General features: G+C 49.7%; 1 protein-coding gene and 1 long non-coding RNA gene across 10 annotated transcripts; one reads left to right on the top strand and one right to left on the bottom strand.

Moving 5' to 3' along the window:
- Positions 1-21,367: 21,367 nt before the first annotated feature.
- On the bottom strand, positions 21,368-28,670 carry LOC112544410 (uncharacterized). Of its 2 annotated transcripts, none has more exons than XR_012897395.2 (3): positions 28,595-28,670; positions 22,510-22,684; positions 21,368-21,891 (listed from the first exon to the last, which is right to left on the bottom strand). It is a non-coding gene; the product is annotated as an uncharacterized LOC112544410 (long non-coding RNA). The 2 variants fall into 2 exon arrangements; XR_003087750.3 differs by having other exon boundaries at positions 22,510-22,702; positions 28,595-28,661.
- Positions 28,671-33,358: 4,688 nt separating this feature from the next.
- Positions 33,359-54,280, top strand: LOC102444110 (sulfotransferase 2B1-like). Of its 8 annotated transcripts, XM_075907018.2 has the most exons (7): positions 33,365-33,760; positions 34,221-34,429; positions 34,692-34,818; positions 35,281-35,375; positions 36,909-37,089; positions 46,385-46,446; positions 54,044-54,280. In XM_075907018.2, exons 1-7 carry the CDS (start codon positions 33,625-33,627, stop codon positions 54,080-54,082), a joined length of 849 nt encoding a protein of 282 aa, XP_075763133.2. In that variant the 5' UTR covers positions 33,365-33,624; the 3' UTR covers positions 54,083-54,280. The 8 variants fall into 8 exon arrangements, with proteins under 8 accessions (XP_089628482.1, XP_089628481.1, XP_089628480.1 ...); XM_089772355.1 differs by lacking the exon at positions 54,044-54,280 and having other exon boundaries at positions 33,362-33,717; positions 46,385-48,553; XM_089772354.1 differs by lacking the exon at positions 54,044-54,280 and having other exon boundaries at positions 33,362-33,631; positions 46,385-48,553.
- The last annotated feature ends 16,656 nt before the right edge of the window (positions 54,281-70,936 follow it).

Consider the following 70,936-nt stretch of genomic DNA (forward strand, 5'->3'; position numbering starts at 1 on the left):
CACATGCAAATGAGTACCTCATTAGCATTTTTTTTGCAGAGAACTTGTGTAGACGTAACCCTCAAATTTTGGGGCAAGGACGACTCTCTGCAAGACCCCAGAGCCAAGCGCCGTAATGCCGTAATCTACTCCTGCATGGCTGTATCCCTGGCAGAGCGAGGTCACCCTGCCCGGCCCATAGAGCAAGTCCAGGCTAAGGTGAAGGAGCTCCGTCAGGGATATATGAAGGCCAGGGAGCGGAGGGGGCACTTGGGGCAGGACCCCAAACCTGCGCCTTCTGCTAGGAGCTCGACCACATCCTTGTGGGGGGAGGGAGAATCCTCTTCCTCTTCCATCATCGTGGACTCTGGGCTGGAGCAGCCCATTGTCCAGTGCCCAGAGCCTGTCCCTGAGCTGGAAGAGATGGTGGGGCAGGTCCAGCTGCCAATGGAAGAGGAGGAGGACGATTGTGACCAGAACATTGGCACCATCACCTTGTCCCAGGAGCCAGTCCCTGCCAGCCTGGACGTCTCTCAGGCCTCCTAAGAGCTTGGGAGGGAACCTCAGGTATGTTGGCACACACAGACAGACAGACAGGGAAGAAGACGTGGGTGCACAGGGGGCAGAGACTCACTGTCGTGCCGGCTGCTAGGCCAGCACATGCTGCTGCAGTCTGGGCATGTGCAACCACATGCAGCGGGAAGGTGCGGCACATGGCCACAGAAGCCAGCCCCTCAACATGCCTGGGAGCCTGCTGCCAGCCTCATGCTTGGTCACACAAGTTTTACTCCCAGGGGGGAGCACAAGGGTGCAGGCACAACCCCCCCCCCCCCCCACCACACGCCTTGGAGTGCAGCACATCTTGCAGAAAATGCAGCCATCTTGGTCTTGTTAACAAGAGAGCAAGAGTCAGACTAAGTCTGTGGCCTGACAACCCGAGATCTATATTTAGACGCTGCCTTCGCCTCTCGCCTCCATATGGAGATAAGGATAGAATGCTGACTCTGGCAGGGATCTTGAGATAAGGAGCATCTGGGTGGAACTAAAATAACTGTTAGCCATTGGTGTTTGTAATGGGAAGGAGACTAATTGTTATTGTTATTATATCTAATGGACAGTATATAAACTGCTTCATAATTGCTTGTATTCGAAGATCTGCCTCAGAGAGGGGGCTTCCCATCCCTGTCCAAACCAGTTTTTCCTTTGCTGCAGCTTGTAATAAAACTGCCTCTGGCTACTTGTTGCTTACAAATGCAGAGTGAGGACAATGTTTTCTTCCACAATTTGGTGCCGTGACTCGGATGGCAACTCCCGATTGAAGACAGGGACAGCGGCTGCAGGCCGTCTCCCTTCACCCCCAGGGCACCAAACGAGAGGTAAGAGACCTTTTGAAATCTCTACTGGGGTGTGGAGGAGGACTGCCTGTAGGGTCGTCTGCTTCTTGTGGGCTCACGCCATCCGAACTTCTTGAATCTGCAACAAGGTCAGATGAAAAGCGGTTCTGGGGAGGTTGTTTTGTTACCCCTGAGTAGGCCTAAGTTTATGCAGCGCTGGGAACTGCTGTGGTTTTGGTGGTGCTGCCCTGGGTACAGGAAGAAAATTGTATTGCGTCCGGACATAAGGCACTTAGGTTTATGCAGTGATGGGACCAGCTGTGGTTTTGGGGAGAAACGTGTTGTTTGCTGCCTCTGGGGGGAACAGTGTTGGCTGCTGCCCCAAATATGGACGAGGTCCATAAAGAGAGATGCATCTAAATGTGCGAGGAAAATTTCTGTGTGAAAAGCATGCTGAGTGAGAATGTAATGAGTGGAGTGTGAACGCTGCTGCCCAGGTCTCTGAAAAGTAAGCTGATTCCAGCCGCACCAGGGCGTTCCCACGAGGGAGTTCTGAACGCAACGGGGGTCAACCGAACCTTGAGACCGAGCGGTTATGTGAGGGAGTGATGACTCCCCTTATTTCATGAGCTGCTGATAAGGTCTGACACTCTAGACCCAGCAGACCCCTTCTTTGGAGTGTGTAGATTTAGTTTCCTATAAGCCACTGAACGGACAGGGAGTGGACAGGATACTCCCCTGAATGACTAAAATGGAGGGGGATCAGTCTAAGCATACCCCCCAGACCGCTGAAAGGCACCCCTGCTTACTACATGAACATGCATCATGGTCCAAGGACCTGTAAGCATTTGACAGATTGACAGAGGAAGAAATTAAAGCCCTGAGGGATGAGATTGAAGCTCAGAAAAGCAAAAATTTGCCCTGCAGTGAGAAATGTAACTTACAGGCAACTGTATCGCCTCTCCCAAGCTTAGGGGGTTAGCTTCTATGATGAGGTTAGCTTCTATGATGAGGTAACTGGCTCGGTGGACATGGGAAAGTCAGTGGATGTTATATACCTTGACTTTAGCAAGGCTTTTGATACGGTCTCCCACAATATTCTTGCCAGCAAGTTAAGGGAATGTGGATTGGATAAATGGACGGTAAGATGGATAGAAAGATGGCTAGAAGGCCGGGCCCAGCGGGTAGTGATCAACGGTTCGATGTCAGGATGGCGGTCGGTTTCTAGTGGAGTGCCCCAAGGTTCGGTTCTAGGACCGGTTTTGTTCAATATCTTTATTAATGACCTGGATGAGAGGATAGATTGCACCCTCAGCAAGTTTGCAGAAGACACTAAGCTGGGGGGAGAGGTAGATACGCTTAAGGGCAGAGATAGGATCCAGAGTGACTTAGATAAATTGGAGGATTGGGCCACTGGAAATCTTATGAGATTCAACAAAGACAAGTGTAGAGTCCTGCACTTGGGATGGAAGAATCCCAAGCATAGTTACAGGCTGGGGACCAACCAGTTAAGTAGTAGTTCTGCAGAAAAGGACCTGGGGGTTACAGTGGATAAGAAGCTAGATATGAGTCAACAGTGTGCCCTTGTAGCCAAGAAGGCTAATGGCATATTAGGATGCAGTAAGAGGAGCATTGCCTGCAGATCCAGAGATGTCATTATTCCCCTTTATTCGGCTTTGGTGAGGCCACATCTGGAGTATTGTGTCCAGTTCTGGGCCCCCCATTACAAAAAGGATGCGGAAGCATTGGAGAGGGTCCAGCGGAGGGCAACCAAAATGATTAGGGGGCTGGAGCATATGACTTATGAGGAGAGGCTGAGGGACTTGGGTCTGTTTAGTCTGCAGAAGTGAAGGGTGAGGGGGGATTTGATAGCAGCCTTCAACTTCCTGAAGGGAGGTTCCAAAGAGGATGGAGAGAGGCTGTTCTCAGTAGTGACAGATGGCAGAACAAGGAGCAATGGTCTCAAGTTGTGGTGGGAGAGGTCCAGATTGGATATTAGGAAAAACTATTTTACTAGAAGGGTAGTGAAGCATTGGAATGGGTTATCTAGGGAAGTAGTGGAGTCTCCATCCCTAGAGGTGTTTAAGTCTCGGCTTGACAAAGCCCTGGCCGGGTTGATTTAGATGGGATTGGTCCTGCCTAGAGCGGGGGGCTGGACTTGACGACCTTCTGGGGTCTCTTCCAGTTCTATGATTCTATGATAAGGGGATGGTTGGATGAAATAACAGGATCTTGGTAACTAATTGACCATTCATTATCAGTTGGAAATAGGTCAATGGAGGGATGATAGGAGTTGCTATAGGGAACTTTCTGGGTGTCTGGCTCGTGAGTCTTGCCCACATGCTCAGGGTTTAGCTGATCGCCATATTTGGGGTCGGGAAGGAATTTTCCTCCAGGGTAGATTGGCAGAGGCCCTGGAGGTTTTTCGCCTTCCTCTGTAGCATTTGGCACAGATCACAGCTGAAGGACTCTCTGCATGTTGGGTCCTTCAAAGTATTTGAATGCTTCAATATCTGAGACATAGGTGAGAGGATTATTCTAAGAGGGGTGGGCGAGATTCTGTGGCCTGCACTGTGCAGGGGGTCAGACTAGATAATCATAATGGTCCCTTCTGACCTTAAAGTCTATGAGTCTATGGGGGGGAATTTGGCCCAACATTACCCCCTCTACTCCTCTCTATGCTTACCTCTATATGGGCCCTTAGCACACATCATTGAAGATAGAGAGGAGGCACAGAAGATAATTGAAAGGTGTCAGATCTTCCGTCTAGAAGAACGGGCTTTAGTCACAAATCTGCCCGATCCAAAGCAAAACACCAAGTTTTGAAATAGACTTAACAGCTTGTGTGCGAAGTATTCCTCCAAATTCTCAAGGAAGAAATGCCTGCTGACCATCAAGCCATATTGGCCCTAGGCATTTTGGTTGGAAACATACACACAGGACACAACGCAGGAGCAGGAAAGGGCTGCCAAGCAATTTTGGGAGATTCTCAAGCCCTTGTTAGCAAATAGATAACTACAGCCTTTCTGGCTGGAATTGCAGGCAACCCAAGGATGTTTCACAATGCACAAGTGGAGGCCGTCCAGAAAAAAAATAATAAACAGTTAAAACCTTTCCCTCACATGCCGTTATAATTGGCTTGAGGGCACGGGAGGAGGTAACCTAAAAGCCACCCTAAAAGTCAACCGGTAGAAATTGAATTTGAAGATGTAATCACTAGAAGCTAAATCTGCCCTAACAAGGAGACACATTCTGCAACATAAATTTCCTTCCAGAGCATGGTTGAGTAAGCCACCCCAGAGTCAGCAACATAGATCAACTGCTGCAGCATGGATATTATGAAAACCATATACTGAGAAGTTTAAAATTAGTAATAGCTGACTGCAATAATACACATTTGGATTTACCTACTGAAAGGAATCAGGGGCTATGTCTATACTACATCCCTTTTTTGTAAAAGGGATGTAAATTAGACGTATCGCAATTACTAATGAAGTGGGAGTTTAAATCTCCCCCACTTCATTAGCATAAAAATGGCTGCAGCTTTTTTTCGGCACAGAGCTTTGCCGGAAAAAAGCACCAGTCTATACGCTGATCTTGCAGAAAATAAAGCCTTTTCCGAAAGATCCCTTATTCCTTATTTTAAGAGGAATAAGGGATCTTTCGGAAAAGGGTTTATCTTCTGAAAGATCCGCGTCTAGACTGGCGCTTTTTTCTGGCAAAGCTCCGAGCCAGAAAAAAGTGGCAGCCATTTTTATGCAAATGATTTAAATCCCCGCTTCATTTGCAATTGCGATGTGTCTAATTTGCATCCCTTTTACGGAAAAGGGATGCAATCTATACACAGCCTTGTTGTAATATGTGAAGGGAAACATGCTATAAAAGTGACTCCTTGTTTCTTGCAGCCTTTCAATAATCCAGGCAAAGAAACAATCAAATTTATACATTTGGCTACAGATACTTTTGTTAAATCTGCAAAAGGAAAATAAGGAATTCTATTGACACTTAACTGGTTAACTGTATAAAAGAATGAAATCTATACATTCAATGCTTAAGGTTAAATTTACTCTTTAAGAAAACAAATCATTGTTTTAAGAATCCAAGCCCTGAAACTTCACTGTCTCTTTTCAAGGCTAAGTTGATAACACTTTTGGCTTGTTTTCGAATCCAACGTTATATGTGAATACAGGCTGCCTGGCTATTTCAAAGGAATATAAAACACCTGTCCCCTCAAGTAAATTGTCCAAATACAAGCAAAATATTTATAAGCACCCATTTAACAAAATTTAATGTCAATATTATTATTACTATAGTCTTAATAAGTAACACTGTATATGATTCTTTTCAAGAAAAGAAAAGCTTTTTGCTTGCTGGAACAGTAACTGGCCAACACCTTAATGTGTGAAGCTATTATGCTTTTCCTTAGCACAAGGGCTGTGTCTAGACTGGCAAGTTTTTCCGGAAAATCAGCAGCTTTTCCGGAAAAACTTGCCAGCTGTCTACACTGGCCGCTTGAATTTCCGCAAAAGCACTGATGATCTCATGTAAATTCATCAGTGCTTTTGCAGAAATACTATGCTGCTCCCGTTCAGGCAAAAGTCTTTTTCTGAAAGACTTTTGTGCAAAAGGGCCAGTGTAGACAGCAGAGATTTTTTTTCCGCAAAAAAGCCCCAATCGCGAAAATGGCGATCTTGGCTTTTTTGCGGAAAAGCGCGTCTAGATTGGCCATGGACGCTTTTCCGCAAAAAGTGCTTTTGCGGAAAAGCATCCTGCCAATCTAGATGCGCTTTTCCGAAAATGCTTTTAACGGAAAACTTTTCCATTAAAAGCATTTTCGGAAATTCATGCCAGTGTAGACGTAGCCATTAAGCCTGATCTGTGGCACAAGAGGGAAATCGAGTCATGCCACCTTTAAATTAATAATTGAACAATGAAGTTGGAAATCTATAAGAAACAACATGGCCAAGTGGGACATCAGCATATTTAAGTAAAGATGCCCACAACAATGAGGAAACTAGTAACCTCGCCATTGCAGTAACAGCTACTTGCCCTGCTACTCATTGGTGCCTGATGCCTTAAAAGGCCTCAAGAATTATGGAATTGCATGGGTTATCAATTAAACATCTGTGACCCATGTTTGGCCCTATAAGATAAACAGTGACTCTAGTCAAGGTAACCTCCTTCAAGTCACATACATAGAACAAATATACACTAATAGCAATGGGGAATACACGGCCTTGGGCCTCCCCTCATTCACACATAATTATTTTGTTTATTGTAACAACATGAACACTGAGGACAAAGAATACACAGTCCTCTGAGTTAAAGTTTGTATGGAATATTGTGGGAAAGAAGCTAAACACTAACATCAGCCACTGAAGTTGGACCTACTGACTCCCACTGAGGCTTACCACTTAAAGCCCAGACAAAGGTAACCCCTGAGGCATGGCTGTCATTTGTTAAACAATGGCCATTACTAACTTGCTCTCATTTGGATATTATTAACCAGGTCCTGAAGGACAAAATAGAGCCTCCTAATTGTGCATCATGCCCCGAACAAACCCCTGTCCCAGAACCAGGACAACTGTCATTGGTCCTTATCTTGGTGATGTTCCATACTGGTAGGCTGTGTCTACACTGCACCCCTTTTCCGGAAAAGGGATGCAGATTAGACAAGTCGGAATTGCAAATGCAGCAGGGATTTACATTTTCCCCGCTGTATTTGCATGAATATGGCTGCCGCTTTTTTCCGGCTCGGGGTTTTGTCGGAAAAAAGCACCAGTCTAGAAAGGGATCTTTCGGAAAATAAAGCCTTTTCCTAAAGGTCCCTTATTCCTCTTAAAATCAGGAATAAGGGACCTTTAGGAAAAGGCTTTATTTTCCAAAAGATCCCTGTCTAGACTGGTACTTTTTTCTGGCAAAGCCCCGAGCCGGAAAAAAGCAGCAGCCATGTTCATGCAAATGCATTGGGGAAAATGTAAATCCCTGCTGCATTTGCAATTCCGACTTGTCTAATCTGCATCCCTTTTCCAGAAAAGGGGTGCAGTGTAGACACAGCTGTATAGACCAGCTTTGTGCTAGACTGGCTAATCGAATTGGCAAGCGCCTGATTAGGCAATGATGGGGCTTAGTAGATACCATTACAGATTAGTTTGGGCCTGGAAACTCTGTCAGCAACACTTATGTCATAGCCAAGAAATTGTATGAGAATCCAGGCTGGTAGATGCAGTAATATCCAGTGCCCGTGAAGGCCTAGACACCAGCCAAGCCAACCGATTGATCCTGAATAGTTTGAAGGATCTGTCCAGCTCTGTGTCCACTTCACTAGACCTAACCAGATATTCGGACCAGAGACTAATTGGATTGTTAATTAATGGAACTAAATTAAAGTTATTAGAAGAGCAATGTTGGAGGATAGCTTTGACCACCCATCCTTTATGGTGGTGAGTCCCCATCTCCCCCGTGCCTATCCATGAGAGTGAGGAAGTAGAGAATCCATGAGGACCCAAAGGCCCACCTGGATGGGCCATAGTATAACCGTTTGGTTTTGGCCCCTCTGGGGATTCCTCACTCACAGTGATCAGAATGGTAACCTCCCTCCCTCTACCAAAGCAGGAGCATATAGATAGAGTCAAGGGCCTATTCTGAAGGTGTGGGAGCCTCCCTGTACCTGGGGATTGTTGCACCCACTTCGATAAGGAAATTTTATGTTTCTGCCCATTTAACATCATGACGAATCTGCCTAGGTTTGATGTGGTTGTCTCAGAGAAACAAAAACATCGAGCTGGTCGAAATAAATGGTACCTACTGGTGTTTGACTACCCAGACAGATCACTCCAACCTGCCCCTCTACATATCCGTCTGTGTGCATAACAGCCCCTCGCCAAATGATCCTGACCCTGGACAGAATGTGGCTGTCATGATTATGAGGGTTAGCCAGCAGCCTGGGGATTAAGGGGTTAACTACACCTAGCCAGGTGGAGTGACCAATAAGAATGTAGGTGGGACTTTTCAAACTGGGACAAAGGAATTTGGGTTTTTTTTTCCTTTCTCCTTTTGTCTCTCAGGGAGAGTTCTCTGCAGCTACAGAGAGGGACAAGCATGTCTCTCTCTCTCCAAGACACCATTCTTCAATTTCTGTAAGTAGGGTAAAGTTTAGGTAGTTTCGTTAGGTTTTATTGTTTTATGGATTGGGTATGGGATCTGAGATCTGGCACTGTTTAAAAGATGTTTTGGCTTTTCTTTGTAACTAAGTTCTAGGCCCATGGAGTTTCTCCATGAGTATATTTTGTTACCTCCCTATCTAGTCATTATGTTTGCAACAGGAATCTTGTTGTAATAATAAAAGCTCTTCCTTTTCTTTTTATTAACCTAGCAGTGGTTAATTGTGTGCTTTGATTTTTATTTTAGGGGTAAGATTTCCCAAATGATCTTTCCCCTGATTTCTTTATCAACATTTGTGTGTTGGCAGCGGAAGTTTTATTCCCAAGATCTAGGGTTTTAAGATCTTGGGGGAAGTTTTATACCAAAGCCTGGTAGATAAGGCTTTGGGGTACACCTGCTGGCCCCCACTTCTGCATTTATCATGCCAGAGTGGGGAAGGAGCCATGACAGTGGCTTTATCGCACTTCGGCAGCAATGGGTAACCTAACATGAGATCCTGAGTGGTACGGCGAAAGTAAGTACCTAGAGGAGGGTTTTGCCCTGCAGGCAAAGATTGAGGAGTTGGTGGCCAATGCCCAAAGATATATCAGGGCTGGCCATCTGAGGTACACACAGATAGGGAAACACCGTGGACCATGCCAAACACCTACCTCTGAGGAACTCAACCAGGCAGTAGAGGTCAAGTCTATTATCATGGGCAGCGCCAGTAAGGCGATGAAATATCTTGGGGATGGATTTGAATAGTGTTTGCCAAATTATGTGGGGAGTTTTGATTTTAACATTTATAATAGTGCTGGTGCTGTACTGGTACTTCCAGAGTAAATTAAAAAAACCCTGAAATTGTTGTATTTAACCTGGCGGGTTAAGGAGAACCCCAAAGTCAAGAGAAAGGAATTATAGGGCCATGTCTAGACTGGCCAGTTTTTCTGGAAAATCAGCCGCTTTTCCAGAAAAACTTGCCAGCTGTCTACACTGGCCGCTTGAATTTCCGCAAAAGCATTGACGATCTCATGTAAGATTGTCAGTGCTTTTGCGGAAATACTATGTTGCTCCCGTTCGGACAAAAGTCTTTTTCCGAAAAACTTTTGCGCAAAAGGGCCAGTGTAGACAGCAGAGAGGTGTTTTCCGCAAAAAAGCTCTGACCGCGAAAATGGCGATCGGGATTTTTTTGTGGAAAAGCGCGTCTAGATTGGCTACGGACGCTTTTCCACAAAAAGTGCTTTTGCAGAAAAGCGTCCTGCCAATCTAGACACACTTTTCCGAAAATGCTTTTAACGGAAAACTTTTAACAGAAAGCTTTTAACGGAAAATCATGCCAGTGTAGACGTAGCCTAGGAGTATAATGAGGCAGTCCATGGTATCTTGCTGAGAACTGACAAACTCAAATCTGAAAGTATTAGGCCAGCCCTGGGAAACATACAGAACAGCAGTTACTGTGACCCTGGTTCCCCTGGCAACCACATTCCAAAAGGGCCTCACTTTGATAAGGCCAGTACCAAGCAACCAAACAACTGCACGGGATTGTTTTTACGGTTTGCTTTATTCCTAGGAAATAACCTTGGTTCCAGAGGAGCTAGCTGGCTTTTAGTTCAGAGAATAGAGACTCTTATGTCCATTAGCGAAAGACTGCTCTAGAAAGACCTTTACCAAGTTTTGCTAACCACCAACACTGCTGTGATGTGCCAAGAACTGATTTTTGGCCAATGCTTCTCACTGCAAAAAGATCCCTCCATCTCGAAATTATCCTATTCCGACTGCTGACCTCTCTCTCCTTCTGGTCCTGCTTTCCCACCTGCTGGACACCAGAAGAACCAAAATTTTACAGGGTGATGTGCTGGTAACCTCTCTCCTGCATAATGCTGAACCACGACTGTTTCAAGAAAAAAAAGAGGAAAAGTCCACTCCTCTGACACCGCCAAAGCCCAAAGATTTCTGACTATAAAAGGACATTAAGAACTGACCTTGGTGAAAGAAGCAAAGTATTGTATATTGCCAAGGAGAAACTTGTGGGAGTGGTTTGGGTTTCTCCCTTTGATCTGGACTCTGTGCTTATGGACGGGTACCATCAGCTTGTACCTACCCTCCCTAATTGGTTTTTAGATGTAATTAACCCTTAAGTTCCAAATACCCTTTAATTGGATTACCTTAGTACCCGACCGATTCCAAAATCTGCGTTCACCAGAGAGGTCCAAAGAAATCTCTGAATGTCCATTTAATCCATAGCACATTCTCTCTGGTGTAGTAATTATGATATGTTGTGTTATGTTACCAGAATTATAGAACAGCCCCATCATAGAATTATGATTATATTGCTTTTGCTTATTAAAGGTTTCATATTTGATTATTGTTGTAAAAGAGGTAGTAATAGAAATAGCTTTTATGTTTGTACTAATTATGTAATGTTTAATTAAAATAAAGGTTTAGAAAGGTAGTTGTGCTGTAAGCACAAAAGGGGGGACTGTGGAGGCAGGAAAAGGGAATAAGGGAATTTGTGTGCAGCCATCTTGGTCTTGTTAACAAGAGAGCAAGAGTCAGGCTAAGTCTGTGGCCTGACAACGCGAGATCTGGAATTAGACGCTGCCTTCGCCTCTCGCCTCCATATGGAGATAAGGATAGAATGCTGACTGGCAGGGACCTTGAGATAAGGAGCATCTGGGTGGTACTAAAATAACTGTCAGCCATTGGTGTTTGTAATGGGAGGGAGACTAATTGTTATTGTTATTATATCTAATGGACAGAATATAAACTATTTCACAATTGCTTATATTCGAAGATCTGAACCAGTTTTTCCCTTGCTGCAGCTCCTAATAAAACTGCCTCTGGCTACTTGTTGCTTACAAACTCAAAGTGAGTTCACAATTCTAAGGAAGGGTCGAAGGGAGAACAGCAAAATAGAGACAATGGATTTCAGGAAGGCGGATTTTGGAAAGCTCAGAGAGCTGGTAGGTAGGGTCCCATGGGAAGCAAGACTGAGGGGAAAAACAATTGAGGAGAGTTGGCAGTTTTTCAAAGGGACATTATTAAGGGTCTAAAAGCAAGCTATTCCGCTGCATAGGAAAGATAGAAAATGTGGCAAAAGACTGCCTTGGCTTAACCACGAGATCTTGCATGATCTAAAAATAAAAAAGGAGTCATATAAAAAATGGAAAGTAGGACAAGTTACAAACAACATAGGACCCTAGATCTTGGGAATAAAACTTCCGCTGCCACCTCTCCTCAGGGGCTGAGCTGCACGGAGGCCAGCCTGGTCCCTCAGCCTCTGCAAGGAGGGGTCTGCCTGCACCTCAGCCTGGAATTCAGCTGCTGAGGCAGGGATCGGGACCTGTCCCCCACCCTTGCCTAGGTCCGGAGTCCCAGCCTGGTTGCACCCCGTGTCCACTGGGATGGGACCCTGAGGACTCTGCTGGGAGTCCTTCCCTGGACCCACGTTGTCAGCCCCCCGCTGGCTCTGGCTCCGGGTGGTGACTAGTCCCCGCTGGGATTCACGGGGACACTCCTCTAGGTCATTCCCCATCAGCACATCGGTGGGCAAATGCGGGTGCACCCCCACTTCCTTGACACCTTCCTTGGCCCCCCATTTCAGATGCACCCAGGCTACAGGCACCTTAAACGGGGACCCGTCTATGCCCTTCAGGGTCAGCTGCGTGTGGAGTAGTATCCGGTCTGGGGCCACTATATCGGATCGGGCCAGCATCACCTCCGCCCCCGTGTCCCAGAAGCCCGTCACCTTCCTACCATCCATCTCCAGGGGTATGAGGCACTCGCTCCGCAGGGGCCGTCCTGCCTCCACCCGGTACACGGAGAAATCCGCCTCCCGAGGATCAGGCCTCCCAGGGGAGGTGCACTGAGCATCCTTCCCCTCTCTCTGACCTGAGGTTTGCTGGCCAGCCCCTGCCTCTGGGGCAGCCTGCCCTTCCTCCCGCCCCAGCCAGTTAACCCTGGAAAGACCCCGGTCCTGGGACCTGGTGCACTGTGCCCTCTTGTAGCCTTTTTGCCCACAGTAATGGCAAGTTAGGCTTTGGGCTGTCTCTGTCCAGGCCCTGGCTGGTTCTCTGGGGCACAGACGACCTGTTCCTTGGGCTCGCCTCGTAGTTGACCCCCTCCATCGCTCAGCCGAGGTCCAGTCTCTGCGCGATTCCCTTTCTCTCCGGGACTCCCGTTCACACCCGGACCGGCTCTCCATGAACTCATTTGCCAGTCTCCCAGCCTCCTGGGGGTTCTCTGGTCTCCGGTCCTTGAGCCACAGCCTCAGTTTGGGTGGGCACGCTTCATAGAACTGCTCCATCAGGACCAACTTGAGCAGCTCCTCTGCAGCCTGGACTCCGATGCCAGACACCCACTTGCGGCCGTATTGTGACAGGCGGGAGGCCAGATCCACATAGGTCTCCCGTGGCCCTTTCTGCACCCCCCGGAACCTCTTCCTGTACATCTCGGGGGTCAGCCCGAACTTGTGCAGCAGGGCCTCCTTGACTCGGTTGTAATCCCCTGGCTGTAGGTCCTCCAGCTGACTGAGCACTCCGGCCGCCTCCTGGTTCAGTGCGGGGATGAGCTCCTGCAGCCAGTCAGCTGGGGGGATCCGTTGCAGTCCACAGGCCCTCTCAAAGGAGCTGAGGAACCCGTCTATGTCGCCCATGTCCTTCAATTGGGCCACCACGAGCCTCTCCAAGCGCCTGGCAGTCCCGGGACCCCGGGGCCCATCCGCACTTGGCGCAGCCGGTGCCCCACCGGTTCTCCGCTCTGCCATGGCCAGCTCATGCTGTCGCCGCCTTTCTCGGTCCTGGCGGTCCCTTTCTCGATCTTGGCGCTCCTTCTCTCGGTCCTGGTGGTCCCTCTCTCGGTCCTCTACTTCCAATTCCTTTATCCGCAGCTGGATCTCCAGCTGCCGCAGCTCTGCTGGGCTGGCCCCTGCCCTAGATGGGCTACGGCTTGCAGGCCTCCCGGGAGACGCTGTCTCATCTCTCCGGTGGGTTCCAGCGCTCCTCCCCCTCTCTTAGCCTGACACACTCTCAGGGGGGGTCTGGCTGCTTCCCCTGGGGACAAGATCCTGGCCCTGTGGCTGGTCATTCTCTTCCAGCTGGGCAATCAGCTGGGCCTTGGTTGCTTTCTGCACAGGCAAGCCCCTCTCTCTGCACAGCCCCACCAGCTCTGCCTTCAAGAGTCGGGCACAGGCCATCTGCCCACTGGTCCCCTCGGTGCAGACTCACCAGTCTAGTGCTGCAGCACTCCACGATTCCCAGGAACCGCTTCGCTCTGTCTCCAGCACGCTTGCTCCAGGGCTCTTGCTTCTATGGCGCTTTGTCACTTGCCGTTGGGAGCTCCATCCACGGGGTGCAGTGGATCTCACTTCTGACACCAGTGTGATGGTGCGTTGGGGTCCCCCGTCTCCTGCACCCCCGAAATGGCATGAACAGACTCCACCAGCCAGTAGAATAGAGGGTGGTTTATTGCTCCTCCAGAGTATGGCACAGAACAGATGTAATCTGGTTACAGGAACTGGGGCTAAGAGGCCTCAGTGCCCCCTTTGAGATGGGGGGATCCCAGCCCCCTCCCCAGTTCCTTCTTCCCTGCTTTCCAGCCAGGAACTCACTCTCCTCTTCCAGCCCTGCCCCCAGCCAGGGCCGCATTCCACCTTCCTTTGTGGTACCAACTGCAGCCAGTGGGGGTTACCCCAGAGCCAGCAGTGTAGAAACCAGCCAGGTACCCTCACTACGTCACACGGGAATAAAGAGAAACAAGAAGACTTTTTATAAATACATTAGAAGCAAGAGAAAGACCAAGGACAGGGTAGGCCCACTAGCTCAGTGAGGAGGGTGAAACAGTAACAGGAAACTTGGAAATGGCAGAGATGCTTAATGATTTCTTTGTTTCGGTCTTCACCGAGAAGTCTAAAGGAATGTCTAACATAGTGAATGCTAGTGGGAAGAGGGTAGTGTGACAGACCCGGCAGGGTCTGGGAACAGCTGAGGGCATCCGCTCAGGGCGAATTGCTCAAATTTGGGGCTCCTTACAGCTCCCAGACTGGATTCCTTCCCAAACAGGCCTCAAACCAGTCTCACAGAGTGCTTCAGCTACCTGCCTGAAGCCTCCCGAGCAAAACCCTTCTGACACCCCAGCAATATCCATGCCCCAGATGGCCCCAGGCCCCATACACAATTTTCCGTTAAAAGCATTTTCGGAAAAGCACGTCTAGATTGGCAGGACGCTTTTCCGGAAAAGCACTTTTTGCGGAAAAACGTCCGTGGCCAATCTAGACGCGCTTTTCCGCAAAAAAGCCCCGATCGCCATTTTCACGATCAGGGCTTTTTTGCAGAAAAGTAATCTCTGCTGTCTACTCTGGCCCTTTTGCTCAAAAGTCTTTCAGAAAAAGACTTTTGCCCAGACGGGAGCAGCATAGTATTTCTGCAAAAGCACTGACAATCTTACATGAGATCGTCAGTGCTTTTGTGGAAATTCAAGCGGCCAGTGTAGGCAGCTGGCAAGTTTTTCCGCAAAAGCAGATGATTTTGCGGAAAAACTTTCCAGTCTAGACACAGCCCAAGTGTCCACTAGGGCTTTTTTCCATTTAGCCTGCTTTTGTGCAAAACATCTTAGCTGCCTGTCTACACTGGCCCTTTTGCGCAAAATCATTTCCGCAAGAAGGCTTTTTCCTGAACAGGAGCATGAAAGCATTTGCGCAAGAAGCACTGGTTTTGCACAGTAGAACGTCAGTGCTCTTGCGCAAAATCAAGTGGCCAGTGTAGACTGCTGGCAAGTTTTTGCACAAAAGTGGCTGCTTTTGCGCAAAATCTTGCCAGTCTAGCCACACCCTGGCTGTTCCTGCCTTATCTGGAACAACCCTCAGTCCCTCTGAGACAAATTCTGTCCATCAGGCACTGAAACAAGTTCCTCACACAACAAGCTGCTGCCTTTTACAGGCAGATCCTTCCCTTGAATGCCTTCTCCAAGCAAGGCACTGTCACCTCCCCCAGTCACAGCAAACTGCTTGTTAAAAGCATTGCAAGGACTCTCTTCCCTACAAGCTTCCTTAAGCACCCATTCCCCATTCTCTGGCTCTGCAGCAGCATTGCCCTGCTGAGCCACAGCCAACTCCTCCTGCAACTCCTTTACTCCCTGAATCATCTTGGGCCCCTCAGGTGGATTCACAGACAATCCCCTCTCAGGCACACAGGCAGACTCACAAGATACAAGGTCAGAGACATCTTCCTTCTCTGTGCATCTTCCCAAAAGGCTGCACATTTCCACACAGTCATTAGGCACCAGAGTTAACATGCTCTCATTCTCTCCTTGTGCCCTGGCTAAGGGGTCACTCTGGTCCCACAGTGTCGCTTCCCCATCTTCCAGCAACACACCAGCATCAGGCACAACATCCATGTCACCACTGTCTGATCTCTGGGGTTCTGGTACGACACTGCCTGGATCTACCCAAGTCACAGTATCCTACTCCTCAGCAGACACAAACTTAGAGCTGTCTCCTTTCTGGGCCTTAGCTGTATCCAGACCTAGCTTTGGGGCAACAGTGCCACTCTCAGGCATCCCAGGCTTAGGGGCACCATCCTCAGACAACGGACTGGGCGGAAACCCTTTCCCCACAGCCCGGCCACTGCCACACGCAGCTGGAGGCCTAGAGCCCTGATATCTGGGCTCTTCCCCTCGGCTCCGTCTAGACTGGCATGATTTTCCGCAAATGCTTTTGTGGAAAAACTTGCCAGCTGTCTACACTGGCTGCTTGAATTTCCGCAAAAGCACTGACTTCCTACTGTAAGAAATCAGTGCTTCTTGTGGAAATACTATGCTGCTCCCGTTTGGGCAAAAGTCTTTTTCCGAAAAACTTTTGTGCAAAAGGGCCAGTGTAGACAGCAGAGATTTGCTATGCGCAAAAAAGCCCCGATCACGAAAATAGCGATCGGGGCTTTTTTGCGCAAAAGCACGTCTACATTGGCCATGGATGCTTTTCCACAAAAAGTGCTTTTGCGGAAAAGCATCTGTGCCAATCTAGATGGTGTTTTCCAAAGCAAAGCTTTTCTGTTAAAAGCATTTGTGGAAAATCATGCCAGTCTAGACGGAGCTGAGCAGCATAGTATTTCTGCAAGAAGCACTGATTTCTTACATGAGATCGTCAGTGTTCTTGTGGAAATTCAAGTGGCCAGTGTAGACAGCTGGCAAGTTTTTCCGCAAAAGCAGCTGATTTTGCGGAAAAACTTGCCTGTCTAGACGCAACGATCCTGTTTCTGATTCCAGCCTCACCTTTGAGGCATCAGACAGGCCCTCACTCACAGGCTCACTGCCCCCCTGCACAGACACACAGCTATCTGCCACAGGCCCACATTTAGAGACACTTTCCCTTTGGTTACAGTAAGACTGGGTGCTGGCAGGCTTGCACCTGGCACGGGCACCATAGCCAGCCCGTGCCCCTTTAAGGGCTCTGGGGCCGGGAGGGGGGCAGTAGAGTTTCCCTGGTGTTGGCCAGAGTGGCCACGCTGGGGAGGGCTAGTCTCCCACTAGTTTGAATTAAGGGGCTACACACCCCTTAGTCCTCGTACAACGAGGTTTACCTAGTTCGAACTAAGCGCTCCGCTAGTTCAAATTAAGTTCGAACTAGCGGAGCGCTAGTGTAGTGCCTATCAAAGTTAATTCGAACTAACGTCCGTTAGTTCGAATTAACTTTGTAGTGTAGACACACCCTCCTAGTGTCTAACCACTCTGACAGTTAGGCTATGTCTACACTACAAAGTTAATTTGAACTAACAGCCGTTAGTTCAAATTAACTTTCATAGCGGCTATACATGCAAACTATTTCAAATTTAATTCGAACTAGGTAAACCTCATTCTACAATGAACTTGATTTAAGTAGTTCGAATTAAGGGCTGTGTAGTCACTTAATTCAAACTAGCTGGAGGCTAGTCCTTCCCAGGTTGCCCTGGTGGCCACTCTGGACCAAGCCAGCCTGGCCACCAGAGGCCACATGTGGACCCAGGAGCAGGTCCATTGCAAAATCAAGGACCTGCAACAGGCCCACTCCAGGGCCTCCCAGCCAGGGGTCGACCCGGAGGCATGCCCTCATTACGAGACCCTGGACCACATCCTGGGGGCTCACACAGTCCATGCCCCCTGGGTGGTGATCGACTCCAGGTCAGAGGGCCCTGTCCCTGACACGGAGGAGGAGGAAGAGAATGCCGAGAACCAGGAGCCTGCAGGGAACCTGCCCAGGACCCCTGAGGCATCCCACAGAGCGTGGGCGAGTGCTGTTTCCAGCCGGTCGTGTCGTCTGAGGCCGGGGAGGGCTCCACATGTGAGTGCCATTATGCTCCACTTATGTGTATGGGAGGGGAAAGGGAGCCCAGGAACCGTGCGCCTGGGCCTTGCCAATCATGGAGCAGCAGCTGGGTGTCATGCAGGGGCCCTGGCCCGTTCGCCACACACCGACCTCGCCTTGCAGGGGGGGCTGGGTTTCACCCACAATGTCCCCACTGCTCTTGTTTCACCTGTTGAGAGTCTATGGGTTAAGTTTAAAGGAGCAAACAACAGCAGTGATGTTGTGGTTGGTGTTTGCTACAGGCCACCGAATCAGGTGGATGAGGTAGATGAGGCTTTCTTCGGACAACTGAGCGAAGCTTCCAGATTGCAGGCCCTGGTTCTCGTGGGGGACTGTAATCGCCCTGACATCTGCTGGGAAACCTATACGGCAGTACACAGGCAATCCAGGGAGTTTTTGGAGAATGTTGGGGATAACACAGGTGCTGAAGGATCCGAACAGGGGCAGTGCGCAGCTTGACCTTCTCCTCACAAATAGGGAGGAACTAATAGGGGAAGTGGAGGTGGGTGACAACCTGGGAAGCAGTGATCATGAGATGGTAGATTTCAGGATCGTGACCAAAGGAAGAAAAGAGAGTAGTAAAGTACACACCTTGGACTTCAAAAAAGCAGATTTTGACTCCCTCCGAGATCTGATGGGCAGAATCCCCTGGGATGCTAACATGAAGGGGAAAGGAGTCCAGGACAGCTGGCAGTATTTTAAAGAAGCCTTATTGAAGGCACAGAAAGAAACCATCGTGTCGCGTAGCAAGCGAGGCAAACATGGTAAAAGATCAGATTGGCTTACAGGGGAAATCCTTGGTGAACTTAAGCACAAAAAGGAAGCTTACAAAAAGTGGAAACTTGGACAAATGACCAGGGAGGGGTTTAAATGTAGAGCTCGAGAATGCTGGGGGGTTATCAGGAAGGCAAAAGCACAGATGGAATTGCGACTGGCTAAGGATGTGAAGGATAACAAGAAAGGTTTCTACAGGCATGTTAACAAGAAGAAGGTGATCAGAGAGGGTGTGTGGCCCCTAAAGGATGAAGGAGGTAACCTAGTGACAGACGATGTGGGGAAAGCTGAAGTACTCAATGCTTTCTTTGCCTCTGTATTCACGGACAAGGTCGGCTCCTGGACTTCTGCGCTAAGTGATGCAAGATGGGATGAAGATGGACAGCCTGTGGTGAGTAAAGAACAGGTTAGGAACTATTTAGAAAAGCTAAACGTACATAAATCCATGGGTCCGGACTTAATGCATCTGAAGGTACTGAGGGAGTTGGCAAATGTCATTGTGGAGCCTTTGGCTATTATCTTTGAAAAGTCGTGGAGATCGGGAGAAATCCCGGATGATTGGAAAAAGGCAAATGTAGTGCCCATCTTCAAAAAAGGGAAGAAGGATGATCCAGGGAACTATAGGCCGGTCAGTCTTACCTCAGTTCCTGGAAAAATCATGGAAGGGATCCTTAAGGAATCCATATTGAGGCACTTGGATGAGAGGAAAGTGATTAGGAATAGTCAGCATGGATTCACAAAGGGCAAGTCGTGCCTGAGCAATCTGATTAGCTTCTATGATGAGGTAACTGGCTCTGTGGACATGGGGAAGTCAGTGGATGTTATATACCTTGACTTTAGCAAGGCTTTTGATATGGTCTCCCACAATATTCTTGCCAGCAAGTTAAGAGATCGTGTATTGGATAAATGGACGGTAAAATGCATAGAAAGATGGCTAGAAGGCCGGGCCCAGCGGGTAGTGATCAATGGCTCGATGTCAGGATGGTGGTCGGTTTCTAGTGGAGTGCCCCAAGGTTCGGTTCTAGGACCGGTTTTGTTCAATATCTTTATTAATGATCTGGATGAGGGGATGGATTGCACCCTCAGCAAGTTTGCGGATGACACTAAGCTGGGGGGAGAGGTAGATACGCTTAAGGGCAGAGATAGGGTATAGAATGACTTAGACAAATTGGAGGATTGGGCCACAAGAAATCTGATGAGGTTCAACAAGGACAAGTGTAGAGTCCTGCACTTGGGATGGAAGAATCCCAAGCATAGTTACAAGCTGGGGACCAACCGGTTAAGTAGTAGTTCTGCAAAAAAGGACCTGGGGGTTACAGTGGATGAGAAGCTAGATATGAGTCAACAGTGTGCCCTTGTAGCCAAGAAGGCTAATGGCATATTAGGTTGCATTAAGAGGAGCATTGCCAGCAGATCCAGAGATGTCATCATTCCCCTTTATTCGGCTTTGGTGAGGCCACATCTGGAGTATTGTGTCCAGTTCTGGGCCCACCACTACAAAAAGGATGTGGACGCACTGGGACACGCTGGCATCTGGGTGGTGCTGCAGCTCCTCCACGGCCTCCAGGGAGGCCAGGGGGAGGGACAGGGGGCTGACGTGCACCAGATGGTGCCAGGCAGCCTCCAGCCATTGCTGGCAGGCTTGCAGCAGCAAGTCCAAAAACTAGAGCAGGACCTAACTCAGGACACCACAGCACTCGGCACCATAGAGCCAGAGCTTCCCCTGGGCATTCTGGTGCTCATTTTTGATGTCTTGCTGCAAACCTGGCTGCAGTTGGTGGAAACTGCCTGGGAGCATCTGCTGCAGTCGAACCCCCAGGCCTCCTTCTGGACCCTCCTGGGGGCTGGGGAGGAGCAGCTGCAGCACCCAGATGCCAGTGTGCCCCGCCGCATCTGGTGTTTGAACACCAGCAGCAACTGGTCGGACCACATCGTCCTGGAGCGCTGGGGAGATCAACAATGGACCCAGAACTTCAGGATGAAGAAGGACACCTTCCTTGAGCTGTGTGAGTGGCTCGCCCATGCGTTGTGGTGATGGGACATGCACATTAGGCCCGCCATTTCCCTCCACAAGCATGTGGCCATCGCCCTGTGGAAGCTCTCCATGCCGGATAGCTACCGATCCATCGGGAACCAGTTTGGCATGGGGAGATCCATCGTCAGAGCAGTGCTCATGCAGGTATGGCAATCTCTGGCTGGTCCTGCAAAACATACAATGCATGAGTTTATCTCAACTCCTCTGTGTGCCAAAGACTGCACGCCAGGACTTTCTTCCCCGATCGCCACATCAGGGTCGGGGTTGTGAACATGCCTGTCTACCTGGTGAGGGATGCAACCTATCCCCTATAATCCTGGCTGATGAAATCTTACACGGGACACCTCAACCCCTCCCGACAGGCCTTTAATGCATCCTCATGGAGGGGGCGTTTGGCCTGTTGAAGGCCCGTTTTAGATGCCTCTTCACCTGCCTGGACGTATCTGAGTGGCTGCATGTGGTGGCAGCGAGTTGTATGCTGCATAATTTGTGTGAGAAGAAAGGGGGGGCTTTCCTGCCAGCCTGGATGCCAGAGGCCGACCACTTGGCTGGCCTCTACGCGCAGCCCCATATGTCTTCCAGCTGGGAGGCCCATTGGGGGGCTGTCTGTATCCGGAACACCCTGCGGGAGAGCTTCCATCCGGAGAAGGAATGAAGTCTCCCTGGCATACCCCACTGGGGCCTTGTGCCTTATTCCACCCTCACATCCTTCCACTTTCCCCCCAACCCCTCTTCCTGATGTAAAATAAAAACAAGTGTTGCCAAAAAAACTCTTTATTGACCATAACTGGGGTGAGTGGGTAATGAGGGTGGGTGAGGGGAGGGGAGGGGAAACCTGGGAGGAGGGAGCTGGAAGGGAGAGGCAAGGGGAGGAGAAGCTCAGGGCTGTGGGTCTTGCTGGTCCACCTGTCTCCCAGCACTGTGGGTGCGGGGGCCTCGGTGTCCCCGGGGGGCAGCGGGTATGGAGGGTGGGACGGGGGGAGGATCAGGAGTGAGAGGCAGAGTGACAGCTGGGGCAGCCACAGGGGCTGGAGCCTCAGCAGGCAGCAATCTCTGCACCAAGGTCTGCAGATGCTCGCGGATGGCACGGCCCTGGTCAAGCAGCTCCTGCAAGCTCTCGCGCCACAGCTGCAAGTCTTCATGCATCCAGTGCTCCTGGCTGCGGCCCTGCCTTTGCAGTAACCCCAGGTGCTGTCACTGGTACTCCTCCTGGTTCCAGGTGAGCCTGCTGGCCCAGGTACGGGAGGCTGTTCTGGGTGGGGTGGTGCGCCCTGCACTCGCAGCTGCTTTAGCTGTGGAGAAACACGAAAAGTGTTATGCCTGGGGACACAGTGGGTGAAGCCCAGCCCCCTTGTGCAAGGCGAGGATGGCAAGTCTCTGCACCATCATGTTCTGCTATCCCCGGAGTTTGAGGTGGCCCCTGTGCAGGGCCGTATTAAGACCTTTAGAGGCCCTAAGCACTGAAAAGATTATGGTGCCCCCCATATGTAAGTCAGAATAAAAACAATACTATACTGTAAAATATCATTTTTTTTGGTGCCCCTGCTTTGCTGGTGCCCTAAGCATGTGCTTAGTCTGCCTATTGGGTAATCCAGCCCTGGCAATATATAGTTTGGGTTTGGGGAGCGGGGGAAAGGGAGAAGTGCCCTGCCTCTGCATAGAGGGAGCTTCTGAAGGGAGGTATCTCTCCCCGGGGTCAGGAGCATGTCATGTGCTTTCAAACATCCATGTGTGTGGCTAACAGGCCAGGGCCTCTGTGTGGCAGCCAGCCGGGGCCACATGCCCAGGGTGCCATGGCACATGCACAGGTTGCTGCATGCTCCATGGTCAGTAAGCCCCACACGCGCGGTCCCTGGGTTCCCTCTCCCACCCCCCCCAGCCCTGCATAAGGGGACAGTGATGGCACTCACATGTCGAGACCTCCCCGGCCTCGGATGTCACTGGCGACAGGCTTGCTGGGATGGCTTACAGGTCCTGGGTGTGAGGCACGCTCCCTCCAGGCTCCTGCGGCTCCTGGCCATCCTCCTCCTGCTCCTTCTCCTCGGTGTCATGGGAAGGGCCCTCTACCCTAGGGTCAATGACCACCTGGGGGGCACAGACCATCTGCATCATAATAGAGGCGGGGGTCAGTGTCAGCCCCTGGTTGGAGCTGCCCCCTGAGGCCCTGGCATAGGCCTGCCACAGCTCTTTTATTTTCCTGTGCACCTGCTCCTGGGTGCTCATGTGGCCTTTGGTGGCCAGGCTGTCAGCCTGTAGACAGCCATGTTCCTGTGTCTAGTGAAGAGATCGTAGATATTGGAGGCCGGCCCCCAAACCTCAATGAGGTCCACGATCTCTGCACTAGACCAGAAAGGCACCTGCCTTTTGTGGCCCCTGGCAGGCTCCTGGTGGCTGCCAGCCTGCTCCTGGCGAGCAGTGGAGGCTGGGTGCTACTGGGTTGCTGGCTCCTGCTGGGCAAGGTTCATGGACTGCTAGCTCTGTGCTGGCAAGCTTGCAGCTGGCACAGGCACTGTGGCCAGAGTCTACCCCTTTAAGGGCTCTGGGACTGGGGGCAGGAGGGGGAGCAGAAGAGTTTTTCCTGGTTGTGCCCAGAGTGGCCACCAGGGCACCCTGGAAGGGGCTGGAGGCCCCCTATTTCGAAATATGCATCTACGCAGTGCTTATTTCCATTTAGCTATTGTGAATTTAGCATTATTCCTTGTGGAATGAGGTTTACCAAATTTGAAATAATAATAATTTGATTAATTTCAAAATAGCAGTTTGGCTGTGTAGACGGCTGTTATTTCGATATAACTTTGCTCTGTTGACATAACGCTACACACAATACTCCAGTTGAGGCCTAATCAGTGCAGAGCAGAATGGAAGAATGATTTCTCGTGTCTTGCTCACAACACTCCTTGCTAATGCAGCCTAGAATCATGTTTGCTTTTTTTGCAACAGTGTCATACTGTTGACTTATGTTTAACTTGTGGTCCACTATGATCCCTAGATCCCTTTTTGCAGTACTCCTTCCTAGGCAGTCACTTCCCATTCTACATGGGTGAAACTGATTGTTCCTTCCTAAGTGGAGTACTTTGCATGTATCCTTATTGAACGTTTTCCTGTTTACCTCAGTCCATTTCTCCAGTTTGTCCAGATCATTTGGAATTTTGACCCTATCCTCCAAAGCAGTTGCAACCCCTCCCAGCTAGGTATCATCTGCAAACCTAATAAGCGTACTCTCTACGCCAGTGTTTCCCAATTTTATTTGGCCGAGGAACATATTTCAGCTTTTTAGAATTTCAAGGAACCCCTAGGTTTGTCATGCAATTAAAAAAAGAAAGGGGGGGGGGGAGAGGGATCCAACTATTCATGAAAGTTCCCACCAATGCATGAAAATCACATTCTTTCCCCAAGACTCTCCACCCCTTCCTTGAGGCCTCATCCTCTCTGTTCCCCTCCTGTTCATCACTTGCTATCCCCAGCCAGTGTACACTTTCACTAGCTCGAGACAGGAGATGCGAGCTCTGGGGTGGGAATGAGGGATTTGGGTGTGGGAAAGGATGAGAAGTACAAGCTCTGTGAGGGTATGTCTACACTACAAAGTTAATTCACACTAACAGCTGTTATTTCAAATTAACTTTCATAGGCGCTACACATACAAACCGCTAGTTCGAACTTAATTCCAACTAGCGGAGCGCTTAATTCGAACTAGGTAAACCTCATTCTACGAGGACTAACGCCTAGTTCGAATTAAGTAGTTATAATTAAGGGCTGTGTAGCCACTTAATTCAAACTAGTAGGAGGCTAGTTCTTCCCAGCTTCCCCTGGTAGCCACTCTGAGCCAAACCAGGGAAACACTTCTGCCCCCCTCCCAGCCCCGGAGCCCTAAAAGGGGCATAGTCTGGCTACAGAGCTTGTGCCAGGTGCAAGCCTGTCAGCACCCAGCCAGAAGACCCTGCGCCTGGCACGGCACGAGCCAGCCACTCACTGCAGCCCAGCCTTCCGCCTCTTCCCAGGACCAAGCTGGCGGCTCCCAGGAGCCTGCCCAGGGCCGCAAGAGGTGGGCACCCGCCTGGTCTAGTGCAGAGATTGTGGACCTGATCCAGGTTTGGGCGGAGGCCTCCAATGTCCATGACCTCCGCACTAGGCACAGGAAAGTGGCCGTCTAGGGCAGGATAGCTGCCAGCCAGGCCACCAAAGGCCACATGTGAACCCAGGAGCAGGTTTGCATGAAAATCAAGGTGGTCCAGTGAGACTTCCGACCCTGAGCCCTGAGCTTAGAACATGAGAACATAAGAACGGCCGTACTAGGTCAGACCAAAGGTCCATCTAGCCCAGTAGCCTGTCTGCTGACAGCGGCCAACACTAGGTACCCTGGAGGGGATGGACCGAAGACAATGACCAAGCAATTTGTCTCGTGCCATCCATCTCCAGCCTTCCACAAACAGAGGCCAGGGACACCATTTCTACCCCCTGGCTAATACCACTCCATGGACCCAACCTCCATTACTTTATCTAACTTCTCTTTAAACTCTTTTATAGTTCTAGTGTTCACAGGCTCCTGTGGCAAGGAGTTCCACAGGTTGACTATTTGCTTTGTGAATAAGAACTTTCTGTTATTAGTTTGAAGCCTGCTACCCATTCATTTCATTTGATGTCTTCTAGTCCTTATACAATGGGAACTAATGAAGAACTTTTCTATATGCATCCTCTCCACGCCACTCATAATTTTATAGACCTCTATCATATCCCCCTTCAGTCTCCTCTTTTCTAAGCTGAAAAGTCCCAGTCTCTTTAGCCTCTCTTCATATGGGACCTGTTCCAAACCCCTGATCATTTTAGTTGCCCTTTTTGGAACCCTTTCCAAGGCCAAAATATCTTTTCTGGGGTGAGGAGACCACATCTGTACATAGTACTGAAGATATGGCGTACCATAGTTTGATACTTCCCCTCCTCCTTCTTCCTCTGGCTTCCCCCTTCCAGCTCCCTCCTCCCAGGTTTCCCCTTCCCCTCTCCCATCCTCTCTCTTCCCCTCTCCCACCTCCTTTTCCCAGTCTCCCCAGAGGTTAATTCCCCCCACCCCGTTTTGTTAAATAAAGAGAGTTTCTATTTTTGAACACACGTGTCCTTTATTTTTTACATCAGGAAGGGGGGCTAGAGAGGGGTAAGTGGAAGGAGGTGAGGGAGGAATGGGGTACGGGCCCCTGATGGGGAGGACCGGGGTGGCTCTGTGGGCTCCTCGGGGTGGAAGCTCTCCTGCAGCCCCCCGATTGATCCCCCCAGATTGCAGCCTGTGGCAAGCGCAGCCAGGCTGATGGCCGAGTATGGGCACTCAGGGCACTCCAAGTCAGGACTGCTTTGCTGTCCCTCATCGAGGTAGACAAGCAAGCGGGGAACCCTGAGAACTGTCTGTCCGGAGTGGGGGTCGGGTCCCTTTAAGCACAGCCCTCGGCTAGCCTGAGACAGCAGCTCCACACTCTAAATCCTAACCTGATGCCCTGCTGGCACTGCTTCCGGCCAGCCTTAATTTTGGTTCAGGGTCCACAATTTGTTTCTGCCTCAATGGCAGTCCGATATCACAAACGTCTCCAACAGTTCTGCCCCGCTTCTAGCTGGTGGGGGTAGGGGGACCCAGACCCGCCCTCACTCACAGGTCCCAGACCAGGGCCCTAAAGACAGGTGCAGGTAAGGACCTGTCTGGCTGGTGGGGCTCCTTCCACAACGCACCAGCCCACAGGCCATCTGTAGGCAAGCCCTGCCTTGGGCTTCTTCTTACCCCCAGGAACCTCAGACTTCGCCCCCCTCCCCCATGGTCTCCTAGCTCTGATGCTCACCACCCCCGCGCTTTAACTCCAGGTTTTGGGATAATGCTGGTGCTTCCTCTCCCGCTCCGATTCTGCTCCCGTTCCCCTGTCTCCCTCTAATTTCCCTCACTGCCTCCCCCGCCCTGTCTCTTGCTGCCACAGCTCTTTTGAATTCCCTGCTCTGGCTCCACCCTGCTAACCCCTCCTCCTGATGCACACTCTGTCTTGACGTTACTCATCCTGCTCCCTTCTGTCCTGGATGCACAACCCGGGGGGCAGCTGATGTCTCCTGGCTCAGCGTTCCCCCAAGGGCAGAACGGCCCCGCTGTGCCGCCACGCAAGAAAAGGCAGCACGAACAGGCGTCCACCCCTTGCGTGCTCCATAAAAGGCAGGGGCCAGTGAGGATTGTGTGCAGGATGGATCAGTCCTTCCCTCTGAGATGGGTCCGTCTGGTCACACCGACACTCTCTTTTTAAGAGGGGGTGGGGGAGTGCCGGCTCCTCACAGAACCCCTACTTTTGCTTCGCGGAACCCCAGGATTCTGCAGGGCATCAATTGGGAAACACTATTCTACACCAATATCTAAACTGTTGATGAAGATATTGAACAGAATTGGTCCCAAATTGGTCCTTGCAAAACCCCACGGCTGTGTCTACACTGGGCCACTTATTCTGGAAAATCAGCCGCTTTTCCGGAATAAGCTGCGAGCTGTCTACACTGGCCCTTGAATTTCCGGAAAAGCAACGACGCTCTACTGTACAAAATCAGCTGCTATTCCGGAAAAGCTACGCTGCTCCCGCTCGGGCATAAGTCCTTATTCCGGAACACTGTTCCGGAAAAGGGCCAGTGTAGACAGCCCAGTAGTCTTTTCTGGAAAAAAATCCCCGATCGCGAAAATGACGATTGGGGCTCTTTTCTGGAAAAGCGCATCTACATTGGCCACAGATGCTTTTCCGGAAAAAGGGCTTTTCCGGAAAAGCAGCCTGCCAATGTAGACGCTCTTTTTCCGGAAATACTTATAACGAAAACTATTCTGTTTTAAGCATTTCCAGAAATTCATGCCAGTGTAGACACAGCCCACTTGGTATGCCCTTCCAGCATGATTGTGAACCATTAATAACTACTCTCTGGCTGTGTCTACACTGGCAAGTTATTCCAGAAAATCAGCCGCTTTTCCGGAATAACTTGCCAGCTGTCTACACTGGCAGCTTGAATTTCCGGAAAAGCACTGACGATCTAATGTAAAATCATCAGTGCTTTTCCAGAAAAAATATGCTGCTCCCGTTTGGGCAAAAGTCTTTTTCCGGAAAACTGTTCCGGAAAAGGGCCAGTGTAGACAGCACAGTAGTATTTTCCGCAAAAAAGCCCCGATCGCGAAAATGACTATCGGGGCTTCTTTGCGGAAAAGTGCGTCTAGATTGGCCATGGACGCTTTTCTGGAAAAAGTGCTTTTGCGGAAAAGCGTCCTGCCAATCTAGACATGCTTTTCCAAAAATGCTTTTAATGGAAAACTTTTCCGTTAAGCATTTCCGGAAAATCATGCCAGTGTAGACGTAGCCTCTGAGAATGGTTATCTATCCAGTTATGCACGCACCTTATAGAAGCCCCATCTAAGTTGCATTTCTCTAGTTTATTGATAAGCAGATAGTGTGAGACCATGTCAAATGCCTTAATAAAGTTTACGTATACCATGTCCACTGCTTTCCCCTTATCCACAAGACTTTTATCTTATTAGAGAAAACTGTCAGATTGGTTTGATATGATTGTTCTTTATAAATCCAGGCTGGTTGTTACCTATCACCTTATTTTCTTTAAGAAGTTTGCAGATGTATTCCTGTGGCGAGGTGGCGGCACGGGCTGCCACCCCTCCCACTTGTACCTAGATTGTGCTCAATGCACAGCCCGGTTCCGAATCTCCCGGGCGGAGTGGGGGGTCCGGGCTCACCCTCTCTCCAGACCCCGACCCAGGGCCCTGACACCGAGAGTGTGCCTCTCAGTGGTAGCAGGGGGGCTAGTACCCCAAACACACCTGCTCTCGGGTTCCACAGCCCGCCCTGGGTCCTGCTCCACTCCGCCGGCCCTTAGCCGTACTGGTCACCCGCTGGCCCCCGCGGGCCCCTTGCCTCCTCCGCTTCCCGCTTGTCCGGGTCTCGCGGTCTCCTCCCCTCTCTCCTGGCCTCCGGACCCCGCTGGCTCCAGCCCTCTTACCCCGGCCGCTTCCGCTTCTTTTATTCTCCCCCTCCCTTCCGGGTTCCCTAGCGTCGCGCGTATGACGTCATCACCGGCATGCCCAGGCGCCATGTGATGACGCGTCCCACCTCCCTCGCTCAGACCTGCCACGCCTGTTGCCTCCCTCCCGACTGCTCCGTTCGGCACTAACGAGTGGCGGGGTTGCTCCACCCCATCACAATTCCTTAATTACTTGCTCCATTAGCTTCCTTCACACAGAAGTTAAATTGACTGGTCTGTAGTTTCCTGGGTTGTTCTTATTTCCCTTTTTATAGATGGGCATTATATTTGCCCTTTTGCAGTCTTCTGGAATCTCTCTTGGCTGCATCTAGACTGGCAAGTTTTTCCGCAAAAGCAGGTGCTTTTGCGGAAAAACTTGCCAGCTGTCTACACTGGCCTCTTGAATTTGCGCAAGAACACTGACGATCGCATGTAAGATTGTCAGTGTTCTTGCGCAAATACTATGCTGCTCCTGTTCTGGCAAAAGCCCTCTTGCGCAAATGCTTTTGCGCAAGAGGGCCAGTGTAGACAACGCGGTATTGTTTTGCGCAAAAAAAGCCCCGATTGCGAAAATGGTGATCGGGGTTTTCTTGTGCAAAACCGCGTCTAGATTGGCACGTTAAAAGCACTTGCGGAAAATCATGCCAGCCTAGACGTAGCCTCTTGACTTTTTCAAAGCTGATAGCTAGAGGCTCAGATACCTCCTCTGTCAGTTCCTTGAGTATTCTAGGATGAATTTCATCAGGCCCTGATGACTTGCAGACATCTAGCTTTTCTAAACCAGTCACAGGTCCTGCCTCCCAATGTGCTCTGCAAATTATTGTTTTTTTGTTCTCTGATTTACCAATCTTGGGACAGTATTGTTTGCTAGTTCTCCCTCCTGGGCACTTACTTCTCCTGACTGACAGTCACTATTTTAGGGCTTAGAATCACAGATTCATAGGGCTGGAAAAGACCTCAGGTGGATATACCCCCTGTCCAAAGCAGGACCAGCTCTAACTAAATCATCCCAGCCAGGGCTTTGTCAAGCCAGGACTTAAACACCTCTAGGGATGGAGATTCCACCACCTCCCTAGGGAACCCATCCCAGTGCTTCACCACCCTCCTAGGGAAATAGTTATTCGTAATATCCAACTTAGTCCTCCCCCACTGTAACTTGAGACCATGGCTCCTGATTCTGCCATCGGTCACTACTGAGAACAAACTCTTTCTATCCTCTTTGGAACCTCTGTTTCAATAGTTAAAGGCAGATATCAAATCCCCCCCACGCTTCTCTTCTGCAGACAAAACAAGCCCAAATCCCTCAGTCTCTCCTAATTTATGTGCTCCAGCCCTCTAATAATTTTCGTTGTCCTCTGCTGGACCTCCCTTGCAATGTGTACACATTCTTTCTATAGAGGCAGGCCCAGAATTGGATTCAGTACTCCAGCTGTGGCCTCACCAGAGCCAAATAAAGGGGAATAATCACTTCTCTAGATCTGCTGGAAATGATCCTCCTAATGAACCCTAAAATGCCATTTGCCTTTTTGGCTACAAGGTCACACTGTTGACTAATATCTGGCTTCTCATCCACTGTAATCCCCAGGTCCTTTTCTGCAGAACTGCTGTTTAGCCCATTAGTCCCCAACGTGTAGCAGTGCTTGGGATTCTTCTGTCCCAAGTGCAGGACTTTACACTTGTCTTTGTAAAACCTCATCAGATTTCTTTTGGCTCAACCCTCCAATGTATCTAGGTCACTCTGGACCCTATCCCTGCCCTTCAACCACTCTTCCTCTCCCCCTAGCTTAGTGTCATCCACAAACTTGCTGAAGGTGCAATCCATCCCCTCATCCATGTCATTAATAAAGATGTTGAACAAGGATCCAAGAATTGACCCTTAGGGTACTCCGCTTGAAACCAACCACCAAACAGACATCGAGCCATTGATCACTACCCGTTGGGCCTGACAATCTAGCCAGCTTCCTATTCACCTTACAGCCTGTTAGAAAGTTTGGCCAGGCCGCTCTTGCTATAGTGAACCACAGTACTCCTTGGGAGAAATCGGCCGTACTCTTCCTGCATACCATTGCCTTTAGAAAAGGGAAAGTGTGAAAAGGGGAAAATAGCCTTGGACTCTCCCACCCATCACCTTGGCGTGAGAACTGCGGGGCTTACCTGGTTGCATGAAACCTGCACAGTTTCGGCCCAACCCCTGTGACACATACCCCCACTTTTTGACTGTTGGCCCATATATGGTAATATGCAATCGCGGAAAGTGATGTGTAGACTTGGGATAAATACCCATCGCACAGTTCACTCGGGGAGGTCTTTGCAACGCACGCACCACTGTGCGTATGCCTTTCCGTACACTTCAAAGTGCTGCTGGCCTGATCAACCGACCAGCCACCTCCCCAGACTCTCGGGCATAACCAAGGCCTTCGCAACCGAACTGATATCTTTGAATTGTTCCGTGTGCTGTGTAAGTTGGTATGTATAATTTGATTTTTTTTGTTGTATAGCTTAGTGTTATAGTTGTTTTGGTAGTACATAGAGTTTGTAGTTATCACTGTTATTAATTAGTATAGCTTGATATCTTTAGAGCAGAGACTATTCCCCTTGCCGTTCCCATCCTTATATTTCTGATACGTTCAACTAGAAATCATAGAATAAATATAATAAATATTGTAAATTCATTACTGACACGGTCAATTAAAAATCGTAGAATAAATACTATAAATTCATCACTGTCATAAATAAATATCTTTTATTTACTAAAACGGTCCACCTGGTTCTGTCCTTCCCCCCTTGGGTATGCATCATCAGGCCTGTGGTTCTCGCGACACAGTCCATTTATTCAATCCATACTTCCTTAACTTGCTGGTAAGAATCCTGTGGGAGACCGAATCAAAAGCTTTGCTAAAGTCAAGGTATGTCACATCCACTGACTTCTCCATGTCCACAGAGCCAGTTACCTCATCATAGAAGGCTAGATTTAAGTTTTACAAGAACCTAGCATTTATTATATGGTGAAGGTTGCACTGCAGTTGTCCCTGTTTTATCTTTTAATTTTGCTAAGGTCAAATTTTTTCTATTTGTCCCCATCCACCAAGCACAGGCATCACCTGAACTCCATTGCTGACTACCAATACTTAAATCAGGGGATGGCACTTCTATTTTTTTGCAGATTCTTTACGGTGTTTTGTTTCGTTCCTGTGCTTGCTGTCTTTGGACTGCTTCCTGTCCTGTTAGGCAGCAGGAGCATCCCAGGACTCTGTTATTTCTCTTGCTTCTTTAAACTGTCTTAGTTTCTGTTACTATAGTGTCACAATATCACAATTCATTCCTTTCCTTAAACCATTTTATTGTGTGCCAGGCTGGGGTGTCCTTATGCTGCCCTGCTGTGATGTATTTGCATGTCCCGGTGCTTTAGCAGTGCGAATAATGCTTATGTGGAGTTCATGTCCCAGACTCCGAGTTGCAGGAAAATATCTGTGTCACCGGGCGGACACTCACCACCACATGCCTCCTGCTGGAAGCACTAGGAATTAGCTTATATCTGTCTACCAGATGTCTCCCTCTGGCTCCCCATGTCAGCTCCAGACCCACATCACTCCCAAACCGTGGCGTCCTCTTTAGGACACTCCACTCCAGCAGCCCATTCCAGTGACTCTTGGCCCCTTCCCTGGGTGTTTATCAGTCTCTGTACTCTGGGGTTCTCCCTTCCCAAGGAGCCCCCAATTCCCCTATGCCCACCTTGCCTCAGTGACCCCCAGCCAGGGGCAAACTGCAGTCTGCAATGGCCACTCATCACTGCTGTCTTTGATATCCTGGCCATCTCCCCACAGCCCTAAAGCCCTGAGACCTTGCTTCAGGCCCTGCTGCCTGGGAGTGAGGGCAGACCAGAGTTCCCCAGCACTGCCCTGTCCCAGGAAGGCCTCAGCTTTCTTAGCAGCCAGGGTCCTCCTGCTCCCCAGCTATAGCAAGAGTGTGTCTGCCTTTACTCCCTCCTGGAGCCCTTATTTATGTAGCCTTACACCAAGCCCATACTTCAGGTTTTCTCTTTCTCCTTCAGCCTGCTGAGCAGCAGGTGGGGCATGGGAAGGGGACTGGAGCTATAGGGACACAGGTAAGGCTCTGGGGTGCGAGAGCTGGGAACAAGCCCTGGGAAGAGGTGCTCTGGCAGTGTGTGGGAGCTGGGGGGGGGGGGGTCAGAAGAAGGGTTCTGTGTTGGGGGAGGGGAAAGGGGGAGGGAACTCTCGATGGAATGAAGGGCTTTGGTATATGCTTGTTTGGAACTAAGGCCAATAAACAAGGCTTTGCCTGCACATGGGATTGCTGGTCTCCTTGTCATACAGGCGGAACCAGAGGAGGGGGGTGAAGGGAAAATCTTTTAACTCCAGCTCTCTGTTTGCAGGGGGCGGTGCGATATCACTGTGGAACAGGGATGGGAGCAACCAAGGTGAGTGGCTAAGCCCTCTGCCAAACGTGATGACCATTCCCTCACTGCCATGAAAGCCCATGGATCAGACCCCTTTCCTTGGGGCGGGGAAGGGGGGATCTGCTACACACCTGCTCCCTCCCTCTCACACCAGACCCCAGGCACCTGATACAGCTGGGAAGAGGCACAAGGAACTGCAACCGAGAACCATGCCTGAGAGGGTTAAAGGCATTAGCTGCTCCCAAGTCCAAAGGCTGTTGTCCTTGTTTGGGCAGACCTGTCAGGGCCTCCAATTGCTGAGTGGCACCGGCTCCATCCGGGTCCAAGAGTCCCTGGAGGGAGTTGGGAAGGGGAGGGGCAGACCAGAGTGACTGAGCCCTACAGCTACACAGAGGGCTCCCACCCCAGCTGCAGCCCAGCCGCAGTCAGCAGAGCAGCCCTGGAGTTGTTCCCAGAACACACCAAGGAATCAGTTCAACCAGTACCGAGTGCAGGTGACTCGAGGTCCGACAGACAAGTAACAGCCTCACTGCACTCCCAGCAGCACGGTGCCCTCTACTGACGCGGGAGCTGTCCCTGTTCCAGCCCAGCCATGGAGCGTGAGTACTTCACCCACAAGGGGGTGCTGTTCTCAAGTCCAGATTACTCCCCGGAGGAACTGAGCTATGTGGAGAACGAATTCCAGGTGCGGGATGATGATGTCTTCAATGTCACGTACCCCAAGTCAGGTAGGGAAAGTGGAGGGGGGCAGAGCTGTCGCGGGGGTGTGGGTTAATGAGGAAGGGCCAGGGTTCCCCCTCCACAGATGTTAGTTGGAAATACCAAAGCTGGTAGCTGGAAGGCTGCAATGTCAAACATCATACCCCAGGCACCCCAGGCACCCCACCCCCCCAAGCCCAGTGCGAAAGAAAGCAGGCTGCTCTCTAGGGCCCAGCTCACACTCATGGTGCTAGGCTGGCTTTCTCAAGAGAGACTCTGATCGCAGGCTTCTCCCAGAGCTGCCCCCAGGGCCAGGAGACCCCTGGAAAAACAAAATGAAAGCTGATTTTAATGCTGTCAATACACCTCAGGGCATGCAAGGAGGGGGGCTGAAACCAGGATTCGTGGGTTCTTTCCCCAGCCCTGGGAGTGGAGGGGACCAAGTGGGTGGAGGGAGTGTTCCAGCCCCATTAACCCTTTCACCCCCAGGCACTAACTGGATGCTAGAGATCCTGAGTCTGATCCGTTGTGATGGGGACCCTGGCTGGGTGCGCAGTGTGCTGAGCTGGGATCGGGCACCCTGGGTGGAGCATTACCTAGGTTTGGAAGCTGCCCTGAAATACCCCTCACCCCGGCTGCTCTGTTCCCACCTCCCTGTCCAGCTCTTTCCCAAGTCCCTGAAGTGCTCCAAGGCCAAGGTAAGAGTCAGGAGAGCAGGGACAGTGGGTCGGGATTGAGGGGCACCGGCAGGGCTGAGCATCTGGGGGTGAATCCAGAGCTTCATGGTGTGAGTTATATCTGGGCATACAACTGGCCTTGTGGGCAAAGAGCTGCCTGCTGGTGGTGGGGCAGTGGCTAATTACCAGATTCCCCCTCCTCCAACTGTTAACCGTCTTCCAGTGATGACCCCCTTCCCAGTACTCCCCTGGTCTGGCCTGACCCCCCATCTCCTCCCTGCAGATTATCTACACCCTGCGCTGCCCCAAGGACGTGCTGGTCTCACTCTACCACTTCTCCAAGGTTCTGCGCATCTTTAAGACCCCGGAATCCCTGGACTCCTTCCTGGAGGATTTTCTGAGTGGGAACAGTAAGCAGCATCCCAGGGTCCTGGGCTTGCTGCAGTGAGGGAGACACAGACAGGCCTCCCCTGCCCGACACTTGGGCTCCCAGCAAGTCACAAATGTGATCAAGTTAGTGCATCCCCAGCCAGCTCTGAACTGCCCTTTGATCTGGGCCCAACACAGCAACTAGGGGTCTGCAAATAACAGCCCCTAGCCACTAACCCCCACTCCACTTTCAGAGATGGAGAGAACTGAGGCACTCTGGTTCCAGACCCCTGCTCTCCCCAGAAGGATGGGGGTGGCAGCAGTGCTTAATTTTTGCCAGGGATTGCCAGGGCCGACCCCTAATGCCTCTGGGCTTCCAGCCACAGTTCTGAATGTAAAACATTACTTGGGGCCTGACACCTCTTTAATTCCAAAGTAAACACTGGGTGGAGGGGCTGGTTCATGCCTGTTCTGATGTCACCGTGCCTCTCTTCCCTGCGTAGTCGTCTACAGCTCCTGGTTCGATCATGTCACTGGCTGGCTGGGGCTGAAGGGCAGCAAGAACTTCTTCTCCATCACTTATGAGGAGCTGCAGCAGGTAGGGAAATGCTACCTCTAGGCCACACCCACACATAGCCCCACTCTCTGCTGACATGCCCACACATAGCACCTGGGGCCACACCCACATGTAACTCCACCCCTGAGGACACACCCACACATAACCCCACTCCTGGGGCCAGCCCCAAATGTGCCCCCATCCCTGAGCCATGCCCACACATAATCCCGCCCCAGTCCTCCAGACAGGTGGTATTCTGGGACATAGACTCATAGAACACTAGAACTGGAAGGGACCTCGAGCAGTCATTGAGTCCAGTCCCCTGGCTCCCCAGGCCTCGGCATCCATGTTCTCCTAGCCTTTGCACCCCTCTGCTCCAGCCAGCCAGCACCGGTCACATGGTCTGATTTCAGACAGTCAACATGAGTCATGGTGTCATGGGCTACGTCTAGACTGGCAAGATTTAGTGCAAATACTCTAAATGCAAGAGTATTTGAGTAAGAGAGCATCTATACTGGTATGTGCCTTTGTGCAAAAAATTTGCTTTTGCGCAAAAGCATCCGTGCCAGTGTAGACGCTCTCTTGCACAAGAAAGCTCTGATGGCCATTTTAGCCATTGGGCTTTCTTGCGCAAGAAATTGATGTTACCTGTCTACACTGGCCTCTTGCACAAGAACACTTATGCAAGAGGACTTATCCCTGAGTGGAAGCGTCAGAGTATTTGCGCAAGAAGCACTGATTTCATACAGTAGAACGTCAGTGTTCTTGTGCAAATACTCGCAGCCAGTGTAGACAGGCGGCAAGATTTTGCGCAAAAGCAACTGCTTTTGTGCTAAATCTTGCCAATGTAGATATAGCCATGGAGTGAGGGGTAATCACCTGCAGTGGTTCCTCTAAGCTGGGGGACAGTACAGCTCACAGGTGATTAATCAGCCCCACCCAGTCAGTCAGCTCCCTGCATGGAGCCCTGAGCCTCTGACTGGGTGGGGCTGATTAATCATCTTTGAAGCTGGGCTGCTGTGCAGGTTGGGAACATTGGTCATCACTGGGCCCTGCATCCCCATCCGCAGACAGATGTGACTATCAGCCAGCAGATAGAACAGAAGGTTTATTGGTTCACAGGAACACAGTGTAGCACAGACTACTTGTTATAGGAACCAGGAGCATTCAGTACAATCCATTTTCTGGATCCAGCTAGATTCCCCTTTCCCTAAGCCAGCCAAAAAACTAAATCACAAACCCAGCAACTGGTCTCAGTCCCCCAGACCCCCAGTCCCCTCCTTTGTTCAGATTCCTGGGCCCACGGTGTTCTGTTGTCACCTGGTCCTCAGTGAATCATGCCCAGCCTTCTCCTCCTCATCCAGATAGTGTTGCAGTGCCCAGGGAAACGGAAGCATGCATGCATACCCAGAGTTACTACAGAACAGCATAGGGTAGTAGAATCACATACAACACAACAAAGCAAACAGAGTGAATACAATCACGACTACATCACACATGGCCAGGGACCTTGCCCTGGAAGGAGTCTGTCCCCCTTAGCCTCACCCTCTTCATGGTAGCTGGTGTCTCTGCCAGGACCCACAGGGCAGCGTGCGGAGAATCTGCCACTTCCTGGGGAAGGAGCTGAGTGAGGAGCAAGTGGCTTCGGTAGTGGAGAACGCCTCCTTCCAGAGCATGAAGGTGAACAAGATGTCCAACTACTCACAGATGTCTGACCAGCTCTTGGACCACCAGCAGGGGGCACTGTTGAGAAAAGGTGAGTCCAGAGCTGAGAGTTGGGGATGTGATGCCCCAACAGAGTTGTGGAGGAGCAAGGCCAGGAATGCAGGGGCGTTGCAGGTCAGGAGTGTGGGGCATGAGCAAAGCTTGGGTGGGCAGGACTGGGACAGCAGGGCCTGCGGGTTGGGAGTGAGAGGCACCAGGCTCAGGGCTAGGAAGCAGGGGCTGCAGGTCGGGAGTGAGGGGCACTAGGGTCAGGGTTGGGCAGTGGGGGCTGTGGGTTGGGAATGAGGAGCACCCCAAGTCATGTCCCCTGCGGTTTGCAGGGATCTGTGGCGACTGGAGGAACCATCTCTCAGAGGGGCAGAGCCGGCGATTCAATGCCATTTATCAGGAGCGGATGCAGGGGCTGAGCATGACCTTTCCCTGGGACTGTCCCACAGGACCACCCATGAGCTCCTGGGCTCATTGTACCCAGAAGATGCCCCCTGGGGCAATGTCACTAGAGCATCTGTAATGGGTAGAGCTGGGCTGGGGCATGTGTGTGCCCAGCAGAGGGCAGGGCTTAGCTGAGGTATATTTGAAATCTGTCCATTGCCAGCTCTGCAGGGCAGTGTGACAGCTGGATGGGTGCACACAGTCTGCAGAGCAACCCTTCAGCACGTGGGGGAGTTGGGTGTCTCTGTTGCTTAGGGGGCAGCCTGTTCTATCTCTCTCCAGTTTGGGCTCCTGTGCATCGAGGGTCTGACGGGCAAGAAATAAAGCCACATGATGTGGCAGCCTTCCAGCAAGAGAATTTGATTTTTTAATCTAACTACTCTGAGTTTGCCATGAACAGACCATGATGCCCTTCTGCAGGGAGCAGCAGGAGCATGTCCATGCACACACTTTCCCCTCATTGTCTTCACATTCTAGGGCAGTGGTCCCCAACCTTTTCAGGTTGTCGGGAGCCAGGAGGCGTGGCCGTTCGCCCGCCGGGCGCCAGGGGGCGGGGACACTTGCCCACCCGGGGGCTGCCCCCCCAGCCGCATGCCCAGGGGCGGGGCCCCCCCCCATAGCCATGCGCCCGTGGCCGGCGCCCCCCGGCAAGCGCCGCGGGGCTAAGGCCGGGGCCGGCAAGGGCACGCGCGGCGCCCCCGGGGGCGGGGCCAAGGCCAGGGGCGGGGCCAGGGCACGCGCGGCGCACCCGGGGCCGGGACCAGCCATGTGCATTGCTCCGTGGGCGCCCGCGGGCACCGGGTTGGGGACCACGGTTCTAGGGGGCCTGATTGCTGGTGCTCTGACCTGCTTACCTGTTCCCTGAATTCCCAAGTGAAGTACAACAATGCTCCACAGCTCAGGCTACGGCCAGCCAGTGTCTGCTCAGCTCAGTCCATAGGAAAGGCAATAATAAGACAGGGCCTGGAGGGTGATCCACTGGGGGTATCCTGGGCCTCGGTATTATGCTTATACGAAGCATACAGAATCTTTTTCAGTTTTTTCAGCCGTGTTTATTGAAAATACAAAATGAAAAGCGCACACGCACACACAGGTCCTGCAGATGGTGCATAGTTACCAGTCCATCGTGGCTCACATCAGTCTTACTGGCCAGGCAAGGCTGACTGAGTGAGGAGATGGGTTCTTGCGTGTGATTTGAGGCTCAGCTTGCAGGACTGAACCCAGAGTTCGAATGGCAAGACATTCCCCGCTGTATACACGTCAGTTCCCATTGGAGTCTGTGGGGTTTGTGTGTCATGCTGCAATCATCCATCCTTAGGAGGTGTTAATATGGGTTTGCCAGAGTTCTCCTGCAATGATTGTCAGGCTGCCCAGCCTTGTCTCTCACTCTTGGGGATCGCTGCCTGTCTCCAGAATTCTGTCAATGCTGCTAATTCAATTCAGCCTCTGACAGAATGGCTGTTTCCTGGTTATCTTCAAGATTCCCACTTCTTGACCTCTTGGTATCATGTTACTGGATTTAAGTGGAGCAGCCAGATCATTGCTGTGCCCACGGGGAGTTGGTTACCTCAAAGTCTGAACAAAGGGGGCCATGTGAGGTGTCAAATGAAAGCTTATGTTCTACTGATTCTATATATGCTACTCATGTACTTGTATAAAGTCTTTATGTGGAGTTAAGAATATGAACTCTGTGCTGACACTGGCCTACACCACCTGTTGTAAAGGAGCATTGTCCAATGAATGATTATGCTAATTAGCACAGTCCCGGAGACAATGACTCTCAAGGTGCCTAATACACACCTGGGCTATGTCTAGATTGCATCCCTTTTTCATAAAAGGGATGCAAATTAGACGTATCGCAATTGCTAATGGAGCAGGGATTTAAATCTCCCCTGCTTCATTAGCATAAAAATGGCTGCCGCTTTTTTTTCAGCTCAGAGCTTTGCCAGAAAAAAGCGCCAGTCTAGACGCAGATCTTGCAGAAAATAAAGCCTTTTCCAAAAGATCCCTTATCCCTTATTTTAAGAGGGATAAGGGATCTTTCGGAAAAGGCTTTATTTTCCGAAAGATAAGCGTTTAGACTGGTGCTTTTTTCCAGCAAAGCTCTGAGCCGAAAAAAAGCGGTAGCCATTTTTATGCTGACGCGGGGGAGATTTAAATCCCCGCTTCATTAGCAATTGCGATACATCTAATTTGCATCCCTTTTACGAAAAAGGGATGCAATCTAGACGTAGCCCTGAGGAATGCATCTGGGAACATGCAAACCAGCCAGGGCAAAATGGCTGCTGACATATGAAACAGAGATAGGTCACTTGACCATATGGCCTGCTCCACTTGGAAGGTACCAGGGAGATATATAAGTGTCATGAGGCAGACTCCATCTTGTCTTCAATTCTGCTACTGATCCCAGATGCAGCCTTGCGAAGGACAGAGAGCCGGGAAGAATCGTGGACCCATTCTGACATTAAAGTCTCTGGTGTATATCCTAAGATAGCTTGTAACATTTCTGCTGAGAGCCTGCATCAAGAACTTGGGGTATGTCTACACTCGCTCGTTAGTTTGAGCTAGGTAGGTAAATGAGGGCAACCGGAGTTGCAAATGAAGCCAGGGATTAAAATAACCTGCGTGATTTGATGCATGTAACAACCTTACTCTCAACATTTTCTTTCTTTTATTAATAAACTATCCAATTAGCCCGCCATAAGATGGGATTTTCAGGTCTCTCTTCCACGTCGGTCTTCTCTCCTGAGCCTCTCTCTCCTCCCCCTTTCTCTCTCAGCTCTCCTCTGCCTTCTGCCTCTCTCTCCATCCCTCTCTTTCTCTTCTCCTCCTCCTGCCTCTCACTCTCTCTCAGCTCTCCTCTGTCTCTGTCGGGGATGCACGCTTGTCCAGGTCCCACCCCCTGGGCGTGTACGTCACCTCCCTGCCCTCCTTTGCCTCCCGCCGTAGTGCTCAGCTGACTTCTGTGCTGCTCAGCTGGGCCGCTGTGCAGGAGCAAGTGGCGCAGACGTCCCCTCTCTCTCTCTTCTCCTCCTACAGCCTCACCCTCTCTCTTTCTCAGCTCTTGTCCACCTCCTGCCTCTCTCTCCGTCTCTCTCTTTCTCTTCTCCTCCTCCTGCTGCATCTCTGTCACTCTTTCTCTCACTGTCCTCCGCCTCCTTGTCCAGGCCCCGCCCCCTGGCTGTTCCCTCTGGGTGGCACTGTTGCCTTCCGCCGTGGCACTTGGCTGACTTCTGTGCCACTCAGCCGGTCCACCGCCTGGGAACAAGCATCACAAGTGGCCTTTTGGGCCTTGCGCTCCCCATGCAGCACCCCCATGTTAACTTGTAGTTTTCAAAGGGATAGAGTCTTTTTTTTTTGCTCAACAATTGTGGTGGGGGCTCTTCACATTTTTTCTGCCGCTGTTTTGGCTCTCTTCGTTTAATGGGTTGGCCACCTGTGATGGGCCGGGCCGTGTCTGGGCACAGCTGAGGGCGTCCGCTCAGGGCGAATTGCTCAAATCCGGGGCTCCTTACAGCCCCCAGACTGGTGACCTCTCCAAACAGGCCACAAACCAGTCCCACAGAGTGCTTCAGCTACCTGCCTAAAGCCTCCCGAGCAAAACCCCTCCAACACCCCAGCAATATCCGTGCCCCAGATGGCCCTGGGCCTCATACACCGGTGGGGGGTCATAGCACCCAATCCCACCTACCCCGAACAAGTTCTGTCTGGTTCCAAGAAACCAGTCACAGATCCCTGGTCAATTTCCCCTTTGGACCTTACCCACAAATCACGCTGGGCCAATCCTTTAGTATCTAACCAGTAAAGGTTTATTATTACAATAAAGAAAAGCATGAGAGTAAGGTTGTTAAAGAATAGTACGTTCCATGCACCGAATCTCCCAGATCTCGATGCAGGCTCTAGCAGAGATGTTACAGCTGCTGGTTTAAAAGTTCTTGTTGCACATCCTAGGATCAGGATGGGTCCACAGGTCTTTCGGGCTCTTCGATCCCTGCATTGCTGCCTCTGGGATGAAGTGCTGAGCTGAAGACAAGATGGCGTCAACCACATGGCCTCTTTATACATCCTTCCTAGTCCCTTCTTGGCTGTAGCAGGTCACCTGGCCAGAGGCCAATCTCTGTGTTCCCTGCTGGCAGCTCTTAGGTGACAGCCCCCATTCTTTAGGTGTGCCCTTGGCCCATTGAGAGCCATTGTCCCACAGGGCCTCGCTGATTATCATGTCCACAGGCCCGGCCCTGTCCAATGCTCAACCACATGCAGGGGAATCTTCAGTATCCATACACGTACATACTAATAATTGCACACACAGACATTATACAAACACATGAACAGCATACATAGGATTAGCAGACAGTGAGCTTCTATTCAACACCCCACATGGCCCCCCTTTTATACCATTATCTGGGGCCAACACCCCCATCTATGGGTGCAGCAGCGATCTGGCTGCTCCCCTCAAAATCCAGTAACGTGACACCACCCCTGGTCTAAAGGAACAGCAAAAAGAAAGGAATCTTTCACAATTTATTTTGTGATACAGACAAGGAATACAACTTAATTTGTAATGCTAACAGAAGCAATGCCTTAAAGTAAACATCTTCTAATTAAGAGAAAGAGGGTGAAATACAAGCCTATAGAACTTACAAGCAAGTTGTTATACATCAAATCATTATGAATACGCTGACCATACATCCTGGAAAATCCAGGATAGTCCTGAATTTAAATACTCTGTCCTGGTGTCCCATCAAGTAGCAAAATGTCCGAGAAAGCCCTGCTGGAGGAGCAGCCAGCTAGAAATGACTGATACACCTCCATTCCCCTTCTCCTGGCTGGCAGAGTTTGCAGCAACTCACCCCCTAGCATGGCACAGCAGTAACAGTCTTCCTCCTCTTTCCCCTCCCAGCACATGGGACGTCTCCCTGCCTTGGTGCTTTGCTGGCAAACAGCTGGGACAAATTCTGGAGCATTCCCCATGTTCAAGTGTGCTGCCCAGCCCCACCACCACATGGCAGCCCCCCCTTCCATCCGTCCCCTTGCAGGATGGCATCTGTTGTTGAGTAGGGCCCCCAGTCCAGCTGTGTGCCCCACCCCTATGTGAAGGTGGCCACTTGTTCTTTCTTACAGTGGCCACCGCTGCTGCAGTGGTTGGGATCAGCCAGGTCTGAGGCAAAATGAACTGAGGAGCTGTTCTTGGACCTCAGCACCTTCGAGTTGCAGCCTGAGTCCTGGGAGGGGCCATGTGAAGTCTACCTGGGGTGCTGCAGGGTATGCTCAGGCTTGGCAGGTGTGCTCTGTGCACAGCCATTCTTTCTCCCCCTATCTCTCTCCACCCTGCTGAGGGAGTGGCAGTGTGTGGAGCTGCTGACAGCCAGTTTTGACACAGCAGGGCAGTGAGCCAGGTATTGGCCTGGCAGGTTGAGTACATCCAATTCCAGTCACATGTGGGCAAAAAGGAGGACTCCAGCCTAGGCTGGAGACAGACAGAGGTGGCTGGAGGCCTGGGAGCTGGGTAGGGGAAATGCTCAGTGTGCATGGATAGCTGGAAATGTAGCGCCAGGTGAACCTCCCCAGGCAGGGAGAAGCCATCAGGACTATGCAAGATACTTAGGCCCTGGGGTTCTGCTCCTCTCTACAGCCCCTGCCACCTCCCTTGTCTCCAGTGCCTCAACAGCAGCCACTTAGCTTTCCCCCAAGGGCCCTCCCACCCACATAGATACCATCATTCATCTACCTATCCATCATCCTGCATTCTGTCTACACAGCTACCCTGCACACCACCATCCATCTACACATCCCCTCGAACATACCATCATCCATCTACATACCTTCACCGCACACCACCATCCATCTACTCATCCTCCCCTGTAGGGAATAATTCTGGACACACTGGGTAGAGGTGAAAACAACCAGAGGATTTATTGGTTCACACAGCTGGTGGAGTGCCCACCAGGTGTTAACCTGCTGAGCACTAACTTAACCAAAACATACATTAGATTAAATAGGCAGCAGATGGGCAAAGGGAAAGTGATTTGACAGGTCTAGGGGTGGAAACATTATGGTTATGTATAGACTGGCATGATTTTCCAGAAATGCTTTTAACGGAAAAGCTTTCCGTTAAAAGCATTTTCAGAAAAGAGCGTCTAGATTGGCACGGACACTTTTCCACAAAAGCATTTTTTGCGGAAAAGTGTCCGTGCCAATATAGACGCACTTTTCCTCAAAAAAGCCCCGATTGCAATTTTCACGATTGGGGCTTTTTTGCGGAAAACAAATCTGAACTGTGTACACTGGCCCTTTTGCGCAAAACTTTTGCGCAAAAGGACTTTTGCCTGAACGGGAGGGCTGTGTATAGACTGGCCAGTTTTTCCGGAAAATCAGCCTCTTTTCCGGAAAAACGTGCCAGCTGTCTACACTGGCTGCTTGAATTACCACAAAAGCACTGACTTCCTACTGTCTGAAATCAGTGCTTCTTGCGGAAATACTATGCTGCTCCGGTTTAGGCAAAAGTCCTTTTGTGCAAAAGTTTTGCTCAAAAGGGCCAGTGTAGACAGCTCAGATTTATTTTCCACAAAAATGTCCCGATCATGAAAATGGCGATCGGGGTTTTTTTGCGGAAAAGTGCGTCTAGATTGGCACGGAAGCTTTTCTGCAAAAAGTGCTTTTGCGGAAAAGCATCCATGCCAATCTAGATGCTCTTTTCTGAAAATGCTTTTAATGGAAAACTTTTCCGTTAAAAGCATTTCCAGAAAATCATGCCAGTCTAGACGTAGCCAAGCAGCATAGTATTTCCGCAAGAAGCACTGATTTCTTACAGTAAGAAGTCAGTGCTTTTGCGGAAATTCAAGGGGCCAGTGTAGACAGCTCGCAAGTTTTTCCGGAAAAGCAGCTGATTTTCTGGAAAAACTGGCCAGTCTAGACACAGCCTATGAGCACATAAGCCAATGAACTATGAAGGTTACACAGGATCCCCGCCCATCGCCAATTAAACATGTTATCACTAATACACGGGACTCGACAAATGCACTCGCCTGTGGCGAATAGATTTTTCCAGCTGGCGAGTGCAAGGGTGGACTGGCCCATTGGGCCGTTGTGACAGGCTGGCCGAAGCCCGCACTATGGGCGGCGTGGCCCCATTTGATCTGCCGGCCAGCGGAGGAGCACAGCACCACAGGGAAGGGGGAAGTGCGGCGATTCTTCCCACTGGGCTGCCTGCATGCAGCTCCGGTGCGAGGAGGCAGGGTGGGCACCAAGACACTGGCATGACCTGGTCCTACTGATTTTAAAGGGCCACGGCAGCTCGGCTCTGGCTGCGTGTCCCTGGAAGCTGGCTGCGGCGTGTGGCACAGCCAGGGCCCACCCTGCCAGCTCCAGTCCTGGCATGGCCCCAGCTCCCCTTTGTGTCCATGCCGCCTGTTCCCCACGCTGACCCTGCACCCCGGACCCACTGCTCTCCCTCTTCCCTGCGACCCTTTGGCTCTGCGCCGCCCTTATACCCCGCATCCTGCTGCCCCCGATCCCTGCCCCCCCAGCTCTGTGCTGCCCATTCCCTGCATTGCCCCTAGACCTTCTGCCCCTCCCGTTCTCCGCGTCCCATTCCTCATGCCTCCACCGCACCCTGCTACCCCCGATCCCTGCATCCCTCTGGCTCTGTGCCTCCCGTTCCCCGCACCACCCCCGTACTCTCCCACTGTTCCCTGCACCCCTCTGGCTCTGTGCTGTTCCTGCACTCTGCTCCCCCGTGGGTCGGGAGTGAAGTATGCTTGCCCATAGGGAGGGGCTGGACATGGCAGGGAAAAGGCTGCTGTGACCCAGCAGTGAGTGAAAGGGGGAGTTCACTTGAAGTGCCTTTGTCTTTATGGACAAAAAATTAAAAATGCTATTTGTTATTTATAGGGCTAAAATGCTGGGACAAAAAAGAAAACAAACAAACAAAAAAACCCATTGCAAAATGCAAACATGTGTAAAAGACAACAACAGGGGGTGGGGAGAATGTTTTGCTTGGGGCAGCAAAAAACCTAGAGCTGGCCCCTGGGGAGGGGAAGGGGCTGGGCTGTGGGGAGAGAAGGGGAAAATATGGGGAAGGGGCTTGTGCTGAGGGGAGGAGGTCAGGAGAAGAAGAAGAAGAAGAAGAAGAAGAAGAAGAAGAAGAGGGAAGGCACCAAGGGATAGGGGTGGAGGAGAGACAAATGCCAGTTGGCCAAGTGCAGACAATGAGGAAAAGGGCAGGAGGGAGGTGTCAGTGGGAGGGGGGGACAGGGTGATGCTGGGAGAGGAGAGGGTAAGGGCACTGGGGGCTAGAGGGGGAGGTGCTGGGAGAAGGCTTGAAAGAAGGGGTGGGCATGAGGAAGGTGGGGATGGAGCAAGGCATCTGTGAGGGCACAGGGGCATGAGGAGAATGGGGGTAGAGGGTGATGAGGGGGTGGGTATCAGGGAAAAAGAGAGCAAAGGGGGCAGGGGCAGTGAGGGAAGGAGGAGGCACCAGGACGGTGGAGGTGCCAAGGGATTCTGGGGGTGAAGCAGAAGGGCAGACACCTGCAGGGGAGGGACCAGCACCAGAGGAGAGAGGCAGGGCAGGTTTGTAGAGGGAGGTGTTAGGAGAGGGGATGAGGAGGGGTTGCTCACACAATCAGAGTGGGGCTACTGGAGGAGTGGGCACAGAGCGGAGAGAAGGACTGGTGGGGGGGCAGGTCTCAGGAAGGCTGAGGGCAGTGAGAAGAGCAGGAGTCAGGACAGCATGGGGTGAAGGGTTGGGGGGCAGCAGGCATCAGGGGAGCTAATGGAGCAAGGGGAGGAGACATGGTAGCAGAGAGAAAAGGTAGAGGTTTATAAGATATTAATTAATAACCTGGGTGATATTTATTAATAACATTAGTAATTACTGTTCTTATTCTTATTAGGAATGTATGCCATTAAAAAAACACTTTTTGTGGGGGAGAGTGGCGAGTCCCTTTTTTTTCTGGTGAGTAGGGTTTTCCATAATTTGTCGACCTCTGCCTATACACCTCACTCAACCATCCATCTGCACAGCCCCCCTCATACCACCATCTATCTATCTATCTATCTATCTATCTATCTATCTATCTATCTATCTATCTATCTATCTATCTATCTATCTATCTATCTATCTATCTATCTATCTATCTATCTATCTACTCATTCCCCCACACAGCTTTATCCATTTACACATTCCCTCAGCATACCAGCAACCCTAACCCTAACCCATATAGACATGTCCCCAGCACACCATCAGACATCTACCCATCCCCCACACGTATCACCATCCATCTACCTATCCACCTGTGATGTAGTGGGGGTACTTGCTGGGCTGTGGTGACCTCTGCTGTCTGGAGCAAGACCCAGCAGGGAAAACCTCACTATGCAAAGGTGATGCCAAACTGGTTGAACCAGATACCCCCCATGGAGAGGAACAAAGGAAGGTGGAGGCTGCCCTGGCTGGGGGGCAGGGCTGGAAGAGAGTGAGTTTAGTTGCTGTCTGGGAGCATGGAGGAGACAGCCTAGGGAAAGGGGCTGGAGTTTAGGGGCCCAGTCTCCCCCTATCTCAAGGGGGTCTGAGGCATCCTAGCCCAGCTCTGGGACCAGATTACATCTGTGCTGTGCTGTATCCTGGAGAGGCAATAAACGTCCTCTATTCCACCGGCTGGTGCAGTCTGTTTGTGCCATTTCAGGGTGCAGGAGACGGGGGGACCCCCAACGTGCCGTCACACCACCCCACATCACCATCCCCCTGCACACCAACATTCATCTACCTATCCCTCTCACGTGCCACCATCCATCTACGTATCCACCCTACTCAACCATCCATCTACCTATCCACCCCACACCACCATCCATATACTTATTCCCGTACACCACCATCTATCTACCCATTTGCCTGTACACCATCATTGATCTACCCACCCCCATACCATCATCCATCTCCCCATCTCCCCCACATCTTTATCCATTTACACATCCCCCTGCACACCACCATCCATCCACCAATAGCCCCGACTCACTGCCATCCATCTACACATCCCTCACTCACCACCAGCCATCTACCCATCCCCCACACATACCACCAGCCATCTACCAATCCTTCCCATACCATCATCTCTCTACCCATCCTTCTGCACACTGTTATCCATATACCTAGCCCCCAGGACACCATCATCCATCTACACATTCTCTGAGCACACCGTCATCCATCTGCACATTCCCCCAGCACACCAACAGACATCTACCCATCCCCCAGACATACTATCTTCATCCATCTAACTATCCCCCCACATCACCAGCCATCTACCCATCCCACTGCACACTACAAGACACCTACACATCCCTCCAGGATATCATCATCCATCTACCCATCCCCAGCACACCGTCATCAATCCACAAATCCCCCCAGCACACCATCAGCCCCTGCTCCCTGTACACCGCCATCCATCTACCCATCCACCCCGTACCACCATCCATTTTCCCATCCCCATGCACACCACCATCCATCTACCCATCCCCCACACATATTACCATCCATTTACCTATCCACCCCACTCAACCATCCATCTACACATCCCCTCGCACACCGCCATCCATCTACCCATTCCCTGCACACTATAACATAGGAACATAAAAACGGCCATACTGGGTCAGATCAAACATCCATTTAGCCCAGTATCTTGTCTGCCAATAGTGACCAGTGCGAGGTGCCCCAGAGGGAGTGAATTGAAGAGGTAATGATCAAGTGATCTCTCCCCTGCCATCCATCTCCATCCTCTTACAAATAGAGGCTAGGGACACCACTCCTTACCCATCCTGGCTAATAGCCATTAAGGGTATGTTTAGACTAGCCCCCTAGTTCGAATTAGGGAGGCTAATGTAGGCATTCAAAGTTGCAAATGAAGCTCGGGTATTAACTATCCCGGGCTTTATTTGCATCTTCCTATCTGGGCACCATTTTGAAATCCCCCTAGTCTAAACTAACTGCTACACAGTTAGGCATTTGAAGTTGCAAATGAAGCCAGAGATTTAAATATCCCGGGCTTTATTTGCATCTTCCCATCTGGGCACCATTTTTAAATCCCCCTAGTCTGAACTAACTGCCTGTGGCTACACGCGGCAGTCAAACGTTAATTTGAAGTCCTTAGTTTGAATTAACTGTAACACCTCATTCCACAAGGAGTAACAGTTAATTCAAACTAAGGACTTAGTTCAAATTAACGTTTGACTGCTGCGTGTAGCCACAGGCAGTTAGTTCAGACTAGGGGTTTTAAAAATGGCGCCCAGATGGGAAGATGCAAATAAAGCCCAGGATATTTAAATCTCTGGCTTCATTTGCAACTTCAAATGCCTACATTAGCCTCCGTAGTTCGAACTAGGGGGCTAGTGTCGACATACTAAGGGACTTAACCTCCATGAATTTATCTAGTTCTCTTTTAAACCCAGTTATAATCCTAGCCTTTACAACCTCCTCAGGCAAGGAGTTCCACAGATTGAGTATGTGCTGTGTGAAGAAGAACTTCCTTTTATTTGTTTTATACCTGCTGCCCATTAATTTCATTTGGTGATCCCTAGTTCTTTATATTATGGGAACAAGTAAATCACTTTTCCTTATTCACTTTCTCCACACGAACCATGATTTTATACACCTCTATCATATCCCCCCTTAGTCTCCTCTTTTCCAAGCTGAAAAGTCCCAGTCTCTTTAATCTCTCTTCACACATTCCAAACCCCTAATTATTTTAGTTGCCCTTCTCTGAACATTTTCTAATGCCAATATATCTTTTTTGAGACGAGGAGACCACATCTGCACGCAGTATTCAAGATGTGGGCATACCGTGGATTTATATAAGGGCAATAAGATATTCTCTGTCTTATTCTCTATCCCTTTTTTAATGATTCCTAACATCCTGTTGGCTTTTTTGACTGCCGCTGCACACTGCGTGTACGTCTTCAGAGAACTATCCAAAATGACTCAAAGATTTCTTTCCTGATTAGCTGTGGCTAAATTAGCCCCCATCATATCATATATATGTAGTAGCCCAATGTCTGTGACTCTGTAATGCTGAAACACTGGCTGTTCCCTCCAGGTAGCACTGTTGCCTCCCACCATGGTGCTCGGCTGACTTCTGCACTGCTCAGCCAGGCTGCCGCATGGGAGAAAGAGGCCATCTGGGGCCCGCACTCCCCCTGCAGCATGGGGGTGCTGCATGTGGAGCGCGGGGCCCAAATGGCCACTTGCACTGCTTGCTCTCGTGTGGCGGCCCGGCTGAGTGGCACAGAAGAGGCAACAGCACCACCCAGAGGGAACAGCCAGGGCGCGGGGCCTGGAAAAGCTTGCATCTCTGACGTCAGGAAAGGGCACCAGATTCAAAAAGAGGAAAGTGGAGCAGACACAGAGGACACAGAGGAGACAGAGAGGAGAATGGAGAAGGCAAAGGACAGCGAGAGAGAGTGCGAGACGCAGCAGGAGGAGGAGAAGAGAAACAGAGTGAGAGGCAGGAGAGGGAGAAGAGAAAGAGAGAGAGACGCAGAGAGAGGCAGGAGGTGGACCAGAGCTGAGAGAGAGAGAGGGCGAGGCAGTAAGACGAGAAGAGAGAGAGGCTGTTTGCTTCCACGTGGTGGTCCAGCTGAGTGGCACAGAAGTCAGCAGAGCGCCACAGTGGGAGATAAAGGGGGGCGGGGCGGTGACATACATGCCCAGGGGGCGGGGCCTGAACAAACATGCATCCCCGACGGAGACAGAGGACAGCAGAGAGAGAGTTAGAGGCAGGAGGAAGAGAAGAGAAAGAGAGAGATGTTGAGAGAGGCAGAGGGCGGAGGAGAGCTGAGAGAAAGAGGTGGGGGAGGCAGTAGGAGGAGAGAGAGGGTATGTCTACACTACAACATTAATTCGAACTAGCTTAGTTCGAATTAGTTAATTCGAACTAACGCATCCAGACTAAAAAACTAGTTCGAATTAGCGTTTTGCTAATTCAAACTAGCATGTCCACATTAAGTGGACCCTGAACCGGGGTTAAGGATGGCCGGAAGCAGTGCTGGCAGGGCATCAGAGGAGGACTTAAAGCGTGGAGATGCTGTCTCAGGCTAGCCGAGGGCTGTGCTTAAAGGGTCCCGACCCCCACCCGGACAGACAGTTCTCAGGGGTGCCCTGCTTGCAAAGCAGTCCTGGCTTGGAGTGCCCTGACTACCCACACTGGGCACATCACAGCACTCGGCCATCAGCCCGGCTGCACTTGCCGCAGGCTACCATCTCGGGAGAGGGGGCAATTGGGGGGCTTCAGGAGAGCTTCCACCCCCAGAAGCCCACAGAGCCAGCCCAGTCCTCCCCATCGGGGGCTCGTGCCCCATTCCTCCCTCACCTCCTTCCACTTACCCTTCCCTAGCCCCTCTTCTTGGTGTACAAAATAAAGATAACGTGTCTTCCAAAATGGAATCAGTCTTTATTGAACAAAACTGGGGGAGACTGGGAAAAGGAGGAGGGAGAGGGGAAGAGAGAGGCTGGGAGGGGGAGGGCAACTAAAATGATCAGGGGTTGGGAACAGGTCCCATATGAAGAGAGGCTAAAGAGACTGGGACTTTTCAGCTTAGAAAAGAGGAGACGGAGGGGGGACAGGATAGAGGTCTCTAAAAGCAGGAGTTGGGTGGAGAGGGTGCATACAGAAAAGTTCTTCATTAGTTCCCATAAAGAAGGACTAGAGGACACCAAAGGAAAGGAATGGGAAGCAGGCTTCAAACTAGTAACAGAAAGTTGTTCTTCACAAAGCAAAGAGTCAATCTGTGGAACTCCTTGCTGCAGGAGGCTGTGAAGGCTAGAACTAGAACAGAGTTTAAAGGGAAGTGAGATAAAGTGATGGAGGTTGGGTCCATGGATTGGTATTAGCCAGGGGGTAGGAGAGGTGTCCCTGCCCAAGGTTTGTGGAAGGCTGGAGAGGGATGGCACGAGACAAATGGCTTGGTCACTGTCGTCGGTCCATCCCCTCCAGGGTCCTTAGGGTTGGCTGCTGTCGGCAGACAGGCTACTGGGCTAGATGAACCTTTGCTCTGACCCAGGACGGCCATTGTAAGCTGAGGGCTCAGGGTCGGGGGTCTCAGTGGACCCCCTTGATTTTCTTGCACACCTGCGCCTGGGTGGCCAGGCTGGCAGCTCTCCTGCCCTAGCCGGCCACTTTCCTGTGCCTAGTGTGGAGATCGTGGACAAGGTCCACGTTGTCTGCACTAGCCCTGGCAGGTGCCCGCCTCTTGTGGTCCCGGGCAAGCTCCCGGGAGCCGCCAGCCTGGTCCCGGGAAGAGGGGGAGGGCTGGGGGGCATCGTGTGGGTGGCTCGATCCGTGCCAGGTACAGGGTCTGCTGGCTGGGTGCTGGCAGGCTTGCACCTGGCATGGGCACTGTAGCCAGCCTGTGCCCCTTTAAGGGGTCCGGGACCGAGAGCGGGGCAGACAAGTTTCCCTGGTGCTGGCCAGAGTGGCCACCAGGGAAAGATGGGGAGGGCTAGCCTCCCACGAGTTTGAATTAAGGGGCTACACACCCCTTAATTCAAACTAGCTAGTTCGAACTAGGCTTAATCCTCGTAAAATGAGGTTTTCCTAGTTCGAACTAAGCGCTCCGCTAGTTCGAATTAAGTTTGAACTACCGGAGTGCTAGTGTAGCGCCTATCAAAGTTAATTCAAACTAACGTCTGTTAGTTCAAATTAACTTTGTAGTGTAGACATACCCAGAGAGAAAGAGAGAGCATAGGCTCAGGAAAGAAGACTAACATGGAGGAAAGACCTGAAAATCCTGTCTTATGGCAGGCTAATTGGCTAGTCATATGTATAGTAGCCCAATGTCTGTGACTCTGTAATTCTGAAACGCTGGCTGTTCTCTCTGGGTAGCGCTGTTGCCTCCCGCCATGGTGCTCGGCTGACTTCTGCACTGTTCAGTCGGGCCGTCACGCAGGAGCACTGGAATGGGATACACAGGGAGGTGATGGAATCTTCATCTCTAGAGGTTTTTATGTCCTGGCTTGACAAAGCCTTGGCTGGGATGATTTAGTTGGGATGAGTCCTGCTTTGGGCAGCGGGTGGACTCAATGACACCTTGAAGTCTCTTCCAAACCTAGGATTCTATGATTCTATTAATTCCCAAACCCAATGTCAATCACCACCATCATCTATCCAACTCCCACACCTCATCATCTCACTATCCATCCCCACATACTCCTATATTTATCCCTCTCCATGTGACCTGTCATCCATCTATCCCTCCCCACACAGCCCATCATTTATGTATCCATCTGCACCAGGGGTGATGCAGAGAGAAGAGGGGGCATAGAGCCCCCTCAAATACCATGGATGGGAGGGGCAAGGGACCAGAGCCTCTAAACAGCCTAGGGGATTACCAGGGGACTGGCACCTGCAGCAGGGTCAGGCCCCCTGCACTCACTGGCTATGTGTCTCTGTTCTCCTGGCTCCCAGCCATGGTGCTCAGGGGAGGGAATGGAACTGGTGGGAAATGAAGCAGTATGGCTGGGAGCAGGGGAAGCAAAACAAGCTACAGCAGCATCACTCTGCATACCCATACATTCCATCATCCATCTATCTATCCCCATACACAGTCAGCTGTCTAATTTATCCCACATTGTCATTAATTACCCCTCTTTACATACCCCATGAGCCATTAATCCACCTACACACTATCATCTGCCTATGCAACTTCCCACTATCCGGCCATCCATCCATCACACATTTCCCTGGAGACCAACCCAGGGTTACACTTGTATTGATTTATTCAGTGCAGCTACTGGATCAAGTGAGAAGGGAATGGAACTCCTTCACACATGCACACACACATTCAAACACTCAGACACTCATGCACTTATGGGTGTGTCTAGATTACATGGCTCTGTCGATGGAGCCATGTAGATTAGTTTACTTGACAAAGGGAAATGAAGCAGTGATTTAAATAATCGCTGCTTCATTTAAATCAAAATGGCCACCGCGCTGTGCCGATCAGCTGTTTGTCGGCACAGCGAGGCAGTCTAGATGGGGATTTACTGATTCCAGAACCCTTTGTTGGCAGATCCTGTAAGCCTTGTTTCACAAGGCGTAAAGAATCTGCCGACAAAGGGTTCTGGGTGTCACGTTACTGGATTTTGAGGGGAGCAGCTGCTGCACTCATAGGTGGGGGTGTTGGCCCCAGAAAATGGTATAAAAGGGGGGCCATGTGGGGTGTTGAATAGAAGCTCACTGTCTGCTAATCCTATGTACGCTGTTCATGTGTTTGTATAATGTCTGTGTGTGAAATTATAAGCATGTACTTCTATGGATACTGAATATTTCCCTGCATGCGGTTGAGCATTGGGCAGGGCCTGGCCTATGGACATGCTAATCAGCGAGGCCCTGTGGGACAATGGTTCTCAATAGGCCAAGGACACACCTAAATAATGAGGGTGACTCATACCTAAGGGCTACCAGCAGGCAACACAGGAATAAGGGGGACCAGGTGACCTGCTGTAGCCAAGAAGAGACCAGGAAGGAGGGATAAATAGGCCATGTGGTGGTCTCCATCTTGGTCTTCAGCTCAGCACTTCATCCCAGAGGCAGCAATGCAGGGACTGAAGAGCCCGAAAGACCTGTGGACCCATCCTGATCCTAGGATGCGCAACAAGAACTTTTAAACCAGCAGCTGTAACATCTCTGCTAGAGCCTGCATCGAGAACTGGGAGATTCGATGCAAGTAATGTACTATTCTTTAACAACCTTACTCTCATGCTTTTCTTTGTTGTAATAATAAACCTTTAGTTGTTAGATGCTAAAGGACTGGCTCAGTGTGATTTGTGGGTAAAGTCCAAAGGGGAAATTGACCAGGGATCTGTGGCTGGTTTCTTGGAACCGGACAGAACTTGTTCGGGGTAGGTGGGATTGGGTGCTAAGACCCCTCACTGGTGTATGAGGCCCGGGGCCATCTGGGGCACGGATATTGCTGGGGTGTTGGAGGGGTTTTGCTCGGGAGGTTTCAGGCAGGCAGCTGAAGCGCTCTATTGGACTGGTTTGTGGCCTGTTTGGAGAGGTCACCAGTCTGGGGGCTGTAAGGAGCCCTGGATTTGAGCAATTCGTCCTGAGCGGACGCCCTCAGCTGTGCCCAGACACGGCCCGGTCTGTCACACTAGGGTTGGCAGATCCCTGTCTAGACTGCCGTGCTGTGCCGACAAACAGCTGATCAGAACAGCATGGTGGCCATTTTGATTTAAATAATAGCTGCTTCAATTCCCTTTGTTGTCCTGCCTCATCTACATGGCTCTGCCGACGGAGCCATGTAGTCTAGACACACCCATGCATGCTATGAGTTTCCAGAGAGGGCAGAAGAAGCCAGCAAGCTGATTGTATGACTGCATTGTCTGCTTATTGAGCTGGGGAACCTGTTACGTACACAGAGTGCCTTCTTTGTGTCTGTCACCGAGAGACCTGCCCAGCTCTCATTCACATTTATTTCTTCTTCTCAGATTAGCTGCACCTCCACTTCTTGCTTTTCTCACGTGCACATGAAGATTAGACCCCACCTAGTCTCTGGCTCCAAGTCTATAGCCTCATGGCTCCTCAGCACAAAGGTGCAGATTTTACCCTATTCACACTCTCTCTCCATTCACACACACACCCACAAACTCCCGTATCACAGGATAGAATGTTACAGAGCTTAAAGATTGTACAAGCAATAGCTGGAAGTTACAAAGCTCTCAGGAACTTGCAGAACTTAAAACATGACATGACTTACAATAACTAAAAATTTCATGATTTGCAATACAGAATTTGACACACCTCACAATTACAGAAAGTTACATATCTTATAATAATAGATAGTTACACATTTTACTTGATTGGGCAGAGGTTTCACACAACACATCCCAAACCACTATCTAATCTATCTATCTATCTATCTATCTATCTATCTATCTATCTATCTATCTATCTATCTATCTATCTATCTATCTATCTATCGGTATGTCTACACTACCCCGCTAGTTCGAACTACACGCGGCACGGGCTAGATAGTTCGAACTAGCTAGCCATTCCGAACTATCTGTACACCTCGTTCGCACTAGCCGGCTTTTAAAAATGGCGGCACCGGCTTTATGCTAATGAAGCCCGGGAAATTCAAATCCCGGGCTTCATTAGCAAGTTCGGTATGCATACATTACCCCGCTAGTTCGAACTAGCGGGGTAGTGTAGACATACCCTATCATATTCACAGACGATTCATTACCATCTATACACTGATCTATTACTCTGGTTAATACAAAGGGAAGGGGAAGCATCAAGCTGGGTGGGCTTATGGGAATGATGGGAGGGGAGGGGATTCTGGGCATTGGTACATCTTTGTTGGTCCTGGTTGCTGGGTCTAATCTTGGGCCTTGGTGGGTTAACTGTACTAGGCCTCATTCAGCTTGGCTGATAGCTCATTACACCCAGCTCCCCCAGGCAGCTCCTAGTGACAAATCATGCTGTGGACAATGGGAGCCAGCAGGGAGGTGAGACCAATGGCAGGCCATAGTGGTGAGAGCTCCCAATCTTGTAATTACATTCTGTGGCACATTGCTGAAGGAGATGGATGGCCTGCTCACAAGGCAAGTAATGGCTGAACAGGCTGTGCCGCTCCTGGGGGTGAAAGCAGGAAGTTGTGACTTGCAGAAAATCCGGGACTGCCTGGTCTGGGAAGCCAGGTTTATGGGCATCAGCACAGAGGCTATGATTCCATGAGAGATAGGGCCTATGTTCCCTCGGTGCCCCAGGGTGCACACCCAGGGTTTGTCTAGACTACAGAGTTTTGTCGACAAAAGTGGACTTTTGTCGACAAAACTATACCCGTGTCCACATTGCCGTCAAGTTCTGTCGACATAACGACAGAACTCAGCAGTTTTGTTGACGGCTGTAAACCTCATTCTACGAGGAATAACTCCTTTGTGGACAGAGTTCTGTTGACAAAAGGTAAGTGTGGACACAGGGATGAAGTTATTTCGACAGAAAAGGCCTCCAGGAAGAACCCCTGGTGAACATTCCTGCCACAGCTTTCAACTCTTGTTCCTGCCTGCAGCAATCTTTAAAAGGCACTGACACTCAGGATCAGCACTCTGGCAACAAGCCAGATCCAGAGAGGACCCTGACGGTGCAGCTCTTTCCGGTAGGGACACTCGGGAGACATGTCCCAGGGACAAGCCCCCCAACACTCCCCTGGTCCTTCCAGGGACTCATCCCCCGGGAACCCTGGAGCACCAAGCGCCGGGCACCCTCCTGGTCTGGCCCAGAGATAAAAGCCCTCTTGGGGCTCTGGGCTGAGGAGGAGTCCCTCCAGGCTATGCAGTGCAGCAAGTGGAGGAATGTGGACATGTATGGCTGGCAGAAGGCCTTGCCCAGAAAGGTCACCAGTCTTGCCCACTGGAGCAGGTCAGGGCAAAAGTTAAAGAGCTGCGGCAGGGGTATGTTCGGGCCCGTGAGCACAGTTCCCGCTCTGGGGAAGCACCACACTACTGTGCCTATTGTAAGGAGATTGACCAGATCCCCTGCCTCCCGAGTGGCTAATGGAGTCTGGTCTGGAGACCCCTTGTCAGCAGTGGCCACAACTCCAGGGTGACACCCCAGCACAACACCAGCAGCTCCAACAGGAAGAGGAGGAGGAAGACGCTACCACCAGCAGAAGCACAGTGACCCTGACCCAGGACCCAGACGCCCAAACCCAGGAGGCCTCCCAGGCAACTTTGGACACCAGGGAGGTAACATCAGGACGTGAGTGCTGTGAGGGTCCACCACAACTCAGGGCAGGGCAGGCAGGAGCAAAGGGGATGGTGCAGTGCTGTGACTTGTCATGTTGATCACAGCTGGGGAGAAGGAGGGCACACCCATGGCTGCCCTCAGGGAGGGCCATCCTACTCCTGCACCTGTACAGCTGCTAGGCACCACCTGCTCCTGCAGGCAGTGATGCCAGGGGCATGGGTCGGGGATGCCGGGATTGCCTCACAATTGCAGGCACCTCACAACTTGGTACTCTGTGGGAACCCCAACCGTGGCCTGACACTTGTCTGTGCTGATCGGCCATGGGGTGTGAGTGGGGAGTGGGGGGCAGGATGGTGGCCTGCACACCTTGTGGGCTACAGGGAGGCTGTGGTTGCAGGCCAGGCCACACCATGCCTTACTGAGACACACATGAGTAGGATTGGCACTGCCTGCTGACAAGAAGGAGGGCATGCCCTCTCTGGGAAAGGGTGAGCATGCATGACTGATGACTTTTCCCTAAAATCATAGAATCATAGAGCTGGAAAAGATCTCAGAAGGGGTCTCAGAAGGTCATCAAGTCCAGCCCCCTGCTCTAGGCAGGACCAATCCCAACTAAATCAACCCGGCCAGGGCTTTGTCAAGCTGAGACTTAAACACCTCTAGGGATGGAGACTCAACTACTTCCCTAGGTAACCCATTCCAGTGCTTCACCACTCTCCTAGTGAAATAGTTTTTCCTAATATCCAACCTGGACCTCTCCCACTGCAACTTGAGTCCTTTGCTCCTTATTCTGCCATCTGTCACTACTGAAAACAGCCTTTCTCCATCCTCTTAGGAAGCTCCCTTCAGGAGCTTAATGGCTTAAATGACTGCTTCTTGGAGCAGCTGGTGCAGGAACCCATAAGGGGAGAGGCAATTCTCGATTTAGTCCTTAGTGGAGCGCAGGGTCAGGTCCAAGAAATAACCTTTACAGGACCGCTTGGGAATAGTGACCATAATATAATAACATTCAACATTCCTGTGGTGGGAAGAGCACCTCAGCAGTTCAGCACCCTGGCATTTAATTTCAAAAAGGGGAATTACACAAAAATGAGGAGGTTAGTTAAACAGAAATTAAAAGGCACAGTGACTAGAGCCAAATCCCTGAAAGCTGCATGGAAACTTTTTAAAGATACTATAATAGAGGCCCAACTTAAATGTATACCCCAAATAAAAAAACATAGCAAGAGACCTAAAAAAGAGTCACCGTGGCTTAACAACCATGTAAAAGAAGCAGTGAGGGACAAAAAGATATCCTTTGAAAAGTGGAAGTCCAATCCTACTGAGATAAATAGAAAGAAACATAAACACCATCAAATCAAGTGTAAAAATGTAATAATAAAAGCAAAAAAAAGATTGAGGAACAGCTAAACAAAAACTCAAAAAATATTGTGTTATTTCTTTCTAAGTACATGAGAAGCAGGAAGCCTGCTAAAAACCCTGTGGGTCCCCTACGGCTGAGGACGTTGGGGAGATTCCCAAATCTGCACCATCCTTTGTGGGTGATGAATCTGAGGAACTGTCCCAGATTGAAGTGTCATTAGAGGAGGTTTTGGAACAAATAGAAAAACTTAATGTTAACAAATCTCCGGGACCAGATGGCATTCATCCAAGGGTTCTAAAAGAGCTCAAATGGGAAATTGCTCAACTATTATCTGTGGTTTGTAACCTATCCCTTAAATCGGCTTCCGTACCTAATGACTGGAAGGTAGCAAACGTGACACCAATATTTAAAAAGGGCTCTAAGGCGATCCGGGCAACTACAGACCGGTAAGTCTAACTTCAGTACTGGGCAAATTAGTCAAAACAATAGTAAAGAATAAAATTGTGAAGCATGTAGAACATAATTTGTTGGACAAAAGTCAACATGGTTTCTGTAAAGGAAAATCCTGTCTTACTAATCTATTAGAGTTCTTTGAAGGGGTTAACAAACATGCAGAGAAGGGGGATCCAGTAGATATAGTATACTTAGATTTTCAGAAAGCCTTTGACAAGGTCCCTCACCAAAGGCCCTTGTGTAAATTACATGGCCATGGGATAAGAGGGAAGGTCCTTTCTTGGATTGAGAACTGGTTAAAAGACAGGAAACAAAGGGTAGGAATAAATGGTAAATTTTCAGAATGGAGAAGGGTAACTAGTGGTGTCCCCCAAGGGTCAGTCCTGGGACCAATCCTGTTTACCTTATTCATAAATGATCTGGAGAAAGGGGTAAGCAGTAAGGTGGTAAAGTTTGCAGATGATACCAAACTGTTTAGGATAGTCAAGACAGAAGCAGACTGTGAGGGACTCCAATAAGATCTCACGAATCTGAGTGATTGGGCAACAAAATGGCAAATGAAATTTAATGTGGATAAGTGTAAAGTAATGCACATTGGGAAAATTAACCCCAACTATACGTACAGTATGATGGGGGCTAATTTGGCTATGACAAATCAGGAAAGAGATCTTGACGTTATCGTGGACAGTTCTCTGAAAACTTCCATACAGTGTGCAGTGGCGGTCAAAAAGGCAAATAGGATGCAAGGAATTATTAAGAAAGGGATAGAAAATAAGACCCAGAATATCTTACTTCTTCTGTATAAAACTATGGTACGCCCACATCTTGAATACTGTGTACAGATGTGGTCTCCTCACCTCAAAAAAGGTATTTTGGCCTTGGAAAGGGTTCAGAAAAGGGCAACTAAAATGATTAGGGGTTTGGAACGGGTCCCATATGAGGAAAGGTTAAAGAGACTGGGACTTTTCAGTTCAGAAAAGAGGAGACTGAGGGGGGATATGATAGAGGTCTATAAAATCATGAGTGGTGTGGAGAGGGCAGATAAAGAAAAGTTATTTATTAGTTCCCTAAATAGAAAAACTAGAGGACACCAAATGAAATTAATGGGTAGCAGGTTTAAAACAAATAAAAGAAAGTTCTTCTTTACACAGCGTGTAGTCAACCTGTGGAACTCCTTGCCAGAGGAGGCTGTGAAGGCTAGGACTCTAATAGATTTTAAAGAGAAGCTAGATAATTTCATGGAGGTTAGGTCCATAAAAGGCTATTAGCCAGGGGATAAAATGGTGTCCTTGGCCTCTGTTTGTCAGAGGCTGGAGAGGGATGGCAGGAGACAAATCGCTTGATCATTGTCTTCGGTCCATCCTCTCTGGGTCACCTGGTATTGGCCACTGTCGGCAGACAGGATACTGGGCTAGATGGACCTTTGGTCTGACCCAGTACGGCCATTCTTATGTTCTTAAGGTCTGCTGGACCTTCTCCAATGCATCCACATTCTTTTTGTAGTGAAGGGCTCAGAACTGGACACAATACTCCAGATGTGGCCTCACCAGAGCCTAATAAAGGGGAATAAAGACATCTCTGGATCTGCTGTCAATGCTCCCCTTAATGCAACCTAATATGCCATTAGCCTTCTTGGCTACAAGGGCAGACGATTCATATCCAGCTTCTCATCCACTGTAACCCCCAGGTCCTTTTCTGAAGAACTACTACTTAGCTGGTTGGTCCCCAGCCTGTAACAATGCTTGAGATTCTTCCGTCCCCAGTGCAGGACTCTACACTTGTCCTTGTTGAACCTCATCAGATTTCTTGTGGCCCAGTCGTCCAATTTCTCTCAGTCACTCTGGACCTTATCTCTGCCCTCAAGTGTATCTAACTCTCCCCCTAGCTTAGTGTCATCCGCAAACTTGCTGAGGGTGCAATCCATCCCATCATCCGGATCATTAATAAAGATATTGATCAAAACCGGTCCTAGAACCGAACCTTGGGGTACCCCACTAGAAACCGACTGCCATCCTGCTATTGAGCCGTTGATCACTACCCGCTGGGATCAGCCTTTCTAGCCAGCTTTCTATCCATCTTACTGTCCATTTATCTAATCCACATTCCCTTAACTTGCTGGCAAGAATATTGTGGGAGACCGTATCAAAAGCCTTGCTAAAGTCAAGGTATTTCACATCCACTGACTTTCCCATGTCCACAGAGCCAGTTACCTCATCATAGAAGCTAATCAGATTGGTCAGGCACGACTTGCCCTTTGTGAATCCATGCTGACTATTCCTGATCACTTTCCTCTCTTCCAAGTGCCTCAAAATGGATTCCTTAAGGATCCCTCCCATGATTTTTCCAGGAACCGAGGTAAGACTGACTGGCCTATAGTTCCCTGGATCGTCCTCTTTCCCTTTTTTGAAGATGGGCACTACAGTTATCTTTTTCCAATCATCCAGAATCTCTCCCAATCTCCATGACTTTTCAAAGATAATGGCCGAAGGTTCCTCAATGACATTTGCCAACTCCCTCAGTACCCTCAGACGCATTAAGTCCGGACCCATGGATTTGTGTACGTTTAGCTTTTCTAAATAATTCCTAACCTGTTCTTTACCCACCAAGGGCTGTCCATCTTCATCCCATCTTGAGTCGCATTAGTGCGGGAGACCAACTTGTCCGTGAATACAGATGCAAAGAAAGCATTGAATACTTCAGCTTTCCCCACATCATCTGTCACTAGGTTACATCCTTCATCCATTAGGGGCTGCACACCCTCTCTGATCACCTTCTTCTTGTTAACATGCCTGTAGAAACCTTTCTTGTTATCCTTCACATTGTTTGCCAGTCACAATTCCACTTTCACTTTCGCCTTCCTGATAACCCCCCGGCATTCTTGAGCTCTACATTTAAACTCCTCCCTGGTCATTTGTCCAAATTTCAACTTTTTGTAAGCTTCCTTTTTGTGCTTAAGTTCACCAAGGATTTCCCCCGTAAGCCAATCTGATCTTTTACCATGTTTTCCTCTCTTACTACGCATCGGGATGATTTCTTTCTGTGCATTCAATAAGGCTTCTTTAAAATACTGCCAGCTCTCCTGGACTCCTTTCCCCTTCATGTTAGCATCCCAGGGGATTCTGCCCATCAGGTCTCTGAGGGAGTCAAAATCTGCTTTTCTGAAGTCCAAGGTGTGTATTTTTCTACTCTCTTTTCTTCCTTTGGTCAGGATCCTGAAATCTACCATCTCATGATCACTGCTTCCCAGGTTGTCAGCCACTTCTGCTTCCCCTATTAGTTCCTCCCTGTTTGTGAGCAGAAGATCAAGCTGTGCATGGCCCCAGGTCAGATCCTTCAGCACTTGTACCAAGAATTTATCCCCAACATTCTCCAAAAACTTCCTGGATTTCCTGTGTACTGCCGTATAGGTTTCCCAACAGATGTCAGGGTGATTAAAGTCCCCCACAAGAACCAGGGCCTGCGATCTGGAAGCTTTGCTCAGTTGTCCGAAGAAAGCCTCATCTACCTCATCCACCTGATTCGGTGGCCTGTAGCAGACACCAACCACAACATCACTGCTGTTGTTCGCACCTCTAAACTTAACCCATAGACTCTCAACAGGTTTTTCTCCCTCTATATACTGGAGTTCAGAGCAATCGTAGTGCTCTCTTACATATAGTGCAACTCCTCCTCCTTTTCTCCCCTGCTTGTTCTTCCTGAACAGTCTATACCCTTCCATGACTGCGCTCCAGTCATGTGAGTCATCCCACCAAGTCTCTGTTATCCCAATTAAATCATATTTCTTGGACTGGGCCAGGGCCTCCAGTTCTTCCTGTTGTTGCCCAGGCTTCTCCCATTAGTGTACAAACACTTCAGGTAACCAGTCGATCGCCCAATCTTCTCCACTCCAATCAGGGATCCTCCTTTTTTGCTCGTTCCTCTTTGCATTTTTTTTCCCAGTATCCAACTTTCCCACTCCCTTCAGGGTTTTGGTCACCGTCCCTGAATGAAGCTAGTTTAAAGCCCTTCTCACTAGGTTTGCAAGCCTGCCCGAGAAGAGGCACCTTCCTCTCTTGGGGTATGTCTACACTACAGAGTTAATTCGAACTAACAGCCGTTAGTTCGAATTAACTTTCATAGGCGCTACACATGAAAACTGCTAGTTTGAATTTAAATCGAACTAGCGGAGCGCTTAATTTGAACTAGGTAAACCTCATTCTACGAGGAGTAACGCCTAATTCGAATTAAGTAGTTCGAATTAAGGGCTGTGTAGCCATTTAATTCGAACTAGTGGGAGGCTAGCCCCTCCCAGGTTGCCCTGGTGGCCACTCTGGGCCAAACCAGGGAAACTCTTCTGTCCCTCTCCCGGCCCCAGAGCCCTTAAAGGGGCACGATCTGGCTACAATGCTTGTGCCAGGTGCAAGCCTGCCAACACCCAGCCAGCATGAGCCAGCCACCCACTGCCACCCAGCCCTCTGCCTCTTTGCAGGAGCAAGCTGGCGGCTCCCAGGAGCCTGCCCGGGGCCGCAAGAGGCAGAGCAGAGATCGTGGACCTCATCAAGGTTTGGGGGGAGGCTTCCAACGTCCACGACCTCCGCACTAGGCACAAGACTGTGGCCTGGCCACCAAAGGCCAGATGTGAATCCAGGAGCAGGTTTGCATGAAAATCAAGTCGGTCCAGTGAGACCCCCGACCCTGAGCTTGGAACATAAGAATGGCCATACTGGGTCAAACCAAAGGTCCATCTAGCCCAGTAGCCTGTCTGCTGACAGCGGCCAGGACCAGGTACCCAGGAGGGGATGGACCGAAGACAATGACCAAGCATTTGTCTCATGCCATCCATCTCCAGCCTTCCACAAACAGAGGCCAGGGACATTGTTCTTACCCCCTGGCTAATAGCACTCCATGGACCTAACCTCCATGAATTTATCTAACTTCTCTTTAAACTCTGTTATAATTCTAACCTTCACAGCCTCCTGTGGCAAGGAGTTCCACAGGTTGACTATGTGCTGTGTGAAGAAGAACTTTCGCTTATTAGTTTTAAACCTACTGCCTATTCATTTCATTTGGTGTCCTCTAGTTCTTCTATTATGGGAACTAATGAAGAACTTTTCTTTATTCACCTTCTCCACACCACTCATGATTTTATAGACCCCTATCATATCCCCCCTCAGTCTCCTCTTTTCTAAGCTGAAAAGTCCCAGTCTCTTTAGCCTCTCTTCATATGGGACCTGTTCCAAACCCCTCATCATTGTAGTTGTCCTTTTCTGAACCCTTTCCAAGGCCAAAATATCTTCTTTGAGGTGATGAGACCACATCTGTACACAGTACTGAAGATATGGCGTCCCATAGTTTGATACTTCCCCTCCTCCTTCTTCCCCTGGCTTCCCCCTTGCAGGTCCCTCCTCCCAGGTATCCTCCTCCCCTCTTCCACCCTCTCTCTTCCCCTCTCCCACCTCCTTTTCCCAGTCTCCTCAGAGGTTAAACTCCCCACCCCCAGTTTTGTTAAATAAAGAGAGTTTCTATTTTTGAAAACACGTGTCCTTTATTTTGTACATGAGGAAGGGGGGCTAGGGAGGGGTAAGTGGAAGGAGGTGAGGGAGGAATGAGGCACAAGCCCCAGATGGGGAGGAGTGTGGTGGCTCTGCGGGCTCCTCAGGGTGGAAGCTTCCCTACAGGGCCTCCTGGATCCTGACAGTCCCCCCATTGACCCCCCCCCCCCCGGATGGCAGCCTGTAGCGAATGCAGCTGTGCTGATGGCTGAGTGCTGTGATGTGCTGAGTGTGGGCACTCAGGGCTCTCCAAGACAGGACTGCTTTGCTGTCCCTCTTCGAGTTAGACAGTCAAGCAGGAAACCCTGAGAACTGTTTCTCTGGGGTGAGGGTTGGGTCCCTTTAAGCACAGACCTTGGCTAGCCTGAGGCAGCAGCTCCACACTCTAATTACTAACCTGATGCCCTGCCTGCACTGGTTCTGGCCAGCCTTAACTTCGGTTCAAGGTCCACTCAATGTGGACGTGCTATTTCGAATGAGCAAAATGCTAATTCAAATTAGTTTTTAGGTCAAGATGCACTAATTCAAATTAGCTTATTTCGAATTAACTAATTTGAATTAAGTTAGTTCAAATTAGTGCTGTAGTGTAGACATATCCTTGGTTAGGTGGATTCCATCTCTTCCTAACAATGCTTGTGCCTGGAACAGAGTCCCATGGTCGAAGAAACCAAAGCCCTCTCTGTGACACCACCTGCGCATCCACGCATTTACGTCCTCAATTTGACGATCCCTGCCCAGTCCTTTCCCTTCAACAGGGAGGATGGACGAGAACACCACTTACGCGCCGAATTCTTGGATCGTTCTTCTCAGCGCTACATAATCCACAGTAACCCGCTCAAGGTCATTCTTGGCCGTATCATTAGTTCCTACGTGGAGAAGCAGGAAGGGGTAGTGATCCAGAGCTTTGATCAGTTTGGTAAGCCTCTCAGTCACATCCTGAATTCGAGCTCCCGGTAAGCAGCATACCTCTCGAGATTCCAAGTCCAGATGGCAGATGGATGGCTCAGTCCCTCTTAGGAGAAAGTCCCCGGCCACCATCACCCGTTGTCTTCTTTTGGGGGTGGTGGTCGTGGAATACCCATCCCTAGGACTATGCATCCCATGCCTTCCAGTAGATGGTTTCTTCCTTGTGAGGTCCCTTCCAAAGCATTCACCACTGCAGAGCCTGAGGAGAGAGCCTGAAAGCAATTACTTACCTCTATAGCACTGGGGGATTCCTGTGCTGGCCTTTTCCCCCTTCTAGAAGTTACATGCTGCCAGTTCTCTTCCTGGTCCCGTACTGCCCTCTCTGGCTATTCCACCTGCCATGCTTGCAAGATTAAAAGCTGCCTTCTATCGAGGAAGTCTTCATCCTCTCTGATGGAGCAGAGGGTCGACACTTGGGCCTCCAGTCCTCTAATTTTTTCCTCCAAAATGGCGACCAGCTTGCACTTCGTGCAGATTAAATCCATTCTTTCTTCTGGGAGGAAGACAAACATGGCACACGCTGCGCAGGTAACAACAGCAGACCTATCACCATCCATCCCTGCTGTCCTGGAGAAAGGATTTAAAAAGAAAGACAAGAGAACCTCACGCCCTTCCCTCTCTGTCAGCTAAGAAATCTATAAGAAACAACACGAGCAAGTAAAACATCAGCATATTTAAGTAAAGATGCCCACAACAATAAAGAAACTAGTAACCTCACCATTGCAATAACAGCTACTTGACCTGCTACTCATTAGTGCCTGATGCCTTAAAAAGCCTCAAGAATTATAGAATTGCATAGGTTAACAATTAAATATCTGTAAACCATGCTTAGTCCTTTAAAAAAACAGTGACTCTAGTCAACGTAACCTCCTTCAAGTCACATACATAAAAAAAAATACACGCTAATAGCAATAAAAATACACGGCCTTAGGCCGCCCCTCATTCACACAAAATCATTTTGTTTATTGTAACAACATAAACACTACAAAAATAAAGAATACACAGTCCTCTGAGTTAAAGTTTGTATAAAATTTTGTAAGAAAGAAGCTAAACACTGACATCAGGCCACTGAAGTTAGACCTACTGACTCCCACTAGGGCTTACCACTTAAAGCCCAAACAAAAGTAACCCCTGAAGCATGGCTGTCATTTGTTAAACAATAGCCATTGCTAACTTGCCATATTATTAACCAAGTCCTTAAAGACAAAATAAAGCCTCCCAATTGTGCATTATGCCCTGAACAGACCCCTGTCCCAGAACCAGGACAATTGTCACTGGTCCTTACCTTAGTGATGTTCCACACTAGTATAGACCAGCTGTGTGCTAGACTAGCTAATCAAATTAGCAAGTGCCTAATTAAGCAACGACAAGGCTTAGCAAATACCATCGCAGATTAGTTTAAGCCTAGAAACTCTGTCAACAACACTTATGTCATAGCCTAGAAATTGTATAGAATCCAAGCTGGTAGATGCAGTAATATCCAATACCTGTAAAAACCTAAACACCAGCCAAGATAACCAAGGGTATGTCTACACTACCCCGCTAGTTCGAACTAGCGGGGTAATGTAGGCATACCGCACTTGCTAATGAAGCCCGGGATTTGAATTTCCCGGGCTTCATTAGCATAAGCGGGGAGCCGCCATTTTTAAATCCCCGCTGCTTCGAACCCCGTGCAGCGCGGCTACACGGGGCTCGAACTAGGTAGTTCGGACTAGGGTCCTAGTCCGAACTACCGTTACTCCTCGTGAAACGAGGTGTACCGGTAGTTCAGAATAGGCACCCTAGTCCGAACTACCTAGTTCGAGCCCCGTGTAGCCGCGCTGCACGGGGTTCGAAGCAGCGGGGATTTAAAAATGGCGGCTCCCCGCTTATGCTAATGAAGCCCGGGAAATTCAAATCCCGGGCTTCATTAGCAAGTGCGGTATGCATACATTACCCTCCTAGTTCGAACTAGGAGGGTAGTGTAGACATACCCCAAGTGATCCTAGATAGTTTGAAAGATCTGTCCAGCTCTGTGTCCACTTCACTAGATCTAACCAAATATTTAGACCAGAGACTAATTAGATTGTTAATTAATAGAACTAAATTAAAGAATTAGAAAGCCAATATTAAAGAATAAAATAACTTTAACCACCCAGCCCTTACAGTAGTGAGTCCCTATCTCCCCTGTGCCTACCCATAAGAGTAGAGAAGTAAAGAATCCATAAAAACCCCAAAGCCCACAAATAGCAAATGAGAAAACAGATTAAATACTATAGAGCAAAGATTAAATAATCAGCAAACCCCTACGAGCAGTCCAATCAGTAAGAGATTTCTTCCCTACAGGGAGAACCTCTCCTAGCCACACTGTGCCACTCAAAGATTCTAAATATGCACCTGAAGACACTGTAGTAATCAAACACCCCAGTTTGAGAATGCAAACCCGCGTACTGCACTCCTACAAAAGAAAAAGAGTCTAGACCACTGCAGATGCTGGGCTTACACCAATAACCATTACTGAGGCTTGGATTGTATCCAAGACCAGCGAACTTTTTGTTTTATTACAAGAAACTAAAGCAATAGTCCTGAACAGTGCTCCAGTAAGATGTATCCCTCCTAGCGCTAGTATAGATCCAAGAAACCATCATAAACTTTTTGTATATATACCGCTTGCTGTTGCAGCGCTTGCAATCGCTGTTGTTATAAACTGAACTATAAAAAAAACCCCTAAACTGAAGCAAGACATGGTACTCCAACTCGCCATGGTCTTCTTCCTCATCCCAACTGCTACTGCTGTACCAGAACACCTTACTTTACTCCTCTACTAGACTAAAAATCAAGTTTGTCCCTCTCAGCCCAAACAACTAGTAGAACAAGAGCGACATCTTCCAATAGAGACCAGTATAGTTCAAAGACAGCGACCACCGCAATCCTCAAAATAACTTTAAAGAAAAGCAAAGAAAGTAGCAATAAACTGTATAAAGTAAGACATGCTGTAACTAAGAATGTAAACATCTCATGGCTAAATTAGTTAGCCCAACAGCTGAGATTTTCCCTAACTCTTTTTCTACCCTCTGTTATAACCACTGCTCTAACAACTGTAATTTTTGTAATCATTTTCTGCATAACTCTATGTATTGTGCAATGCCTAGTTAATGCAGCTATCTTTTCTGTGCACATTCGATATACAGCATTAAGAAAAAACCCTAGCCAATTCCTAGATCCTAAACCTTCTATTCCAGCCATTAAGCACTTCTAGATTCCCCCAAAGTGGGCAAGAAGTGCTAGTATCACCGCCATCTTGTATCCTAAGACATGGTGTGTCATATCAGAGAGTAGAATGTAGTCAGACAAGAACCCCCCTTGTAACATCCATTTTTGCTTGCCTGGAGCATCCAGAGCACACAGAGCAGAAAGCCCAGGCTGTGTGACCGTGAATGGCTGTAAACAGAGATACGCCAATTGCTGACCAAGAAGCTGCCAAGGAATGTCCTTGACTTAACCCATATTGATACGAACACACATCCATCCGCAGAAAGAGAACTCTCTCGCCCAGTAAAAACATGTCTAGTATTCACAATTTAGTTATCTCTCTTGCAAGTGTAAATTAACTTGAAACTTGCTTGTAAGAACTAGCGCCACAAAACAGACCAGTACAATTCAGCATCTTAAATAAGAAAGAAGATACAAGCCCCCAGAAGTATAAAGATAAGTCCAGCAGCGCATTTTCTCTGAGTGTCAATCTACCATCTATCTGCTAGTCAAGTTAAGTGTTTGATCTCCCGAGGTTCCAAAAAGATGCCCACCTCGTATTCGTCTTTCCTAAGAATTGAGAGACCAGCCCTAGCCTGAGTAGCACAGAAAGAAGTAAAAATTATACCTAGATGTAGTCCTTTGCTTAAGTATATATATACATAGTGTTGAAGCTCTTTAAAGATTAAGCTGTCACTTAGTACCATTATTCCTATTTTCTATCTTTACCTTTTTCCTGTAACCATTTTTAAATCTATATTTATATTTGCTAGCATTTAAAAAAATAGAGCAATAGCCATTGTAACCATATGCTTTTATAAGTCTTTTAATAAACCTGTAACTGTTTAAGGTTTAACCTGACTCCTTCAGTTGCTGTAACAGAACCAAGCACAATTTAAAAGAACTTCAGCCAGTCATAAAAAAGACAGACATAAAGAGAGCTTAAGCATTTGAATCTGTGTCACTCCCAGGTGTCAAGATCTGTTAAAGCACCTTTTCAGCCTTTCCTAGGCTGCCCGCTGCGAAAGAACTTTGTGTTCTAGCAGCTAAAATCTAAAGTGTAATAAGCTCTTCCTATATAACAAAGCGTCTGTTGGCCTGCTGGCCACCCTCTGCGATAAGACCCCAGTCCTAGCAGTAAAGATACAGACGTTAAACCTTTTCTCAGAAGCATACACACACACACTGCCCTAACCGTCAGCTGACACTCTCCCCTTCCTAACTCCCTCTCTAAACTCCCTGTTAGCACTCACCTGTTCGCAAGCTTCTTGGTCACTTGCTCACTGCTTTATAAAGCCCTGGACTGCCTGAAAATCCCTCCCCCTACCAAGGCTCAGCCAATCAGCAGAGGCTTCTAGAATTCAAACTTTAATTGGAAGTGAACTGTTTCCACCTGCCAGTCACAGCACATACTCCATGAAGGAGAGGAAGAGGGAAAAGAGGAAGGGGGCGGGGGGGAAGCCTCACTCACAAACACAGGGGAGTTGCCACATATATTCACCAGGAAAATCATCACAGGACCTAACCAGATCAGCCATACTGTCACTGGTTCATTCTCCTGCACATCTACTAATGTAATATATGCCATCATGTGCCAACAATGTACCTCTGCTATATAAATCGGCCAGACTGGACAGTCCCTACGTAAAAGAATAAATGGACACAAATCAGATATTAGGAATGGCAATATACAAAAACCTGTAGGGGAATACTTCAATCTCCCTGGACACACAATTGCAGATCTAAAGGTAGACATCCTGCAGCAAAAAAACTTCAAGACCAGACTTCAAAGTGAAACTGCTGAGCTACAGTTCATCTTCAAGTTTGACACAATCAGCTCAGGATTAAACAAAGACTGTGAATGGCTTGCTAACTACAAAAGCAGCTTCTCCTCTCTTGCTATTCACACCTCCAGATCAGCTACTAGAAGTGGGCCTCATCCTCCCTGATTGGATCCATCTCATCATCTCTAGCCTGATCCTGGCCTGCATATTTATACCTGCCTCTGGAAATTTCCACTACATGCATCTGACGAAGTGGGTCTTTGCTCACAAAAGCTTATGCTCCAACACTTTGGTTATTCTATTAGGATGTGTCTAAACTACATGGCTGCATCGATGGAGCCATGTAGATTAGGCTGATCGGCAAAGGGAAATGAAGCCG

The sequence above is a fragment of the Pelodiscus sinensis genome, chromosome 22 (genome assembly GCF_052426305.1).
Source record: "Pelodiscus sinensis isolate ZL-2025 chromosome 22, ASM5242630v1, whole genome shotgun sequence".
Lineage (NCBI taxonomy): Eukaryota > Metazoa > Chordata > Testudines > Trionychidae > Pelodiscus > Pelodiscus sinensis.

Excerpts from the sequence above, each read along its gene's own strand:
- LOC102444110 (XM_089772353.1), top strand. The coding sequence starts at position 33,625 with ATGGAGCGTGAGTACTTCACCCACAAGGGGGTGCTGTTCTCAAGTCCA. Across the intron at positions 33,761-34,220 it reads TGTCACGTACCCCAAGTCAG|GCACTAACTGGATGCTAGAG; the intron begins GTAGGGAAAGTG and ends TTTCACCCCCAG. Across the intron at positions 35,376-36,908 it reads CTTATGAGGAGCTGCAGCAG|GACCCACAGGGCAGCGTGCG; the intron begins GTAGGGAAATGC and ends TGTCTCTGCCAG.